At 55.4% G+C, this 60,948-nt stretch overlaps 5 protein-coding genes across 11 annotated transcripts; 3 read left to right on the top strand and 2 right to left on the bottom strand.

Annotated features, from left to right (window-relative positions):
• Window positions 1–559: 559 nt before the first annotated feature.
• Window positions 560–13,780, top strand: SLC12A9 (solute carrier family 12 member 9). Its single transcript, XM_075564937.1, has 15 exons — window positions 560–677; window positions 1,856–2,040; window positions 2,158–2,380; window positions 2,588–2,722; window positions 3,474–3,605; window positions 4,540–4,848; window positions 5,609–5,716; window positions 5,846–5,957; window positions 6,685–6,842; window positions 6,957–7,039; window positions 7,366–7,490; window positions 7,627–7,819; window positions 7,932–8,106; window positions 8,197–8,343; window positions 12,490–13,780. The coding sequence occupies exons 3-15, from the start codon at window positions 2,200–2,202 to the stop codon at window positions 13,380–13,382; spliced, it is 2,751 nt and encodes a 916-aa protein (XP_075421052.1). The 5' UTR covers window positions 560–677; window positions 1,856–2,040; window positions 2,158–2,199; the 3' UTR covers window positions 13,383–13,780.
• Window positions 13,781–13,914: 134 nt separating this feature from the next.
• Window positions 13,915–18,556, top strand: TRIP6 (thyroid hormone receptor interactor 6). Its single transcript, XM_075564938.1, has 9 exons — window positions 13,915–14,323; window positions 14,536–14,663; window positions 14,784–14,909; window positions 15,420–15,803; window positions 16,125–16,218; window positions 16,334–16,503; window positions 17,668–17,846; window positions 18,071–18,191; window positions 18,308–18,556. Exons 1-9 carry the CDS (start codon window positions 14,215–14,217, stop codon window positions 18,437–18,439), a joined length of 1,443 nt encoding a protein of 480 aa, XP_075421053.1. The 5' UTR covers window positions 13,915–14,214; the 3' UTR covers window positions 18,440–18,556.
• Window positions 18,557–19,568: 1,012 nt separating this feature from the next.
• On the top strand, window positions 19,569–34,975 carry SRRT (serrate, RNA effector molecule). Of its 6 annotated transcripts, none has more exons than XM_075564932.1 (20): window positions 19,569–19,740; window positions 20,047–20,186; window positions 26,839–26,967; window positions 27,165–27,311; window positions 27,582–27,770; window positions 29,491–29,660; window positions 29,760–29,944; window positions 30,152–30,250; window positions 30,333–30,450; window positions 30,674–30,828; window positions 31,211–31,272; window positions 31,387–31,465; window positions 31,683–31,871; window positions 32,956–33,129; window positions 33,224–33,377; window positions 33,578–33,771; window positions 34,008–34,164; window positions 34,310–34,435; window positions 34,573–34,699; window positions 34,796–34,975. In XM_075564932.1, exons 2-20 carry the CDS (start codon window positions 20,065–20,067, stop codon window positions 34,869–34,871), a joined length of 2,652 nt encoding a protein of 883 aa, XP_075421047.1. In that variant the 5' UTR covers window positions 19,569–19,740; window positions 20,047–20,064; the 3' UTR covers window positions 34,872–34,975. The 6 variants fall into 6 exon arrangements, with proteins under 6 accessions (XP_075421047.1, XP_075421045.1, XP_075421048.1 ...); XM_075564930.1 differs by having other exon boundaries at window positions 27,558–27,770; window positions 30,677–30,828; XM_075564933.1 differs by having other exon boundaries at window positions 27,558–27,770; window positions 34,346–34,435.
• On the bottom strand, window positions 33,960–35,735 carry UFSP1 (UFM1 specific peptidase 1). Its single transcript, XM_075564936.1, has one exon. The coding sequence runs from the start codon at window positions 35,596–35,598 to the stop codon at window positions 35,170–35,172; it is 429 nt and encodes a 142-aa protein (XP_075421051.1). The 5' UTR covers window positions 35,599–35,735; the 3' UTR covers window positions 33,960–35,169.
• Window positions 35,736–36,235: 500 nt separating this feature from the next.
• ACHE (acetylcholinesterase (Yt blood group)) lies at window positions 36,236–41,950 on the bottom strand. Of its 2 annotated transcripts, none has more exons than XM_075528527.1 (5): window positions 41,897–41,950; window positions 39,330–40,416; window positions 38,502–38,986; window positions 37,384–37,553; window positions 36,236–36,549 (listed from the first exon to the last, which is right to left on the bottom strand). In XM_075528527.1, the coding sequence occupies exons 2-5, from the start codon at window positions 40,392–40,394 to the stop codon at window positions 36,428–36,430; spliced, it is 1,842 nt and encodes a 613-aa protein (XP_075384642.1). In that variant the 5' UTR covers window positions 40,395–40,416; window positions 41,897–41,950; the 3' UTR covers window positions 36,236–36,427. The 2 variants fall into 2 exon arrangements, with proteins under 2 accessions (XP_075384642.1, XP_075384641.1); XM_075528526.1 differs by lacking the exon at window positions 41,897–41,950 and adding an exon at window positions 40,722–40,800.
• Between the last annotated feature and the right edge of the window lie 18,998 nt (window positions 41,951–60,948).

The following is a 60,948-nucleotide window of genomic DNA, read 5'->3' as shown; positions in this document are numbered from 1 at the left end:
CACAGTGAAGGAGACCGAGGGTGGCCGGCCTCTGCGGCTGCCACCCGACTGGCGGCCAATGGCTCCCTCCAATGGTGAATGCGAAGTGCGCAGCCGGCCGGCAGGTCCAGGCGCGGGGTCCCCGCGGGTGCTAGCGGTGTGGCCTGGGCGCAGCTGGCATTCCGGGCATTTGAGAACTTCTGCCCCCGTAAGTCGCCTCCAGAATCCTTGGACTCCTCGGGGTTCTCGGAGACACACCTGGGCCAGGTGCCGCGGCCACGCCCACCTCCCCTCCGGCCCGTCGTCTACCGGCGCCCCTTTCAGGCGGCGGCTCCTGCAAGCTCGGAGCTGCCTTGCCCCAGCCACCCAGGGTGCGGGGTGCGGGGTGCGGGCGGAGCGCAGACGGGACTGGGGTCCACGCCCGATGGCTCGAGCCCGGGCAGCTGCAAGATGCGCACGTGGAAGTGGGGGGCGTTTGCAGCGCGAGGCTGGAGGGGGCGGGGCCTCCCCGCGCGCGCCCACGGGGCGGGGCCGCGGCCGGTGGCCAATGGAGCGCCGAGTTGGGTGGGGTGGGCGGGCTCAGGGCCTGGCATCCCGGTAGCCGCCGCGATCTTTTCCGGCCCCTTCGCAGCTCCGCTGGTCGCGGACCCCCGGCTGCTTTCTGGGGTCTCCCTGGGGGGCTGCGTCTCCGAGGCTGGGTGAGTGGACACCCGAGCTGTGCGCGCCGGGCGCCTGTTCGGGGAGACGGCGCTCCGGGCACCCTCCGGGCCGCTCTGGGAGAAAGTGGGCAGGGAGGGGCGGTGGAGGGTTTGGGTGATGCCAGCCGGCCTGTGTTTTTGTTGTGGTCCTTGAGGGGTGTGTTTGGATTGGTAGGTGAGTTTTAGGGGCGCCTCGCGTGGATGGGAGGAATTTGGTGGGGCTGAGGAGGGGAATGCGACAGCTGGACAATGAGTAAGAGAATTGCTGCAGGTGAATTATGGTGCTGGCCCGAGAGGGTGGAATACCACAGACCGCTAGAAGAACAGATGAATCCGGCTTGGGAGAAAGATGCTCCTTAGAAGTGAAGGTGACAATTGAGGACATGTTGTCAACAGGAACCAGTCCCTGGAAAGGGACTTCATGCTTGGCGAAGTAGGGTAGACCCCAGGAGCTGGACTGACAGGGGGGACGGGGGGCTCCCACCTGGCGCTCAGCCATCGCCATTGTGAGGGTGGTGGGGGCCTGTGAGTGAGGAGGGAGTCGATGGCCCTGGTGACACAGTGGATTTCTCACTGGGATGCTAGCCACAAGGTTAGCAGAATTCGGAACCAGCAGCTGCTCCGTGGGAGATGAACAAGGCTTTCAGTACCTGTAAAGAGTGATAGCTCTGGAAACCCACAGGGGCAGTTCTACTCTGCCCTAACGGACTCACTGCGAGTTGGAACCAGCTCAGTGGCAGTGAGTTTTGTGTTTTATTTTCAGCCGGGGACCAGGGGCAGGTTGGGAGCCCTTGTGGCTTCGTGGTTATGCGTTGGGCTGCTAACTGCAAGGTCAGTAGCTCAAAACCACCAGCCGCTCCACTGGAGAAAAGTCAGGGCTTTCTACTCCTGTAGTAGTCTGGGACGCTCTCAGAGGCAGTTCCACCCTGAGCTGTGGGTCCCTATGAGTTGGCGGCATGAGAGGGGGAGGTTGAAGGCATGGGTTGAAGCAGGTTGGCATTTGGGGTGCTTTCGGTGCTTTTTATTGCCCATGGAGAGGTGTTTGACAGGTCGGGCAGGAGTAGGGTGTGTGTACAGGGTTGTGGGTGGACACCGGTGGCCCACGTTCCAGGAGAGGGGGCTGAGGAGTGTGCCTGCCCAGAACTCACTTCCTCTTTATGCGCTCTGCTTCCTCTCAGACTGCAGCTTCGGGACGGCAGACTGGAGACACCTTTTCTGCCAGAGGATCTTTGCCCTCCTCCCAGAGATACTGCTAACCCTCAGCCTGGGACACGGGGAGGGGCCTGGGAGCCACGTGCCCAGGGGCTCTGAGTCCACCCTGGGGAGGGCTGAGGCTGGGACCACTACCTCTCTGGGGTTGCTGGTAAGCGCCTGTGTGTGTGTGTGTGTGTGTGTGTTTGTGTGTCCCCCTGCAATCCTGTTCTCGGGGGAGGCTTCGAGGTGTCTCCAGCTGTTTGCGCCCACAGACTCTCTTTTGCAGGCTTTCTGACCCGTCCGTGGCTTCCTGGACCTGCTCCGAGCCATGGCCAGCGAGAATTCCCCTCTGCTAGCCTATCGGCTCCTGGGGGAGGAGGGGGTCGCCTTCCCTGCTAATGGGGCAGGGGGCCCTGGGGGGGCGTCCGCCCAGAAGCTCTCCACCTTCCTGGGTGTGGTGGTACCCACGGTTCTGTCCATGTTCAGTATCGTGGTCTTCATGAGGATCGGTGAGTGGATGGTGGGTGGGTGGGTGGGCTCGGGGTGCGATGGGAGGGGTGGTGGAACTGGGATGGGGTTGGGGAGGTGGGTAGATAGAGGGCTTGGGGCGGGGGAGCTTCCTGTGGCTTGGGGTTTAGCTTTGGAGCTTAGGCCTGCCAAAGTCGAGGGTGAGGTGTGGCTGTGGTGGGTGTGACGGTCTGTGCCTCTCCCTGCAGGGTTCGTGGTGGGCCATGCCGGGCTGCTGCAGGCCCTGGCCATGCTCCTGGTTGCCTACTTCATCCTGGCGCTCACTGTCCTCTCTGTTTGTGCCATCGCCACCAACGGAGCTGTGCGCGGGGGCGGAGCCTACTGTATCCTCCTGGCTGTGGGGGATTTCTCACTGGGCTGGGGTCTGGGTGCTTCCCGTCTTCCAGGCAGGGTGTGGGAAGGAGCAGAACCTCCTACGCGGAGGAGGACAGGCCAAGACAAGAGGAAGGCTGGTTCTAAGGGGGACACCTTCGTGCCACAACCCGGTCTACCAGCTGCGAATCTGATCCTCCTGGCCTTCGCGTGGGGGGTGGGGGGGAGGGAAGAGGCGGCTTTCTAAACCTTGAAAGAGTTAGTCTTGGGGACGCTCAGGGACAGTTCTACCCTGTCCCGTGGGGTCCTTGGGAGGCAGAGTGGACTCAATGTTTGTTTGAGCAATCTTGGCAAGGAACCCTGGTGGCACAGTGGGCTCCCCATTGGGTTGCTAACTACAAGTCAGCAGTTCAAAGCCACCAGCGCTGGAGAAAAAACAAAAGGAGGCACTCCACTCCTGTAAAAAGTTGTGGCCTCAGAAACCCACAGGGGCAGTTCTACCCTGTCCTGTAGGGTCACTGTGAGACTGAACTGGCTCGGCGGCAGTGGGTTTCGTTTGAGTTTGAGCCGTCTTGTCCTCCGGGTCTGTCGGATGGGGCCACACGGTGAGGAAGCATTGCTGCCCGGCAGCCTGAGGGGAGATGTCGGGCCTGTGCAGGGCCACCCACCGAGGTGGGGCTTTGTTGGGCGTGGGGGGGACCTTCCTCCTGCTCCACTTCAGTTTCTTTTCCCTTAACACTCACCCTCTGCTTCCACTTTTAGTCATGATCAGCCGGACGCTGGGGCCGGAGGTTGGGGGCAGCATTGGGCTCATGTTCTACCTGGCGAACGTCTGTGGCTGTGCCGTCTACATGCTGGGCCTGGTGGAGGCTGTGCTTGACGTCTTCGGGGCTGGTCTGTGTGCCCCCTGCCTCATCTGGGCAGTCCTGTGGCTTTGCAGGGCCCCCAGGGTTGCTGGGGCCATGGGGGGAGAAGCCATCTCTCTCCAGGAGAAGGGCAGAGTGGCCCATGGCTTGATGTTCTCAAGGTTCAGCTGGTGCCTGTCTCATGCATGAGATGCAGCTGTCTCAGCCACTGCCTTTGTCCTGGGAGCTGGGTGTCAGGTGCCACCGAGTTGGTTCCGATGTGTAGCGACCCTGCGTATAGCAGAAGGAAACACTGCCCGGTGCTGCCCTGTCCTCTCGTGGAGCCTGTGCCGGAGCTCACTGTGGCAGCCACTGTGTCGATCCCTCTCCTTGAAGGCTTCCCTCCCTTTCGCTGCCCCTCCATTTACCCAGCATGACGTCCTTCTCCAGGGTTTGCTGCCTCCTGACCACATGCCCAAAGCTTGTCAGCCGCAGTCTCGCCATCCTTGCCGCTAAGTGGCACTCTGGCTGCACATTTTCCAAGACAGAGCTCTTTGCCGTTTGTCCTTTTTGCGAGCCGCGGTACTTTCAGTAGTCTTTGCCGGGGTCACAATTCAGACGCATCGATCGATCGATTCGGCTTTAGTCGTCCTTATTCCGCGTCCAACTGGCACCTGCCTATGAGGCGATTGAGAATGCCGTGGCGTGGGTCAGCCCCACCTTAGTCCCCCAAGTAGCATCCTTGTTTTTAGGCCTCTAGTCTCCCAGACGAGGCAGATCCTTCTAGAATTGACACAGCAAGATTGATGGTCCCCTGTGGGAGGGCAGGGTGGCGGGGCTGAGACCTAGCGAGGGAAGTGGGAGTGCTGGCCCTGTCTAAGGGCAGGTGGGGCCACGAAGGGCCTGTTTCTGCTTTGGGACATGGTTGGGGTGGGCATTTCTTCGGCGCCTGGTCTTCTGACGCTGTCCCTTCCTCTTTGCAGATGCTACCGGACCCAGTGGGTTTCGAGTCCTACCCCAGGGCTACGGCTGGAGCGTGCTCTATGGCTCTCTGCTGCTGGGCCTGGTGGGCGGGGTCTGCACGTTGGGAGCCGGGCTCTACGCCAGGGCCTCCTTCCTGACCTTTCTGCTGGTCTCTGGCTCGCTGGCCTCGGTGCTGATCAGCTTTGTGGCTGTGGGGCCGAGGGACATCATCCTGACTCCCCGGCCGGGCCCCAACGGCTCCTCCCTGCCCCCCCAGGTTGGCCACTACACCGGCTTCAATAGCAGCACCCTGAAGGCCAACTTGGCTGGTGAGCTGGGCACTGGGCCTCGGGGAGGGCAGGTGTACAGGCTGGACCCTACACCACCTACCCCACCCAATGGTGGAGGGAACCAGGCGTCAAATGGAAGTAGGGGGTGAGGTGCCCAGGCCTCAGAGGAAAAAAAAGACCCCAAAAACTAAATTCGCTGACATCATGTCAGTGCTGACTCATAGTGACCCCCTGTGGGTTTCCCAGTCTGTCACTGTTGATGGGAGTAGAAAGCCCAGTCTTTCTCCCTCGGAGCTACTGGTGGTTTTGAACTGCCAACCATTCAGATCACTGCCCAACATGTAACCAGGACACCACCAGGGCTCCTGGGCTGAGCAGGGCCAGTGAAGTCCAGTCTGTGTGGCACAGTGGTTTGTGCTCAGCCAGGAACATGCCCTTGCCTGATGACAGAAACTTGTACCTGAGTTGGAGAGATAAGATGCACATTCCAGAAGCAATTCAATTGCAAACCAAGGGCAAGCGAAGTTGAAGTGGACAGGAATCCCTGCAGGAGGTCGGGGCAGGGAGCCCTGGGCTGGGGTTTGAGAAGAGTTAGGGGATTCAGATAGGAGCCCCGAGGGACAGAAAAAGAGGCATTAGTGTCAGGGAAGCAATTGTCCAGCCAAATCAGGGCCAGCGACGGGGGATCCGGTAGGCGGCCTTGGTGAGGGTGGTGGGAGAAGCAGGGGTGGCCTGGCCAAGGTGCCTGTACCCCAGCAAGCGTGCTGACCACCCCTTCCTGGGAACCACTGTTGCCCAGCTGGCTACTCGCAGGACTACACCACGGGGGCAATGATGACCTTTGCCAGCGTCTTTGCCGTCCTCTTCAATGGCTGCACGGGCATCATGGCAGGGGCCAATATGTCAGGTGAGAGACTGACCCCTGCCCACTGCCTCCCGCAGGGGGCGTGTGGCCCGGCCCCTGTGCTGAGCCTCCGGTTCGAGGGGCGAGAGGGTGGTATGGAGAGCTGATCTGTCCCCATCCCCGTCCCCGCAGGGGAGCTGAAGGACCCCAGCCGGGCGATCCCCCTGGGCACCATCATCGCGGTCGCCTATACCTTCCTCCTCTATGCTCTCCTCTTCTTCTTCTCCAGCTTCACCTGTGACAGGTGCTTGGCGAGGGGGCGGGCCAGACTCTTGGGGGCTGCAGCGGGGGGAGCCGGGATCAAGAGTGAAGGTTGGAGGGTAATGTCGGCGTCGTGGTTACCTGTTGGGCTGCTCACCGCAAGGTCGGCAGTTTGAAACCACCAGCCGCTCCCTGGGAAAAACAGGGGCCCTGTGCTCTCATGAAGAGTAAAGGTCAGGTCGGCACACCCGGGCCACCAAGGGAGGCACAGGCTAGGGGGCAGAGACCCAGGTTTGGGGGAAGAGGGAGAATGGGGACAGTTTCTGCCTTCGGGTGAGAGCTGGAGCTGCTGCTGTAACTGGTGAGAGCCAGCGTGTACCGTGCACATGCCACGTAAGCATGTGTTCATGCGTACATGCATGTGTGCATTCATGTATGTTTGCATACTTGTATGTGCGCATGTATGAATGTGTGCATGCGTGCACATGTGTGTGTGTGCATATACTTCTTTCTAGTCACTTCCATACGTTTTCCCGAGCATTCGGGTCTGTGCACATCCTGTGCACGCCCCACCCCCACCAGCCCCGGAGCTAACCCAAGGCAGCCAGTTGCTGACCACTGGCCACCAGGCAGTCCTCCGGGGCCACGGGACCCACTGCCGTAATCCTTGAGGTGGGGGCCTGCTCACCACTCCCCACGTTGAGCTGAGAGCGTGCCTCTCCCTGAACCCTGCCCCATTTGCACAACGGTGGCCCGTGGCCGCCCTCTAGGACCCTGCTACAGGAGGACTATGGGTTCTTCCGTGCCATCAGCCTGTGGCCCCCACTGGTGCTGGTCGGCGTCTACGCCACGTCGCTCTCCGCGTCCATGAGCTCCCTCATCGGTGCCTCGCGCATCCTGCATGCCCTGGCCCAGGATGACCTCTTCGGTGAGTTCTCTCCTACCTCCCGCTGGGCTCTGGGCGCACCTGCCCATCCAGGGAATTCCTGCACCTGCCGCACCCCCCTGCCCCCGATGTGGCTGTCACATACTGTGTTCACAGGGGTGGTCCTGGCACCGGCCAAGGTGGTGTCTCGAGGAGGGAATCCCTGGGGGGCCGTGCTCTATTCCTGGGGCCTAGTGCAGGTGAGTGGTGCTGCTCCCCACCTCTAGCCTGAACACCTGCTTTCTGGGTGGGGAGGGACTTGGTGCTAGGACATGGCGAGGCCTGGGTAGTGCACGTGCTAACCCCAAGGTGGGAGCCTGTTCAGAGGCCCTTGGAAGAAAGGCCTGGTGATCTGGTCCTTCGGGATCACAGCCTCCAAAGCCTCCGTGGTCACTGTGAGTCAGCATGGACTCCGCTCGATGCTCCCAGCTTCCCAGGGCCGGGGGGGAGGGTGGGGGACAGGCAAGTCCACCTTGGCATTTTGTGTCCTTGGCCATCCATGCCCATCCTCTTGGCCCTTGCCCAGCTGGTGCTCCTGGCTGGGAAGCTGAACACGCTGGCCGCCGTGGTCACTGTCTTCTACTTGGTGGCCTACGCTGCTGTGGACCTGTCCTGCCTGAGCCTGGAGTGGGCCTCCGCCCCTAACTTCCGGTCAGAGAATAAGATGCCCTTGTGCCCAGAGGGAGGAATGGGAGATGGCCCCAAGGGTGCTTGGGCGAGAGGTAGTGGGGCTGCCTGTGGGGGGGGGGGCAGGCCCTGAGTTCCCTTCTTCCTCTCACTCCCTCAGCCCTACCTTCAACCTGTTCTCCTGGCATACCTGTCTGCTGGGCGTGGCCTCCTGTCTGCTCATGATGTTTCTCATTAGCCCCGGTGCGGCCGGAGGCTCCCTGCTCCTCATGGGCCTGCTCTCGGCCCTGCTCACGGCTCGTGGAGGCCCCAGCAGCTGGGGCTATGTTAGCCAGGCCCTGCTTTTCCACCAGGTATGGCGTACTTAGAGAAGGGGGTGGGGGTGAGCAGGGTGGCACCTCGCCATGCTCCCCGGGCTGGCATTGATGTTCCATGTCCCACCTTGCCCCTCGCTCACATCCCCAGGTGCGGAAGTACCTGCTGCGGCTGGACGTCCGGAAGGAACATGTCAAGTTCTGGCGGCCCCAGCTGCTGCTCCTGGTGGGGAACCCCCGGGGTGCCCTGCCTCTGCTGCGGTTGACTAACCAGCTCAAGAAGGGGGGCCTGTATGTGCTGGGCCACGTCACCCTGGGTGACCTGGGTGAGTTAGTTGTCATGCCTGCAGCCTGCTCTGGCTCTTTGCCCTCAATCCCGTCTGGGCTCCTCAGGCCACATGGTCCCTTCTCTACAGACTTCCTGCCCTCGGACCCTGTGCAGCCTCAGTACGGGGCGTGGCTGAGCCTGGTGGACCGGGCCCAAGTGAAGGCTTTTGTGGACCTTACCCTGTCCCCGTCCGTGCGCCAGGGCGCCCAGCAGCTGCTGCGCATCTCGGGCCTGGGTGAGCCACCTCCTTCTTCCCCCATCCCCCAGTCCCCCTAAATCTCTGCACCCTCTGCCCAGTGATCACACCACAAATCACATGCCGCAGAGGTGGCTAGTGCAGATAAGGCTCCTCGTTCAAAGATGACCAGCTGCACAGATGGTCCTGCGTGATAGGGGCTGGTCGGAAGCGCTGGGGTTGAGAGATGGGGTGACACGTTCCTCTTTCTCTCCCTTCCTGAGCCAGAAACGGGGCCTAGGAGCTAACAAGGCTGTTGGTGCCTCTGGTGAACCACAGAGGAGGGATCATTTGCTTCTGGAGCTGCCCCATCAGATCGAGGGCAGGCGGGTTTCTAAGCACTGAGTTCAGAGAAAGGAAGGGTGTATGGGGGTGCCCTGGGGTAGCCCCAGGAAAGGGTTTGTGAAGAGAGACTCTCTCAGGCAAGCCGGGAGTGGCATTGGGACATGGGAGCATTGCCTTGTGGAACAGAGAATACAGGGCACAAAGAGGGCTTGCCCACCCCCACCCCAGCTCCCTGCGCCCCCAAGAAGGTTCCCAGTTTCCTAAATGTCTCAGTGCTGGGGCTTCAGGCCTGTGGCTGCCCATTCCATCACATTCCTGCAGAGGGAGTGGTGGTGGTCTCTGCTCTTTAGCATTTAGGATTGGACCGATGTTCCTGTGTGTGTGTACGTGTGTGTACGTGTGTGCTTGCACCTGCACCTCATTATCGAGCATCATCAGGCCACCCCAGGGACGTAGGAGAGCCCGGCCTTCCCCCTGCCTCCACCCTTCATGGAAACCTCTGCAGAGGCTCAGCCTTGGGTCAAGGGAAAGGGGAAGGGGTTCCTTCTTCACGGAGCATTCGCTATACCGATGGGTTTTTGTGGCCCGAGCAGTCTGAGACGCCGTCCCAGTCTTCCTGTGAAAGCTGCCCTGGGAAAGGGAGGGCCTGTCTCATTCCATGCTGCCTGTGCAAGGCCAGGCAGTCCCTGCCCCTCCCGTACCCCCCCAGTTAGGATCCAACTTACCCCTGAAAAACCTATAGTATTAGAAAGCCCAGCTATATACCATGATTCGTAATAGCAGATAGGCGCTACTTTGGGATGTGCATCAAAAAAATTACCATGATCTTCGTAGGAGCCGGTTGGTGTCGAGGGTGACAGGTTGGGTTGCCAACTGAGGAGTTGGTAGTTCAAAGCCATTAGCCGCTCTAAGGGAAGAAAGAGGAGGCTTTCCACACCCTCACAGAGTGACAGTCTTGGAAGCCCACAGGGGCACTTCTACCCTGCCCTGTAGGGTGGCCGTGAGTCTGAGTTGACTCCATGGTAGCAGTGAGGTGTTTTTGTTTTGAATCGTCTGAGTGTAGATGTCTTCGTGGATCTGGAAGTATTTCTTTAGTGCGTTTATGCATCGAAAGGTACGTTGTCCACTAAGATAGACATTCACTCGTGCATAATTATCGTGAGTTACATTCAAATTCGAGGTAGACTCCGTGCGGAAGTCTTTCATCATCAGAGGGGCGCCTGTATAACCATCCGGGAGCTGTGGGCCGGCACTTGAGACAGGCGTTTGCACACACCCTGGCTCTGTGTTCCCGTGGTGCCCACTCACTCACAAAGCCAGACACACGGCAGTCGAGGCAATTCTGACTCATAGTCACCCTGCAGGGCAGGCTGGAACTTCCCCCGGTAGGCCTCTGAGATGCTTACTCTTTTTATTTTTAGCCATTTTATTGGGAGCTCTTACAGAGATTGTAACAGTCCACAATTCAACTAGATTAAGCATAATTGTACAATTGCTACCACCATCCACTTTCACACATTTTCTTTCTTCTTGAACTCCTTGATATCAGCTCCACTTTATCCCCTCCCACCCCCACCCTGCCCCCTAGGAATCCTTACTGCTATATTACATAGTATTATTATATACATTTTTGCCAGATCTTACATGATACAATGTATCTGTTCACCCGCAAGTCTATCATTCGTGCCCCTTAGTGGGTTATACAGTCATCATTGCTATCAGCCCCTCCCCCCTTCCCGTACTCCCCTGGAATTGTTACTCCCTTTACTGTTTCCAAAGGATTATCTATCTTGTTCAAGATGGTAACTCTTTTTTTTTCAATTACATAAGCAAATTAATTTTAACTTTAAACGTGGGCAGGTTCTACATTAAACAAACAGATGTTTCAGGTCTCGCCCTTTGCATGGCTGGCAATGGCACTACCTGCTTTTTTTTTTTAATCATTTTATTAGGGGCTCATACAACTCTTATCACACTCCATACATACATCAATTGTTCAAAGTACATTTGTACATTCGTTGCCCTCATCATTCTCAAAACATTTGCTCTCCACTTAAGCCCTTGGCATCAGGTCCTCATTTTTTCCCCTCCCTTCCTGTTCCCTCCTCCCCCGTGAACCTTTGATAATTTACAAATTATGATTTTGTCATATCTTACACTGTCCGATGTCTCCCTTCACCCACTCCTCTGCTGTCCATCCCCCAGGGAGGGAGGTCACATGTAGATCCTTGTAATCGGTTCCCCCCTTCCAACTCCCCTCCCTCTACCCTCCCAATGTTGCCACTCCCACTACTGGTCCTGAAGGGATCATCCGCACTGTACTCCCTGTGTTTCCAGCTCCCTTCTGTACCAGTGTACATCCTCTGGTCTAGCCAGATTTGTAAGGTAGAATTGAGATCATGATAGTGGCAGGGAGGAAGCATTTAGGAACTAGAGGAAAGTTATGTTTCATCATTGCTACATCACACCCTGACTGGCTCGTCTCCTCCCTGAGACCGTTCTGTAAGGGATGTCCAGTGGCCTACAAATGGGCTTTGAGTCTCCACTCCGCACTCGACCCCTCATTCACAATGATATGATTTTTTGTTCCGATGATGTCTGACACCTGATCCCTTCGATACCTCGTGACTGCACAGGCTGGTGTGCTTCTTCCATGTGGGCTTTGTTGCTTCTGAGCTAGACAGCCGCTTGTTTACCTTCAAACCTTTAAGACCCCAGATGCTCTATCTTTTGACAGCCGGGCACCATCAGCTTCCTTCGCCACATTTGCTTATTCACCCACTTTGTCTTCCGGGACCTGTGTCGGGAAGGCGAGCATCATGGAATGCCAATTTAATAGAACAAAGTGGTCTTGCATTGAGGGAGTACTTGAGTGGAGGCCCAATGTCCATCTGCTACCTTAATACTAAACCTAGACATATATGCACATAGATCTATTTCCAAGATGGTAACTCTTGATGGAAGTAGAGAGCCTCCTCTTTCTCCCGAGGCGTAGCTGATGGCTTTGTTCTGCTCATCTTCCCGTTAGCAGCCCAACGCATACCCACTGTGCCACCAGGGTTCCTCTAGTCCCTCCTAGCAGGGAGATTTGGAGTGAGTTGCTTCCTTGCTCAGGTTCCGTATTTGTGAAAATGGAGGCCAGTAGCACGTGAGTTCAAGGTTGAAAGGAGCTAAAAGGCAGCTTGCTTTCCAGAGAAAGAACAGGCCCCTGAGAAATGACTTCAGCGCTGCTGCTTGGGCTCCAGGCTGAGGGTTTGCAGGAGCTGGATCAGGCTGCCACGCCCCGCCTCTCTCAGGTCATGGCATATCAGGGCCCGGACTCTCTCCCTGGGGCCAGCTCGAGCCCCCCTGAGCTTGGCAAAGGAGGGTGTCACTGTCCCATCGGGAAAAAGGCTGGGCTGACCGCCTTGGGACTCTGGTGGGAGACCTGGTGGCTTTCTGGTCACGCTTTGGCCGTGACCCACCAGGTCCAATACCACCAGGAAGGCGGGGCTTTCTATTTCTGTAAGGAGTTAGCCTCTCCAGAACTCCAGGGCAATGCCGCCCGTCTTACAGGGCCACTGGGGGTCGGCATCTATGTAGTGGCAATGAGTCTGTTGTTGGTTTTTTTCCGAGGGAAAGGTCATTATTCAATAGTAATTAATGGGCAAGGTAGCCAGAGCAAAGCACTTGTGAAAGTGTTTATGCAAATATACATACCATTGTTGTCCCCCAGCCCCCCACCCTACTGCACATGTCATGACTGAGGCTGACCCCTGTTGTCAGGTGGGTCTGGGTGGGCAAGCAGGGGCAGGGCCGAAGCTACCCAGTGAGTCTGACTTTTCCGCCCTTTCTTCCTGCCTCCCCCATCTCTGCCCTCAGGCGGCATGAAGCCCAACACTTTGGTCCTGGGCTTCTATGACGACACGCACCCCGAAGACCACTTCTTGACAGACCCGGCTTTCTCCGAAGAACCTGCTGATGGCCTGAGGGAGGGGGCCCCCCCAGCCCTGAGCACCTTGTTCCCCCCACCCCGGGCTCCCGGGAGCCCCCGGGCTCTCAGCCCCCAGGACTATGTGGCCATGGTGGCGGACGCTCTCAAGATGAACAAGAACGTGGTTCTTGCCAGGGCCTGCGGGGCGCTGCCCCCTGAGCGGCTCGGCCGAGGCTCCGGGGGCACCTCCCAGCCACACCATGTGGATGTGTGGCCCCTCAACCTCCTGCGGCCGAGGGGTGGGCCCGGCTATGTGGATGTGTGCGGCCTCTTCCTGCTGCAGATGGCAACCATCTTGGGCATGGTGCCCGCATGGCACAGCGCTCGGCTCCGGATCTTCCTGTGCTTGGGGCCCCAGGAAGCCCCCGGAGCTGCCGAGGGGCGCCTCCGGGCCTTGCTGAGCCAACTGAGGATCCGGGCTGAGGTGCAGGAGGTGGTGTGGGGTGAGGGGGCTGGCACCAGAGAGCAGGAGGAGGAGGAAGAGGGGGACTTTGGAAATGGTGGGCAGGGAGAAGCTGAGGCTGAGGCCCTGGCCTGCAGTGCCAACACCCTGGTCCGGGCCCAGCAGGGGAGAGGCAGAGTAGGGGGTCCCGGGGGGCCAGAAGCAGGGGATGGGGAGGAGGGACCACCCACTGCCCTGACCTTCCTGTACCTGCCGCGGCCACCAGCGGATTCTGCTCGCTACACCCGCTACCTGGCCCTGCTGGAGATCTTGAGCCGTGACCTGGGCCCTACACTGCTCATCCATGGGGTCACCCCTGTCACTTGCACTGATCTCTGATGCCTGAAGCAGCCTCCTGCCTTGGGGGACCGGTCAAGAGGATGACCCAGGCTCCCCCCACCCCTCTTGATTGGTGGATATGGAAGACCCAAGCTCCTGGGCCTGGAGCCTAGTGGAGAGAGGAAGAAGTGAGGGGTCCTGGGCCCCTGCGTGCTTGGGCGTGCCTCCCCGTCCATTGTGAGTGGGACTCGGTCCATTGTGAGTGGGGGCAGGAGCAGTCAGCAGCCCCCTCCCACTTCACTGGTGCCTTGATGGGAGGGGCTGGCCCTCATCCTGTGACTCGGCTACCTCAGGCTCCCGGGCACTGCTGACGGGCTCACTGACCCGTGAGTTTGTGATGCGCTTGTTCTGTTTATTTTTCTAACTCTGCTGACTGGGAATAAAAGACCAAAACACTACAGGCTGGCTGAGCTCTGCCTGGTGGGGGACAGGTGAGAGGAAGGAGGGGTGCCAGGGGCCCAGGTACCCATGGGGCTGGAGGCGGGCCTAGAGCTGTCCCGGGCAAGACTTGGAAGACCACAGAGCCAGCGCCCCGAAGGGTGAGGGGCAGAGGGTGGCAGGGGAGAGCTAGAGGCAGCCAGCTCAGGCTCCAGGCCCGTTCCCGCCCCACAGGAGGGGCCGACTGGGAGGGACGGTGGTTTAGGGCCTAGGGGCCACGTGACCCTTTCCCAGGAATGCAGTGACATCATCGGGGGCGTGGCCGTCCCCAAAATTGGGAAGGAAAGGAGGAAAGGAAAAAAAAAGCAAGAAAAAGTTTCTTTCCTGGAGTTGTAAAGGAAGAGGGACTCATACTCAGAGATCCCGGGTTCTGAGGGGCCCCCTGCTCCAGGCCATGTCTGGGCCCACCTGGCGCCCTCTGAAGCAGCCGGAGCCCTCCAGAGCCCCTCAGGGGAGAGCATTCCCCCGAGGGCCCCCAGGGCCGCCATCAGCCCACGGAGCAGGTAAGGCAGCCCTGGGCCCTGTGCTTAGGGAGCGGGGAGGCCTGGCTGCCCTGAAATCACCTCTCTTCACTCTTCCCGCCTCCCCAAGCTGGCTGGGGCCCTCCCCATGCCCATCCTCTGACTGGGGCAGCAGGAGGGAAGGGGAGGGACCCTCTTGGGACCCCTCCTGTTCTTGCCTATCCCCACTTTTGGTCTCTCTCCCCCCACCCCAGCACTCCAGCCCCACCCCAGAGTCAATTTTTGCCCCCTCCCATCTGAGCAGTGTCACCAGGCTGTGGCGGGACCCGAGGATCGGGGGCCAGCCTGGGGGGGGTCCCATGGTGTGCCCCAGCGCCTGCAGGTGAGAGAGAGCTGGCACGGTGGGGGGGTGGGGGCCGCCAGAGCCAAATCTTGAGTGGGATGCATGGTGAGGGAGGAGATGGTGTTCACTGCAGCCACCCTATTCCTGCTCCGTCTCCAGGGGGTTCCCCCAGACAGAGGGGGCTCGTGCCCACGAAGTCTGGATGCTGAGATTGACTCGCTGACCAGCATGCTGGCTGAGTTGGATGGGGGTCGTGGTCACGGGCCTAGGCGACCTGACAGACAGGTGACACCTCCTCTTCCTTCCCCACTTTCCCCTGCACTCCATGGTCCCCCTTACTCTTAGGTGCTATGTGAATGATGGGGTGGGGTTGGATTGCTGGGGTGAGGGAAGACAGCAAAAGTGGGCATGCTGGAGAAGTGAAGGGTGCCTCCCTTCCCCTCCTGGGGTCAGAGGTTACAGGCTGCTTGGGGGAGGGAGCAAGAGCAGAGGGAAGCAGTGAGCACAGGGGTGGGGGTGGGGAGTGGACGACCACCCCACACCGGAAGCAGGGGGGCTGCCTTACCTGCTCCTTAGGGGACCCTGGAAGCCCTGGAGGACCTAGGGGGAATATTCTCCCCTGGCATTCTGGAAGCCCCTTGCCGCCCTTCAGGGGACTGTGGCCAGTGGGTATGGGGGGAAAGTCCCTGGCCATGAAGGGAAAGGAGCCCCACCACCATCCCCCTGTGTGACAGATGTCAGCACGGAGAACCTGCTCCAGGCTGGCTTACTCCTTGTGGTCTGTTTCTCCCCCAGGCGTATGAGCCCCTGTCGCCCCCAGCTTACCCCACGGGCTCCCTGAAGTCGAATGGTGGAACTGTACCATCCCTGCAGCTCTCAGCCTCCCCCTATGGGGGTCCCACCCCAGCCTCCTACACTACTGCCAGCACCCCTGCTGGCCCCGCTTTCCCCGTGCAAGTGAAGATGGCACAGCCAGTGCGCGGTTGTGGCCCGCCCAGGCGGGGGGCCTCGCAGGCTTCTAGGCCCCTCCTGGGCCCCCAATTCCCTCTCCCAGGCCGAGGTGAAGTGTGGGGGGCTGGCTACAGGAGCCCCCGGGAGGCAGGCCCTGGGGGAAAAGAGGAAGCCGCTGGGATCCCTGGCCTGGCAGGAGGAGCAAGAGGCGGCAGGTATGGGCCCCAGGTAAGTCTGCAGCCCTGGTGTTCAGTGGGGCTGGGGCTGGGGCTCAAAGACAGCTGGGTATGAGTTGGGTGGGGCATAGCCTGGTTTGGGAGCAAAGTCTCAGGTCTGAGCTGTCAGTGCTGTGGCTTCCCAGGGGGCATGGCAGAGGCCAGGAGATGGCAAAGGGAAGGAAAGGGGCCGGAGAGTCACTCTGGATTCTGGAGCCCAGGCCTTCGGTCTCCCGGGGTGGAGATGCTCTTTGGTGGGCTTCCCCGGGTAACACGCCTGTCACGGTCTTTGGAGACTTTCTCAGTGCCAAAGTCTGCCTGCGCCTAATTACAGATCCCCCTGAGCCAGCCTCCGGAGGAAGAGCTTGAGAGGCTGACCAAGAAGTTGGTGCACGACATGAACCACCCACCCAGCGGGGATTACTTTGGTGAGCTGCCTCTCTGGGGGGGGGGTCCGGGTGAGGGCCAGGAGGGGCAGAGGAGCCTTGGGGCCCTGGCTGTTGCTGGGTGGGTACAGATTGGACTTATCCCCACTGTCCCTAGGCCGGTGCGGGGGCTGTGGAGAGGACGTGGTTGGGGATGGGGCCGGCGTGGTGGCCTTGGACAGAGTCTTCCATGTCAGCTGCTTTGTCTGCTCCACTTGCCGGGCCCAGCTGCGGGGCCAGCATTTCTACGCTGTGGAGAGGCGGGCTTACTGCGAGAGCTGCTATGTGGTGAGCCGATGGGGCTGGGGTCCATGACAGTGGGAGTAGGGACTTCCATCCAAGGTGGGGCTGGGTGGAGTTGAGGGCCCCAGAAGAGGAACAGGATTCAAAGCTGGGGTGTGGGGGCAAGGGTTTTTTAGAAATTGCAAGGGGAGAACCAGTGTGTTAGTCCGGGTAGACTAGAGAAACAAATTCATAGAAACTCGTATGTGCATAAGAGAGCATTTTATATAAAGCAGGCTCCTCAAACTATGGCCTGTGGGCCACATGCTGCCCGCCGAGGACATTTATCCATTTTCTTAAAACTATAGTCTGGCCTTCCAAAGGGTCAGAGGGACAGTGAACTGGCCCCCTGTTTAAAAAGTTTGAGGACCCCTGATATAAAGGGTAATTATACACTAAAATGGCATCACAACCCAGTCTAGTCCAAGCCCATAAGTCCAATATTAGCCCACATGTCCAATACTGATCTATAAAGTCCTCTTCAAACTCAAGAAACACATGCAATGAAGCCAAATGCAGGATGATCACAGGCCAGTGGATAGGTCTTTGGAGGCAGTGGCGGTGTAAGCATCTCAGCGTTGGCAGGGGTCTCCGCATGGCTTCTCCAGCTAATGGCACTAGCGTAGTTCCATGTGTCTTGCAGTAGTGTCTTCCAGGGAGTGAGGAGAGAGAGAGAGAGAGAGAGAGAGAGAGAGAGAGAGAGAGAGAGAGAGAGAGAGAGAGACACTCTCCTGCCTCCAAGGAAGAAATCCAGGAATTCCCAGAATTGTCAGAAGTCCATGCCCACACAGACGCCTCATTGGCTATGATCTGATTGACAGACTAGACTCTACCCCTTAACCCTTAATCCTCTCAAGTCCCAAATTGACACCAGATGATGTAACTACCACAAGGGTATCACCAGACATGTGAGGCCTTGAGAGTTAAGGGATTGACTTAGCCTTCCTTCCCACATTGGGCCATGAGGCAGACATCACCTTCTTCTGGGGAGACTGCTTTTCAGAGAGGTCCAGTGACTTGTTCTTCGAGCTGTCATGCCGGGACTTGAACTCAGATCTTCTTGGACCTACCTCTGCCCACATCTCACACAGGGGGCTAATCCAATTAGGTGGGTAGGCTTGGCAGGACGCCCCCAAGGGCTAGCCACGCTCTCGCTCTCTTTCCCAACAGGCCACCCTGGAGAAGTGTTCCACATGCTCCCAGCCCATCCTGGACCGGATCCTGCGAGCGATGGGGAAGGCATACCACCCCGGCTGTTTCACCTGTGTGGTGTGCCGCCGCGGCCTTGACGGCATTCCCTTCACGGTGGACGCCACCAGCCAGATCCACTGCATCGAGGACTTCCACAGGTCGGCGCCCGGCTCTGCTGCACACCCACTCTCAGCTGCTCACTCCCCTTGTTCCCAAGTCCGGCCCCACCTCCTCCTTTCCGATTCACTTTTCCCCCCTAGTACCTAAGACCATAGACCTCTGGCCTCTCCCGTGTCCTCCTGCAGCCTACCCTCTCTGTGCTCCAGCATTAGTCCCCACCTACCCCGTCCCTGATTGCCACATGGGGTCCCTTCCACTGCAGGAAGTTCGCTCCGCGGTGCTCCGTGTGTGGCAGGGCCATCATGCCTGAGCCAGGTCAAGAGGAGACCGTGCGCATTGTTGCCCTGGATCGAAGTTTTCACATTGGCTGTTACAAGTGTGAGGTCAGGAGGGCCTGGGCAAGAGGAAGGGGCCAGGGGGCTGCTGGGCTCTGGGTATGGCAGCGCCCGAGGGAGAAGGGACTCCAGGGGTTAAGAACAGAGGCTTCTCTCCCCAACAGGAGTGTGGCCTGCTGCTCTCCTCCGAGGGTGAGTGTCAAGGCTGCTACCCGCTGGATGGGCACATCTTATGCAAGTCCTGCAGTGCCTGGCGCATCCAGGAACTGTCGGCCACCGTCACCACCGACTGCTGAGGCTCTCCCACACCCTCTGCTCGCATGGACCACCCTCCCCATGACTGCCTTGTCATCGACTTTGTCTCCCCTTCCTCTGATTGTGAAATAATAATACTCCTCCCCACCAGTGGACAAGACTTTCAAGTTTATTGCCTGCGTCCGGGTCTCATACAAGCCTGTCTCACACCTCCTGGCTACACATTCTCCTGTGGGGATGCTGGAGCAGGTTCCCAGACCGCGTGGTTCCCAAATGGCAGATCCAAGAATCGAAATGAGGGCTACCCCTGGTCCAGTTTTCCCCCTTTTTAGCCAGCACCTGTTTTTAATGTAAAGAGAAGCCTCTTGTTGGGGCTGGGTTCTGTCATTTAACCTGGGGGCGATTAAGACGGGGCCTTTCTGATCAAACCCCAAACCCTGTAGGCCATCGGAGCTGCCCCCTTAGGTTTCTGAGACTTGAAATCTTGAAGGGAAACAACCTGGTCAGTCTCCTTCAGAGTAACTAGTGTGTTTGAACCGCTGACCTGGCGTTCAGTTCAGTGTATAACCCGCTGGGCCACCACCGTTCTCAGTATACAGCCCTGCGCGCAGCGCACTTGGTTCAGGATGAGGCCAAGATTTGACAGTTTTGCACAAAGTCGGAGCGCTTTTGGTGGAAAAACAGAAGCGGTGGGGTTTGCTGGCAACACAGACCGACTGCCCAAGCCACTAAAGACGGGTTCTCCGGTGGGCGGGCGAGATGGGGGGAGACTTTAAAATGGTTGCTCTCTCCCTACCCCCTAACGCCAGTACGCCCTAATCCCACGCCCTTGGCCTGCCCAAGTGGCGGAACCGCGCAGTGGGGGTCAGAGGGAAGGCCGAAGAATAAGGCCGGTGGAGAGGCGCAGGTTGGACGCCACGCGGAAGTTCGCGCCTTCCCGCCCCACGGGCGCGCCCGCCCTCCCGAGGGCATGATTGGCTCAGCCCGGCTCCGGTAGTCTCGTTTTGCAGTTCTCGCGCCTAGATCCCGCGAGACCTCCAGGCCCCGCCTTTCCCCACCCCGCTTGCCCCGCCCCTACGGCTGTAGTTCCAGCTTGGCGCCGGAGCAGCGTTCGGCGAGAGACGCGACCAGTGACGTCAGCGCGGCGCGAGCTGCGCGCGCCGACGGTTCGCGCTCCCGCGTCCCATTTCCTCCCTGGACCTCGAGTCCCCTCCCAGAAAGCCCGGCGTCTCCCTCTCACCCGGCCCTTGTCCTCGTCGCGCGCCAGAGCCCAGGCGCAGGCCCGAGGCCCCCGGAGCAGCAGGCCGCGCGAGCGCGAGGCCAACGGCCACAGCGCGCCCAGGTGGGGGAGGGGCGCGGCCGGCCAGCCGGGGCCCCCGGGCCCGGGACCCGCCGGCAACCGTTGGAGGCCGCTGTCGGTCGGGGTCGCTAGGGGTGGAGCCGGGAGACCCCCGGGGACGAGTGGAGGTTGAGCCATCCATCCCATCCGTTCGCCGGAGGAGAGGGATTCTAGGATGGCGGGAGCAACGGAAGGCAGGCCTGGAGGGAGGGAGGCGGGCGTGCTGCTGCGGAGCGGGGGGACGATCCTTTCTTCTTGTTGCTGCCCATCAACATCATGACACCCCCGCCCTCCTGCCGTGGACCCCAGGCCCGCTCACGTCGCGCTATGGGTGACAGCGATGACGAGTATGACCGCAGACGTAGGGACAAGTTCAGGCGGGAGCGCAGCGACTACGACCGTTCTCGGGAAAGAGATGAAAGGCGTCGAGGGGACGATTGGAATGACCGGTGAGGCCCGCCCGCCGTCGTGACCCCCGCCCCTCCCCCCAGCCCCTCTTTCGGCTCTTAAGCCCGTCTCATTGCTTCCCCTGTAATTGTAACAGAGCGGACCTTCGGGCATTGCTGATGCTGGGCTATCTTGGTGTACCCAAATGTGCAAAAATAATATTTCGTCTGTTTGCTTCTTCTCGACTTTGGAAGGACGATAAATGCAAAGTAATTTAGTTTTAGCGCTCCCATAGTATTGTCCGCTTAGTTCTGACTTGCTCTCAAAAGTACTTTCTCTTGTGTACAATTAGTAATTTTGTACTATGAGAACTGATTTTTAATTTTTTTTTACTCTACTAGGATGCCGTCAAAAAGTGAGTGGGGAAAATATAGGTTATCTTTTAATCCCGTTTTCCCAGTGACTTTGTGAAAGGCCCTTGTTCTTCAACGCTTGCTTTTTGAACTGTCCGGAAGCTCAAAGGACTAAATCTAAGTGTCTTAAGCATTAAACAAGTAATGTTTAAATACACACTTATTATTGTTTGTAAGTTGTACCTTGGGAAAGTTGACTCAAAAGCAGTCATATTACAGAATTAACTTCACTGGGAAGGTAGTCAGACCGGTTAGCTCTCTGACTGGATCTGATAAAATTTCTTATGGTTGGGCCTAAATTTTCAAAAAGAGTTCGTTGGGCAAGGCTGCCTGAGTTAGTTGAGGTTTGAATCGCTATTGATGAGCTTGCCAGGTGTCTTTTTGAGTTGTTTCTAAAGCGTTTCTTTTGCATTTCTGATGCTGGCTTCAGATCAATCAAGGCATGAGGAAATACGAAAGGGTTTGTCGGTTTTTATTGAGGGGTCTTCTGTGAGTGAGTTGGAGACAGGTTGTTATAAAGAGTTGGATGACTCAGTGTAACAGCATTTTGGAAAAAAGTTTAGTAAGCCGTTTATTTGTTGAGACCCCCCCCCCCCTCTGTGGCCACCAAGGTTTTTTTTGGGGGGGGCATTTTTAAAGACTGTTGCAAGGCAGCCAAAGGTGTCCCGCAGACAGACTCACGATGTGGTCTGTGGTAGTGGTCCTTCAGGGGTACTCTGAGTGGCCTGGGGATTATGCTGCTAATGAGCCACGCTAGAAGAACTGGGGTCCCCCAGTTGGGGGGGGGAGTAGGTTGGCCTGTCTGGGAGAGCGCCAGGAAGTGGGAGGAGTGGGGAGTCCCCGAACACAGATGGCGTGAACATCTTGAAATTGCGGGGGTAAGCTGTGTGCAGCAAGCAGGATCAAGTCTGGGTTCATTTTCAGGCATTTACAGCGTGTGGTCGGTGGGTCCACAGGTCCTCTCTGGAGGTCCCTGAGGCTAAAAGTTTGACTAGTAATAGTGCTTTCATTTTATTGACAAAAGGAGCCTTAGTGCTAAGAGCTGACTGCTAACAGCAGGTCCCTTGGAGTGGGCTTTGTTGACATCTGCTGGCACTGTAGCAAACATTAAGTTAACATTGAATGCTTCACTGCCACACCTCACAGTTGCACTTAAGAATGCCCTTGGTGAAACCGTAAAAATTACTAATTTTATTAACTACAACTTGAGCACGTGTTTTTAAGGTGGTATTTAAAAAAAAAAAAAGGTGGTATTTTTATAGTGTTGAGTGAAGTGTCAAGATTCATTCAAAGAGCAAGCGAGAACAATGGATTTTAATGTAAAATTAAACTCTGCCGTGGATTCTAGTCCAATTTAGAGCGACTGTATAGAACCGGGTAGAACTGTCTCTGGGCTTCTGATGCTATCAATTTTTATGGGAGTAGAAAGCCTTTCTTCCTGGTGGTTTCAAACTGCTGGCCTTGCAGTTAGCAGCCCAGTGTGTAACCGTTACACCACAGGGCTCCTTGTGGCTTTTAATGTGGAAGCTACAGTGCAGTCACCTGTAAACCTTGCTTGAGGAAGGATTGGAGAAGATGGTTGTTTGGAAAAGCTGTCAGAGTTGGTCCTTTTCAGCGGGAGACTGCTTGCCTGCATATATTTTTACCAGAACAATGTGGAGGAACCGGCTTGGCCTTAGAAGCATGTACCAGAACCCAGTATCTTCCGTAAACTGGACCTTAAAAAAAGATTTGCGAAATGTAGGGCAGTGCCATTTATCTTATTAAAGTATCCTGGGAAGTGCAGGCTTCCCCCGCACTCTGAAAGCAGAGTGCTCCATGAGCCGAAATGGCGTAAAGCAAAGACAGACTTCACATGGGAAACTACTCAGCAAATCCCCTACCACACATGTGTCCTAGGAGCACAGTGGTCCAGGCTCAGCCAACCAGATCACAGCAAGGAGCCCGACAGGCAGGTAAAGCGGGAGAGAGGTCAAGTAGGAACGATGGGCATAAAGTCTGGGTCCTGGCGAGGGGGCCAGCAAAGCCCTGCTGTGCCTGTGAAGGTGCTGGCTGCCACGCTAATAGCCTGCCCCAAACACTGGCCGCTAGGTCTGCTTTTTGTGAAGGCAGACCCTGTGTGGTTCCCTTTGGTTAGTGAAACACCTGCTAATAAGTCATTTATATGTAATTTAACACTAAATAGATACTTTGCTCTATTTCAGACTATGAGTAAGGTTATAGCCCCCAGACCCTTTGACATTCCCAGTTGTTGTTTTTAAAAATCATTTTATTGGGGGCTCTTACAGCTCTTATAACATTTCATATATCAGTTGTATCAAGCATATTTGTACATATGCTATCATTTTCTGAACATGTACTTTCTATTTGGGTCCTTGATATGAGCTTCCCCCCCCCCCCCACACACACACTCCTTCCCATCCTTGTGAACCCTTGATAAATTAGTGTTGTCTCCCTTCAGCCTTGTTTCTTTTGTTCATTCCCGGGGTGGGGTGGGGGTGGGGGGTTATGCGTTCATCATTTCGATTGGTGACATCCCCAGTTTTGAAGGGTTTGTAGAGTTCCTAAGACAAAAAAATTTGAAAATGTCTGGGTTTGAGGTGAGCCTGGAGTTAGGACTAAGGAGAAGACTTTGAACAGAGAACAGCATCACTTACTTGCTTAAATTTAAGCAAAAGTAAGGTGTGGCGAGATGAGCGTTTCCCAAATAAAATAGATGGGAGAGGGGCCAAGGCCATGGAAACAAACCATTAGTGCAGTTCTGGAAGACACCTGTGGGGTCCAGCCCACACCTGGATGAGGCTTAAGGGATGTCTGTGTATTTGAAGGGAAGACATGAAAAGGCAGATAAAAGTTTTGGGGTATGCACTTCTTCCATGCCATCAGGGACCTGGTCCACATGGGAGAGAGAGAATATATTCTTACACCAACTTATGTAGTCATGGGGCATTCAAATCCAACTACATGTGAAGTGGGCAGTACCTTAATCCTAGAGGCCCCCAAATTCATTGGAGGAGTAACCTAACACCTGGGGTGGGGGGAGGAGGGAGTTACTGCCCTGAGCAGGGATAGGTAGCAATCAGCCACATGCTTGTAAGAGATGTCATTAAGGGCGAACTATAATGGAAGGATATTGTGGGGATAATTTTTAATTATGAGAATGTGACTGGGACTCTACTCACAAACGTGAAGGCCTCCCACCACCCATAACCCTGGCCTCCCAGTCTTGTTAGTTGTGAGAATAAAGACTTTGTCTGCTGGGAGGGTGGGGGAAAAATAGCTGATACCAAGGGCTCAAGTAGAAAGAAAATGTTTTGAAAATGATGGCAACACATGTACAAATGTGCTTGATAAAACTGATGTATGGATTGTTATAAGAGCTGTAAGAGCCCCTAATAGAATTTATTTATAGTAAGAAAATATTTTGTCTCCATACATTCTCTTCCAGTTCCCACACACTCTTAGAGCATGGACCAGATAAGAGTGTGTGGAGATGGAGAAGGTGTGGACAGCTTTGGTAGGCCTTAAGGCAGAGGATTAACAAACAGTAACACATGTGCTGGGATCCCAGCTGACACTTAACCAGGTAGAGATGGTGCTGTGTTGGTGGGACACACTGTGGGAAGCCAGGTTCCAGTCTGGCAAACTGAGCTTGAGTTGTCAGTGTATTCTAGCTGCTGTCGGTCACAGGGACTCCAAGGGTTCGCGGGGTTGTCATCTGTGTGGATGGAGGCAGTTACCAAGTCTTTCTCCCGTGGAGCTCATGGGTGGCCTTCACACCGCCAGCCTTTTGGTTAGAAGCTGAACGCTTAGCTGTTGCACCACCAGCGCTGCCCAGCAGTCCCGTTGGAAGTCCCCGATGGGCGTGGCTGGAATTTGTGAGCAGTGACTGAAGTGATGGACGTTGACAGGAGTGTTTCATTTTATAGTGTTGCTTTATCACTTGAGACATTTTACCTGTGCCACTAAGCTCCAGAAGTGACCCAGATTCCTGCGGGGCAGGCCTCAGGCTCCGCACAAAGCCAGACTCCAAGGTTTTCATCCTTTCTGACACCAGCTCTCCCTGCTTCTGGGCTTGATGCTGCAAGTACCACACAATCCTCACAGACCTGTGGGAGGGAACATAAGGAGCTCTGGGGGCTGGTGGGTGGGTACACAATGGGCTGTGATCTGTGAGGCTGGCATTTCAAATCCACCAGCAGCTCCTGTAAACAGTCACGGAAACCCACAGGGAGCAGTTCCACCCTGTCTTATAGGGGCCTCTCTGAGTTGGCAGGAACTGGATGGAGGTGACTTTTGAGAGCTAACAGTTATGTTTTGAAATTAAGAACATTGTGGAAGTGACAGAACCAGCATGGGTCTGGATCAGGCTCCAGAGACCCCAGGCCAAGTTTAGAAGGCTCCCACAGGTGGGGGCACATCCCTCTTGCCCTTGTGTGGGGCAGCTCCCTCAGGTCTAACAGTCAGGTCCCTCTTGGCCTTGCAGCCTCCCTGCAGTAGGCCTTTTTGCTATGAACTGGCCTGGCCATGAACCTAGCGTAGCAGCTGCTTTCCTATCAGCTTTGGGCCATCACTGTCCACTCTGCCACTGGGCCCCTCACCATCTTCAGGGTGGCAGCCCTGACCCAGGGGACAGCTCTTGTAAGTGTTCCTCACTCTTGCTGTTTCTTTCCTCTGGGGTGGCTGCTGATATGAACCGCCTCTTGTTAACTTCAAGTTGGATCCTCCTACTAGGCCCACCATCTGACCAATCCCAAGTCTCTGCCTTAGGTGGACTGTCAAGCACCATTTTCTGAAACTAACTGCAGGAACAGAAAGCCCAGTCTTCCTCTCTCAGAGAGGTTCCTGGTTTTGAACTGCTTACCTGGTGAATCACAGCCCGATTCGTAAGCACCTTTTCTTGGAATGGCAAATGTTTCTTATAGCAGAGTTTGTGGTCAGACAAAAAGTAGCAAGTCATGGTCTTAGACATCTTACCCAAGAAATGCAAATCGGTCCTGGAAACAGCCTGGGGAAAAGCATTCAGTCCACCCTCAGGGATAGAAAGCCACCTGGAGGCCCTTCACTGAGTTGTGTCTCCGAAGACACAACAGAGGCACAGATCACTGCTTAGGCAGGTGGCCCCGACTCATCGTGCCTCAGCATTTCCAACACACGTGGCACATCCTTGTTTTTTTTAACAGTTGTATTGGCATGTCATCCACAGATTATATAATTCAACAGTTTAATCTTATCGACGAGTTGTGTAATCATCACTACAACATTTAGAACATTTTCATCCTTATACTTGTTCATGTAATTTAAAAAAATTGTGCCCAAAATATATACACACATTCTTAATTTCTACATGTATAATTCAGTGCCATTGATTATGCTTTTTGTGTTGTACAATCATATTGATATACTTTTTCAAATTATTCCACCACCATTAATGTAAACGCACCGTCCCTTAAGCAAAACCTTTTCCTCTACCCATGGTTGACCATTGGTCATGTTTTTGGGGGGTGGGTGGGGGTGGGTGTGGTCAAAGTAGTTTTCTTATGATGTTCACATACCATATACTCCACAGTTAAATCGCTTTTAAAAAGAGTCACATAAAGTGTGTGTGTGTGTATGTATATACCTCCACCATCTGTTCTAGCGCCCTCTGCCCCTGTCGCATTGTTTGCTCCCCATCCCTTGTCCCCAGTAAACCATTGCATCAGTTATTGTCTCCATGTATCCACTCCTGTGCTTCGTAAACTGGGAACCCTAACGAAACAAAATGAAGCAGAAAATAAAGAGTAGGAATGAAGAGACCACCAGCAATATTGGAAAAGCACCTGAGTAGAAATGTCTCTTGTGAAGCAAGTGAGAAGTAGTTGAGCCGAGAGCAAATTCAGGTTGGGTCAAGAGGGAGGTCAACTGACCAAGTATCATGTTATACCATGGTTTGATCACCATAATCCGAGTTTATAGTGTCTGATAGTGCCAGAGGCTTAGTCTGACTAGATATTCTGCAGCATGTGCAAAATCCTTTTTGTGCCCCCACTGTCGCCATCTTTATGGGACCAGGAAGCCTCTTCTGCCGAGGGGCTGGTGGGATGGAATCGCTGGCCTTTCTGTGCGGCTGTGAGCCTGTTCCCCAGGGCTATGTAGAGCTTGTGCGAGAGTTGTTTCTTCAGCTGGTTCCCAAGGACCAGGTCCACAGGCCACAGCCAGGAACCCATGTCTCACATCTTGGCGGTTCAGACAGGAAAAGCCTGTCCAGGAGGTCCAGTGTTGGGCTACCCAGCAGTCCTTTTGTTTTGTTTATGTCCAGGGAGTGGGACCGGGGCCGCGAACGCCGTAGTCGGGGAGAATACCGGGACTATGACAGGAATCGGCGAGAACGCTTCTCCCCTCCCCGCCGGGAGCTCAGCCCCCCCCAGAAACGCATGCGGAGAGACTGGTGAGTGGCTGGGGCCTCTGGCTCCTCTCTTCCCCTCACTTTCCGTGGAAGTCTGTCAGAGCTCATGTTCCTTTAGTCCTTTTTAACCCTTGGGTGAGGGTTCCCGTCCCTAGACACCACCCGCCCTCTCCCCTCCTGTGTTCTGGAGGGGTGCTTGCCTTCTCTTTGTGACTTTTGTGTCCCCTCCTCGCCCTCAGGGATGAGCACAGTTCAGACCCATACCACAGTGGCTATGAGATGCCCTATGCTGGGGGGGGTGGGGGCCCAACTTACGGCCCCCCTCAACCCTGGGGCCACCCAGACGTCCACATCATGCAGCATCATGTACTGCCTATCCAGGCCAGGTAAAGACCCGACGTTCTGGGGGAAGGGGGTTGGTAGGCTGGGGCGGAGTGTGGGGACCATCTGGGATTCTCTGAAGCGGAGACTGGTGCCAGGAAGTGGGTCGGGCCTTCAGAGGGGTGCCTGTAAGTTTGGGGGGCTGGGGTGGTCGCAGGTGATGCCTGGGCTGGTGTCCATGGTGGGCCAAGGAAGAGGGCCGCTGGCTACCTCGGCCCCCTATCCCCCTACCCTCTTCCCCCACAACCAAGACCTCCTGACCGGGCCCCCCCCAGGCTGGGCAGCATTGCAGAGATCGACTTGGGAGTGCCGCCACCAGTCATGAAGACTTTCAAGGAGTTCCTCCTGTCGCTGGACGACTCCGTGGACGAGACGGAGGCGGTGAAGCGCTACAATGACTACAAGCTGGACTTCCGGAGGCAGCAGATGCAAGATTTCTTTTTGGCTCACAAAGATGAGGAGTGGTGAGTGCCCGCCCTCAGCTGTCCCCTTTGCCCTGGCACGTTTCTTCTGGCCCAGCCAGTGGACCATGAGGCCCTGTCCTGTTTCCTTCCCATTTTTCCCAGTCCAGAACTTCCTGGGGGTGGGGGATGGGAAGTATAACAGCCTTGGCTGGTGGGGTCTCCTCAGTTCAATGACCGCCATGGTCCCCCACCCCGTCTCCCTTCCCTGCTGTCCCTAGTGAGTGGGACACCTCCAGGCAGCGGGCTGGAGACACTTGGCCCCCTGGGGCAGCAGGCAGACTGGTTCCCACTTGCTGGCTCTGGGCCATTGCCATTCCTGATCGCTGGCAACCCTCCGTGGCTGTGGCATCCTCCCCCAAGCAACAAGCGAATCCAGACCAGGAAATCCAAGATCTCAGGGTCATTTTCCCGAAAGAGAACGTTAATTATTATTTTTTTCCTTTTGTGGATGTTTTAATTTTAATCAACCATCTTTTCCCCCTTCCTGCTCCTCCTCATCCTCTTTCTGCTCCTCTTCCTTGAAAAGAGCCAGAACTGGGGACTACACCAGCTCATCGACGGAGCTCGGAGCAAACCCACCTCCACCCCCACCATACCCAGCCCATACATGAGCCCCCCCGGGCTGAGCCGCGCTGCCCCGGCCAGGCAGACAGGCAGGGCACCGCTGTGCACAATGCAGTGGTCTAGCTGAATGTGATTGCTTAGGCAGCTAGTCAGTTAGGGCCCCCACCGCGAAGTCCCGCGGGGGCGGGGCACCGGGGCCGGGAAGCCCCAGCCAGGAGCCAGCCGGCATGGGCCCTGGGCGCGGCTAGTTAAGTCTTGAGCTCTGTTTGACCAAGCAGCCAAGGTAAAGATCCTGGAGGTGATGCCTGCGGCTTCTCCCTTCCTCTCTCTGCTGACCATGTGGCACTGTGCTCTCCCTCTCCGTCCTCGTCTGTGTCTCCCCATTCATTCTTCCTCGGTCTGTACCCCCTGCGCCCTCACGCTGGCCTTCTCTGTGTTGCCATTTCTGTCTCGGCTTCAGTTTCTCCCTTTGTTTTCAATTTCGGGGAATTTCTCACCCTCTCCCCTTTCCCTCCTAGTCTCCCTCCCATTCCTCTCTCCTTTCTTCTCCCTCACCTTTCCTAAATGTCCCCTTTGTGCTGCTCCCCTCTCTGCTCTCTCCCCGTGGGCAGTACCCGAGGTCGTGAGGGCACTGCGGTTTCCCTTTGCTCTGTCCCTGTCCCTCCACCATCTTGCTGGTCTTTCCAAGGGGCGGGGGAGAAAGAGCTCCTTTTTCTGCCCTGTGCACTTCCAGTGCCCCTGTGTCTGCCCCCTACGGGTGGAGGGATTTGGTGGGAGCAGGTCTCTTAAGGACTGGAGGTTGGGGATGGCCTGGTGCTTCCTTAGCCACCCACTCTAGTATTCTGGGAAAGTCCACCTGTTGTTAAAGCTCTCTTTCCATCTGCTTGTCCAGTCCTGGCCTTGCCCGCAGTCCTGTCTTCCCAAATCCAGAGCTCTTAATTTCTGCTTCTCCCCTAGATCTTCTCAGAGCACCCCCTCTGGTTCCCTGTGGGATTGACTGGGTGGTTCTGTGTACTTCTCTCCTCCGCTTTCCTGATGATCTTCTGTGGGTGTGAGAGGCTGGGGACTCTGCCCTGACTTTGCTGGGCCCCTCCTCACATCCTTGCCCTGGCTCCTCCATGACTGTTTTTGCCTCCCCCTACCCCATCCTTCCCAGGTTTCGGTCAAAGTACCACCCAGATGAGGTCGGGAAGCGTCGGCAGGAGGCCCGGGGGGGCCTGCAAAACCGACTGCGGGTTTTCCTTTCTCTCATGGAGAGTGGCTGGTTTGATAATCTTCTCCTGGACATAGAGAAAGCGGATGCCATTGTGAAGATGCTGGATGCAGGTGTGGAGATTCAGGGGGTGGGTTGGCAAGAGGATGGGGGTTGTTGGATGAGCAGATTCTTGTTGGGGACAACCAGCAGACTGACACCCTTTGTTGCAGCTGTGATTAAAATGGAAGGAGGCACAGAGAATGATCTGCGTATCCTGGAGCAGGAGGAGGAAGAGGAACAGGCCGGGAAGCCTGGGGACCCCGCCAAGAAAGAGGAGGGCCGGGCTGGGCCAGGGCTGGCGGATGGCGAGCGCAAGGCCAATGACAAGGATGACAAGAAAGAAGACGGCAAACAGGTCTGAGTGGCGGGCCATAGCGGGGTAGATGTTAGGGGGTGGGAGGGTGTCTCCCAAGGGGCTGGTGGGAGGGTGCTCAATGGGGTGGAGGCTTGGGGTGGCGTGGGTGTTGATAGAGAGGAGCCTCTGGCTGAGCTGTGACGAGGAGGTGCCACTGCTTGAGAGGGTGGGAGCCTTGACATGCGCAGTGCTTGTCTTTTCCTGCAGGCTGAGAACGACAGCCCTAATGACGAGAAAACGAAGCAGTCGGAGGGCGACGGGGACAAGGACGAGAAGAAAGAAGACTCTGAGAAAGATGGCAAAAAGGCAGGGCAGCTCCTCCATGGGGTGGGGATGTTGGGCAGGGCCCTGGGTGCTGACTCCTCCCCTCCTGCGGTGGCCCCCACAGAGCAGCAAGAAGCGGAACCGGAAGCACAGTGGTGCTGACAGCTTTGATGAGGGCAGCGTGTCGGAGTCTGAGTCGGAGTCCGAGGGTGGTCAGGCTGAGGAGGAGAAGGAGGAGGCTGGTAGGTTGCCTTGTCTGCTGTGTCTCTTCCAGTTGAATAGGGCGGTGGGGTGTGGAGATGGGTAGGAGGGGACCTGTGAGAGACTAGTGGAGTCTATGGGGGTAGAGGAGGTGCTGGCTTGAGGAGGCTTCTGTTTCTTCCCCTCCAACTCCAACAGAACTTGACCAGCACCCCTAACTGTACCCTCTTCCCCCGCCCCCCGCTCGCCTGCCCACCTGCCTAGAAGCTCTCAAGGAGAAGGAGAAGCCCAAGGAAGAAGAGCGGGAGAAGCCCAAGGAGGCCCCGGGGCTGGAATGTAAGCCCCGGCCCTTGCACAAGACCTGCTCCCTCTTCATGCGCAACATCGCTCCCAACATCTCCCGGGCTGAGATCATATCTGTGAGTCGGGGAGGTGGCACTGGGACAGGGGTGACACCCAGGCCACATTCCTTGGGGAGTAGGAAGGCACAAGGCACTGCACCTTTGTGGAAACATGGCATTGAAGGAAAACGGAGTTTTCCCCTTCGACTTCTGGAGGCCCTTATATCTGTAGTTAGGTGGTCTCTTCCTTCCTGGGGAGCTTGACCCTTCGGGGGCCAACCCCGATGATGGCCTTGGCTTGCAGGTGCTGGCCTTAGTAAGCCCTTTACTGGTTTTCCCCTTGCCTGCGGAGGGCCACAGCTCAAGGCTGCAGCACCCCTGGAGCTGTAAGAACGGGGCAGTGGTGGGAGAAGGGCATCCTCATGTCGTTGCTCACTGCCACTGTTTCCTCTCCCTCCAGCTTTGTAAGCGGTACCCAGGCTTCATGCGGGTGGCACTTTCAGAGCCCCAGCCGGAGAGGAGGTGAGGACTTGGATCCCAAAGAAAGAAGTGGGAGCTACACGCTGGCCCTCCCCACCCCTACCCCTGCCTCTTTCCTGGCCTGTGGGAATGTTTTTGTTCCTCTCTCTCCATTAGGTTTTTCCGACGTGGCTGGGTGACCTTTGACCGCAGTGTGAATATCAAGGAGATCTGCTGGAACCTGCAGAATATCCGAGTGAGTTTTGAGTAGCGGGGCTGGCTCTCTGGGCTCCACATGGATTCATTCATTCTGCACCTTGCTTCCCTTCATTCACTCTGCTCCCGTGAGCTGTGGACCGAGGGTCCCCGTCAGTCCCAGGAAGCTCATGGGGATGCTCGAAGGGCAGTGGTGGTGGGGGCTTTGTCTTGGGGAAGTGGTACTGTGATGATGATGGGTGACCTGCTTCCTGTAGCTCCGGGAGTGCGAGCTGAGTCCTGGTGTCAACCGAGATCTGACCCGGCGGGTCCGCAACATCAATGGCATCACTCAGCACAAGCAGATCGTGCGCAACGACATAAAACTGGCAGCCAAGCTGATCCACACACTGGATGACAGGACCCAGCTCTGGGCCTCGGAGCCAGGGACGCCGCCTCTGTTGGCGGTCAGTGTCTGCACCTGCGTGTTCCCTTGAAGCGCCTCTAACGCTCTGGCACTGGGCATTGCTTAGCTGTCGCAGGGGTTATCCACTTTGGGCTCGCCCTTCCCAACGGAACAGACTTGCACTGGGAATTCTCGTGGGGTACTGAACAGAAGGGGGCTGTGTGCACTGTCGAGTCGGCTTTGACTCTGCTGCGAGGTAGGATGGGAGCCCTGGTACTGTAGTGATGATGCATTGGGCTGGGATCGGCAGTTTGAAACCACCCGCAGCAGTTGCCTGGGAGAAAGACCGGGCTTTTGTAAACTGCTACAGTCTCAGAAGCCCACAGGAGGTTGCTATGAGTCTGCAGGGACTCTGTGGCAGTGAGTTTGGAGTTGGATAAGGTAGATCTGCCCCACGGGTCTCTTGCAGGGAAACCAGTGGGTCCAAAGTGGGACATTTCAGTTAGCAAGCTACGTCAGTCTGGGTTGCCTAGAGAAACAAATTCGTAGACACTCATGTAATAAGAAAGAGCGTTACATACAAGAGCAATTGAATATTGAAAAGCATCCCAGCCCAGATCAAGTGCATTAGTCCAATATGAGCCCATATGTCCAATACCGGTCCATAAATTACTCTTTAGACTCACAGCACGTGCAATGACACCAAGTACAGGAAGATAGCAGGCCAGTGGGTGGAAAGTCTTGTGCATCCATTGACAGTGGAAGCATCTCAGTGCTGGCAGAGGGTCTCCATGTGGCTCTTTCGGCTCCCAGGGCCCTGGCTGCATCAGTGTAGCTCCATCAGGCTCTTTGTCAGTATTGTCTTACAGGGAGTTGAGAGTATGCCCCGCCTCCAACAAGCTATTTATCTCCATCATGCCTCCAAATGAGGTCATCAGGCTGCAACACCTGATTGACAGGCTAAACTCTACCTCTTCACTCTTAAGTCTCAAATTGACAACAGATTATGTAACAACCACACTAGCCCAGCTCCTTATTTGTGTTAGGGTAGGAGGGATCAAGAAGGAGATTCAAGGCAAAGAGGGAGGGTCCTGGGCTCCCCACCTTGCCTGGCCTCTCATCTCTCCACCCCTTCTCCCTCCCAGAACCTGCCCTCTCAGAACCCAATCTTGAAGAATATCACTGACTACCTGATTGAGGAAGTGAGTGCTGAGGAGGAGGAGCTGCTAGGGAGCAGTGGGGGAGCACCCCCGGAAGAGCCTCCGAAGGAAGGGAATCCGGCGGAGATCAACGTGGAGCGGGATGAGAAGCTGATCAAGGTGTGGTCTCTGTCACTTGGGCTCGGAATGGGGAGCATCGCTGGGGAGGAGCCAGATGAACTGACCAAGGGCTGGACCTGGTCTCCTTGTTCAGGTTCTGGACAAACTTCTCCTCTATTTGCGCATTGTACATTCTCTGGATTATTATAACACGTGCGAGTACCCCAATGAGGATGAAATGCCCAACCGCTGTGGCATCATCCATGTCCGGGGCCCCATGCCACCCAATCGCATCAGTCATGGTGAAGGTGAGCTAGGCCCCTCCTTGCTCCTCCCAAGCCCCAAGAGCTTTCCCTTTCTGCCCAGCGGTCCTTTTAGCCCTGCTCTGTCCACAAAGCTTGGCCACTGTCGTCTCTATTCTGCTTCCTTGGGGGGGGGGAAAGGCAAGTCCCAGTTCTGTTTCCCTCGGTGTTAGTGTCCCACACTTCCCGCGCCCCCCAAACCACAGTGCTCGAGTGGCAGAAGACGTTCGAGGAGAAGCTGACACCACTGCTGAGTGTGCGAGAGTCACTTTCGGAGGAAGAAGCCCAGAAGATGGGTCGCAAAGACCCTGAGCAGGAAGTGGAAAAATTTGTCACCTCGAACACCCAGGAACTGGGCAAGGAGAAGTGGCTCTGCCCCCTGAGTGGCAAGAAATTCAAGGTCTGTGACAGTTGATTTGTTAGCACTGTGGGGGCGGAGAAGGGAAGCCACCTGGGAGGGAACTGGGCGCTAGCTGGACCCTGACAGCAGGGGGTGGGGGGGTGGGGAGTAGATTCTTGAAGAGATTTCAGGCCCATTGCAAGTCAAGTGCTTACCCACTGCCACAGGGCTCCTTGTGCAGACGATTTAGGGGACCCCAACTCTTTCCTTTGTCCTGACCGCTTCTCTTCACCTAGGGCCCCGAGTTTGTGCGCAAGCATATCTTTAACAAACACGCAGAGAAAATCGAAGAAGTGAAGAAGGAGGTGGCCTTTTTTAACAATTTCCTCACTGATGCCAAGCGTCCGGCTCTGCCTGAGATTAAGCCAGCTCAGCCACCAGGCCCTGCCCAGAGTAAGATACGATCCACGAGGGTCCACTGTGTTTCCCTGTGTGCCTCCACCTGTCTGGGGACTCCCTTTAACCCGAATTCTCCCACTTTCTATCCCACCATGCAGCCATATTCTTAGAACTGTTTTCTCTCCTCCCCTCTCCCCAGTAATTCATGTTCCTGTCCGTGTTGTACTCCCCCCAGGCCTGACTCCGGGACTCCCCTACCCACACCAGACGCCCCAAGGCTTGATGCCCTATGGTCAGCCTCGGCCCCCCATCCTAGGCTATGGAGGTAAGCATCGGAGGGAAGAGGGTAGGGCAGGTTTGGTTGCAGGTCGCGGGGGGGGCAACTGGGGTGGGGGTGGGGGCAGAGAGAACTGAGGTAGGACATACCGAGGGTCATTTCTCAGGTGTTGGTTCTTTTCATAGCTGGTGCTGTCCGCCCTGCAGTCCCCACAGGAGGACCTCCTTACCCCCATGTCCCATATGGTGCTGGCCGAGGGAACTATGATGCCTTTCGAGGCCAAGGGGGTTACCCTGGGAAACCCCGCAACAGGTGAGAATGAGCTGTGGAGTGTGAGCTTTCGGTTGCCCTCTTCTAATGCCCTGAGCGAGCGTTGGGTCTCATCCCGTTTTCCCTCTCATCTCCTAGGATGGTTCGTGGAGACCCAAGGGCCATTGTGGAGTACCGGGACTTAGATGCCCCAGACGATGTGGATTTCTTCTGAGCCATCCATGTGTGTCTCTGTTCCCTTGTGACTGCCCTGTCCATACAGCTGAGTTTTTTGTACGTCCAGCCCTCCTGCCAATAAAAGTTCCTCTCCTCCTTGAAGCCTGTGTATGGATTTTGTTCCAGCCTCCAGCCCTCCCACAGATTGGCTGGGACCACTGTTAGCCAGGACAGGCCATTTTATTGGTGTCAAATGCCCAGGCTCTGCTGGGGCAGTACTGCCATGGGACTTGACATCAAGTAACCAACTGCCAATAGAAAGGTGGCCAGGGGTCTCGGTTTTGAGTCTTCCTCAGTCAGTCCCACAGCGATGGCTGTTTTTCAGAGTGAGGGCTGGTCAAGCATAGGTTATAGAAGGAGTTTGAGTCGAAGGCAGTGGTCACCTTTTGCCAGCTCACCCACCCAGCAGCCTGGAGCTCCCCAGCGTTTGCAGGAGCTCCCCAGCAGTGAGGGTCCAGGACAAGGACGTAGGCTTCCTTGTCTGGCTCCAGGCAGACTCCCAGCAGGGCCTTGGCTCGGGCATCAGCATCCCCTCCCACCATTATAGGCCCCCCACCCTCAGAAAAGTGGGAATAAAGCCTTTCCAGTTCCCCCTGAAGGCCTGTGCCCCGGGGCACATGGCACAGGCGCCCCGTGGGCCCGCCGAAATGGGCCAGGCAAAGGCTGGCCTCAAAACAGCCAATCCAGCTCTGGGATCCCAGGAATCCGGGGGGCTTGTCGCCCATGTCCTCCAGGGCTGCTTGCACTGCTGCCAACCCCGGTACACCCTCGGAGCGGCCCTCAGGCCAGGAGCATAAGGTCTGCAGAGTGCGGTAGCCACAGCCCCAGCCTCGATCGTCCAGGCCATCGCAGCCGTAGTGGTAGTAGAGGTAGTGGCCTGAGAGGAGGGCCAGGCGAGCGGAACCAGCATATGGCAGGGCCAGGCCTAGATGGACGTCTCGAAGCGGCTCCAGGGCGGCTGGCTGCAGCGGCGGGCGCCGGGACAGAACAAACACGTACTCCTGGGGGCGAGGAGGGAGTTCCGGGGAGGACTAGAGGCCCCAACGCTTCCTCTGGGCTCCAAGTCTTGCGCTAGCTCGGGCGGGCGCGGTACCGGGCTCTGGGGATGCTCGCGCGGCACTCGACAACGAGGAGCTCCCACAATGCATCGCGGCGCCCGACCCTCCGCCTCGCCGATTTGCGGCGCAGGCGCAGCCCGGGTACGGGGCGGGAATCAGCTCGGGCGCAGCCGTAGTGCGCAGGCGCCCAGCTCCGGATACGAACGTGCCCTAGCCTCTGGCGCTCTCGGCTGCAGTTACTGGAACCCAGGAACCCTGCCCCCTCCCCGGCTCCCCAGTAGCGCACACTCCTGTGGCTGTAATAGTTTATTGGCAGCCCAGAGAGGCAAAGGCACCGCAGGGGAGGGAGCTCGGCCCGAGACATGCAGAGGACAGGGTGCCCCGGGGGGAAAGTTGTGGAGGGAAGGGTCTGGGGCTCATCCGTGTTGTATCCCAGCCCTTAAATAAATAGTATGTACAACTAGAGGGCGGGACGGGGGGCTGGGGTCCGCCTGAGTCACAGGTCTGAGCAGCGACCCTGCTTGCTGTACTGGTCGAACTGGTTCTTCCAGTGCACCATGTAGGAGCTCCAGCGGTGGAACTCGGCTTTCCACTGGCGCTCCGCCTCGTCCAGGGTGTCTGCGGGCAGGGCGCCGACACGGGTGGGAGAAGGAAGGTCGGGGAATGGACGTGGGAGGGGTGGGGCGTGGACTCAAGGAAGGGCACAGGGTCACGTGGGACCATGGCAAGAGGTTCAGGAGAACAGAAAAGACAGGATAGGAGGGCGGGTGAGGGTAGAGGCAGGGCCAGAGGATGGCCGGAAGAAGAGGGAGGAGAAAGCGACCGGAAGACAGGACAGAGAGGGCGGATCAGTGGGTTGGTGAGGGGAAAAAGAGACAGAAATGATTGACCGTTATAGCCCCTCTGGGATGCTATCGAGCCCCAGCTCCTCCTTCTGCCCACAATTGGCTCAGACTGCAAAGGTTCATTTTCTGTATAAAGATGTTTGGCTTTTCCATTTAAGCAACAAAAGGTGTGTGGGTGGATCCCTGAGACGGTCCTGGGTCACTTTTCTCCCCGCCCCCTCTCCCCTTGTCCAGTTTGATTCTCTTGGTTTGATAAGGAAGGGGGCTCTGGATTGGAGGCCCCTGAGTGCTGCCGGCTGAGGCAGAGGGGTCCCTGAGGAGAGGCCGGCTGAGGCAGAGGGCAAGAGGCCAAGGTCACCACCGCAGGAGCTGGGAGAGGAGGAGGAGGAGGAGGAGGGGTGGGGGGAGGCCGGGCCTGGGCATCGGGGCGGCCTCCCCGTGGGCGGGGCCTGAGCAGGTGCTGGGAGCCTCCGTGGCTGGGGGGCGGGAGGGGAAGGGAGAAGAGAGGGGTTACACCAGGCCGGGCTCCCACTCCGCTTATTCTCCGCGGCCCCGTTTCGGTACCCCCACCCCACCCCAGCCCCGGCTCAGGCTGGCCCCAGCGTACCGGTGGCGCTGAGCAATTTGGGCACGAAGCGATTCCAGAAGGCGCAGGCCTGGGCGCGCAGCCCGTGCCGTACTTCCAGCGGCCGTGGGTTCAGGCTCACGTACTGCTGTGCGCCCGCCGTGTATGGTGGCCACTGCGGGGCTTTGGGGTCCCGGGGTTCATTGGGGTCCCTGCGGGAGGAAAGGGGAGGTTCGGCCTCTTGCAAGCCTGCCTGGGATGGAGGGATGGGGAGTGGAGATGGAGCAGGGCTTCCTTCCTTCCCCAGGTGTCTTTAGCTCCAGGGAAGAGCCCCGTTTTCCTCAACCCTCCGCTGCCCCCCACACCCCCCTGAATCTCCACCTGCCCCTCTTCTGTCTCTCCCTTTCCCTCTGTTTTCCCTCTCCACCTGTTTCTCCCTTTAAAACGATTGGTGCTCTTTATTAATCCCGTGGTTAGTCTTGGAAACTCACAAGGGCAGTTCTACCCTGTCTGGTAGGGTCACTATGAGTCTGCCTGGACTCAGTGGCAGTGGGTTTTGGCTTAATCAGTTACCAGGCCGGCCGGTCTTATCTCAGCCAACAACACGGTTTACTTCTGACAACATCCATGGGATGCTGGGATTATGGTTCTCTGCAGTGGGCCTGGTCACATCACCGATCTACCAACCACTGGGCCAATTTAAGGAGCCCTGGTGGTGCAGTGGGTGGTGCCGCAGGGCTGCACCGGGAAAGGTGGGGAGTTGGATGTCACCAGCCCCTTGCTGGGGAAAGATGAGACTGATTGCTTCCAGGAAGATGTCCGGCCTCGGAAACCCGATGGGGCAGTCTGACTGTTCTCAGGTGTCGCTCTCGAGTCGGTATGGATGCCACGGCAGTGGGTGGATTCTGATAGTATGACCTTTGGCTTCCTCTCTCCCTCTGTCCCTCTCTCTTTAGGGGTTGGCCAGCTCACCTTTCCATCACTCTAGTCCTCTCTCCCTGGACTCTTCTCTTTGCCCTTTTCCTCTGTGAACCTCCCCTCTATTGCTCCTCTTCTGTCTCTGCTCCCCGAACCCTCACTAGGTCCACTGCTCCCCCCTCCCCCGGTAGCCTCCCTAGCCCCCAAAGCCCTTCCTCCCCCTCCCCGTCAGCACTGCTGACCCTGTGCGAGCAAAGTTGGCCCAGTATCTCATCAGCCGCTGGGCAAAGATTCGCTCTTCCATGGTGTAGTTTAACGAGGGGTCCAGGGGGAGCCCAAAGATGAACTCGATCTCGTAGCCGTGGGGCACCCCCATCCAGAGGGGCCAGGCGAGCGTGGAGGCACGGTGGTCAAACATGTAGGCATAGACCCGGGCACCCTGGGTGGCCAGTCGCCCAGCCAGCTGGGCCACGGGGCACACCACGTTGTGGTCACCCACCACATCACTCATTGCCTCCCTGAGCCTCGCGGGGTCTTCAGGGTGAAGCCAGTCTGTGTAATGCAGGACCACAGCCTCGGCCACCAGGTCACTCACCTGGGGGACCCCGACCCGCACCCCAGCCAGGAACTGGGCCCGGCTGATAAGAGACTCGTTGTCCTTGCTGAAGCCTGGGGCCCCGTAAACCAGAAAATAGGAGCCCTCATCCTTCACCACACCCACCAGCACCTGGGGGGACAGGATGAAGGAGGGGGGGTAGGGGAGGGGTACAGACAGACAGGCAGACAGAAACAGACAAAAAGCCAGAGAGATGAACAGTTACAGACCCAGAACCAGGGAGCAAGAGAGCATGACACAGGGGAGGGGATGGAGAGAAAGAGACGCTATGCCCACATGGTCATTCCTCTGACCGCCCTGGATTGGGAGTGTGTGATCCCCCTGAGTCCCCAGGGAGGAGGAGTGGGAGGGGGAGCCTGGAAGCCTGGGCCTCTGGGAGTGGGTCTCTGGGGGAAGGGGCCAGGGCAGAAAGGGCCCAGGAGGACCAGCACCACCCTCTCCAGCCACCAGTCACCTGCAGACCCTGGAAGTCGCCAGCGCTGAGCAGGGCCTCAGGGGTGTCACTGAGGAAGTCCCTGTCTACCACAGGCACAAAGGAGAATCGGAAGACACTTTCTTGAGGCAGGACGTGCCACTCGTGGTCAACCAGGTCCTGGGCTGGCCGGGTCCGCAGGCAGGCCACCAGCTCCGTGTCGTTGCCCCCCGTGCCACCTGGAGGGCAGCCTACGAGGCGGGCCAGCAGTGTGGCTCTGCGGCGGGCCTCTCCCATGCCCACAGTGGCCCAGGGCCCATTGGGGGCCCCGCTCTGCAGCACAGCCCTGTGGAACAGGCCCCGGCTGGGAGGGGACAGCAGGTGCATGCCCACCGAGGCGGCACCTGCGCTCTCCCCAAACAGTGTCACGGACGTTGGGTCCCCCCCAAAGGCTGCCACATTGCCCTGTACCCACTGCAGGGCCAGCCTCTGATCCAGAAGACCCACATTGCCTGGAGCTTCCCGGCTCCCCGGCAGGGCCAGGAAGCCAAAGGCTCCCACCCGGTAGTTCATGGACACCAGCACCGTCCCCTCAGCCTGTGCCAGGAAGCGGCCATCATACACGTCCAGGGATGAAGCCCCACTGTAAAAGCCGCCCCCATAGATCCAGACAAGGACAGGGGTGGGGGACGTGGGCAGAGGGTATGGCGTCCACACGTTGAGGTAGAGGCAATCCTCGCTCAGCTCTCGGTTGGGGTTCCACATCTCGGAGCCCTCAAAGCCGGGGTACAGGGTGTCCACATACTGGTAGCAAACCCGCTGGAAGGCGGAGGCGTCCAGCACTCCTGACCAAGGCCGCTTGGGCTCTGGTGGCAGAAAGCGTCGGGGGCCCACAGGTGGCTCTGCGAAGGGGATGCCCAGGAAAGCAGAGACAGGGCCCCCAGGGGTCATCAGGCGGATGCCCCGCAGCCGGCCCCCCTGCACGGTCACCAGGAGATTTGGGTCCTGCCGGCCCTCAGCCCCTGCACCCCCTCCGAGGAGGAAGAGGAGGAGGAGGAGTGGGGGAGCCAGCGAGGGCGTCTGCAGGGGCCACCACGGAGGCCGCATGGCTGCCAGGCCAGTCGGGTGTCTGTTGGGAGAAAGAAAAAGCAGCGGGTTCAAGGCCCAAGGCAGCCCGCAGGGAGACTGGGTGGTACCCTGGCCCTGGGGTTATCACCGAGCAGCAGAGGAGGTGGGGCAGGTCCACAGCCAGGAGGAGAGAGATGGAGGGGGAAGGGAGGCAGGCAGAGCCAAGGATGCAGGCAGACAGAAAATGCCAGAGGGCAGAGACCAGGCAGACACCCACCCAGACAGCCCAACCCAGAACACAGAGCGAGACAGCTCTGGCAAGGACTCTCCCTCCCCCTGCCCCACAGGGGGGCCCTCTACCCTCACCTCCTTCCCCGCTGGGTGGACTGGGCCCGGCCTCTCCTGGGTTGTCTGGGGCCGGGACCCTGAAGGGCTCGGTAGGGTATTCAGGCTGTGGGAGTTGTAAGTCCTGGGACACCCCAAATGCTTCCTGCTGTACCCTCGGCCCCACCCCGCCCTGCCTCATCCACTGGCCCAGAGCACAGGGACCCGCCGGTTCCCGGCAGCTGGCTGCACGCCCCCCCCCGCCCTGCCGCGCGCGTCTGGCTCCAGCAAACAGGTTCGCCAGCCCTCCGGCCTCCAGGACTCCAATGCCCCGGGCGTCCCACGTTGGGTGCACGCGGTCGCCAGGAGGCAGTAGAGACCGAGAGAAGGGCATCGATCCCCGCCCCAGGCCGAGCGCCGGGTACTTGGGGCTGGGGTCTGGGTGCCCGCCGGCACGGCCAGGGGGCCTGCAGGGCGAGCTGGGACGCCTGCGCTCCCAGAGCTCCGGAGCTCCCCTGCTGCTGGGGCGGGGGCGCTATTTTGGGGGCAGCAGCTGCTGTGGTTCCGGCATCTCCGGCCAAAGGATCAACATTCCCCGGGTCAGAACTGCTCCCCTCTCCCGGGCGGTCACCCTCGCCCAGCCCCCACCTTCGTGCGCTGCGGGATGCTTGGTGCTGGAGATTAACTAGGAAACCCGAGGGAGGCTAATTATAACTCGGGGCTTCCGCTGAGCCTCCCCTTACCAAATATAAAAAAAAGATATGTATATAAATAAATGAATAAAGACGGAGTCCTCGCGGGAGGGGGCGCCTGGCCTCGGAGGGGGACCTTGTCCAGCGCTGCGCAGAGGAGCGCGAGCCCCGGCCCATGGGTGGTGGTGGGGGCCCAGCCAGAGCCAGGTGCCTGCGCAGCTCGGCTCCGCCTCAAGCCGGGAGCCCCCTCCAGGGGTTCCCAGACTTGGGAGCCAGCGGGGGGAAGGGAGGTTCGGGGATCCCCACCAAAATGCGCGAGGAGAGGTGGCGGCCAGCCCCCGCGGGGAGCCCGGTCCCCGGCAGGCGGCGTTGGTGAGTGTGCGGCGGCGAGGGAAGAGTTAAGGATGCGTGCGGGGCGGCTGGGGGCGTCCGGCCCGGGGGACTCGACCCCTCGCAGGGCGCACGGTCCCGGACGCGTGGTGGCCGCGGGTCGGAGGAGGGTCCTGGGCGAGGCCGGGGACTCACCTGCGGCGGCCGCGCCGGGAGCTGCAGGCGGCCGACGTTCCCCGGCGCAGGCTGAGCCGGCTTCTGACAGCCGCCGCCTCCGGCCCCCCGCACACACCCCTCCAGGCCGCGAGGCGCCCCCGCCCGCCCCCGCCCACTGTCTCCGCCCCCGCCTCTCCCGAGTCCCCGCCTGCCACCCCCACCCCGCGCCCCTCCCTCTGGGCAGCCGAGATCCCGAGGCCCTGACGGCTCGGGGACAGACGCCGACAGACGGACACTCAGTGACAGGCAAGGAGACCTGCAGCGCAGGGAGAGACCAGGACGATGGGCAGTGTATGCAACGACATACACAGACAGACAGATGCAGTGACCGACGGGCGGACGGACGCACTCCGCCGACGCCCTTGACATTCTTGGTGGAGGCTGGGGTGCCAGTGGGGGATACGTAGACGTCCCTGGACACCGTGCAGCCGAGGGGGGCTGGCGGGGGTACACCGGCGCGTGAAACTGTGCCCGAGCACCCTTAGGACTCGGGAACCACGGGTGGAGGGAAGGGGACGCGAGGGGCCCTTCTGGAGGGATGGGAGTAGAAATGGAAGACGACCCTCACCCCCGCCCCCCGACCCCCCATGCAGGAGAGACATCCCTCCCGTGGGGAGGAAGAGGTGACAAGGCGTGAGGCCGCATTCAACTGCCGCAGTGGAAACTTCTGGAACCCTCACGGGTGGGCTTGCGCTGGCGCCCTGTCTGGTGACCTCCGACTTCGTCACCAGAGTCCAGTCGGGACGTGACATCACCAGGTCTATTTCCCATTGGCCGCTGCGCGGGCAGGTGGGAGCGGCCTGGCCCTGGAGCCCCAGCCTGATCCGAGGGGGCCCAGGGCGCTCCCGACCCCCTCGCCCACCTTCGGGGGTGGTGGTGGTGGGGGTCATCTCAGCGGACTGTGTCTGGCCATGGCAGAGTCCGAGGGGAGGGTGGACTCGCTGCGGGGCCATGGGACCGCGCGCGTTGGCCGCGGCGAAGGGCTTGTCTCTGGGGGGCGGCCGGCTTGTTAGCCCGCGAACCGCTGCGTGGGAGCCGGGTCAGCGTCCGTGCGTGCGCGCGCGCGCCTGTGCGGGGTGCGGACGCGCACGCGCACGCTCTTTCCCCCTTGCGGCGCGCTCCGCAGCGCTGTGGACCCACGTTCACGGCGCCCAGGGCTCCGGGACTCCGGATCTGGTCGCGAAGGTCCGGGCTCTCCAAACCCGCTCCTGGACCCTGCAGTGGCGTCACCTGGCCGGAGGATTAGGGGGGATGGCACGGGGGGAGGGGCTAACACTTATATGACTGTAAGACGTTGGTGCCCAGTTTCAGCAGAAATGCATCCTAGAGCATCCCTGGTGGTGCAGAGGTTAAAGCGCTCGGCTGCTAACAGAAAGGTGGCAGCTTGAAACCCACCAGCCGCCGCCCCGTGGGAGAAACATTGCAGCAGGCTGTTTGTATAGGTTTCTTTACAGCCTTGGAAATCCTGTGGAACCGTTCTCTGTTACGCAGGGCCCCGAGTGGGGGAATTCCACTCCTTAGCAGTGCTTTTGGTTTGGGGTTTAGTTTGCTATAATAACACCCAGCTACGCAAACGAGGGGACTTCAAAAGCTTCGTGCAAAATTCCATGATCTTTAAAATTCATTTTTCCCCCATGAAATTTTGAAGTCCCTCATTATACATACAATCATTATACATACAAGGTCAAAAATGCAATGTTCATTTACTATTTGAACTTACTAATGCTGTCATTATAAGGACGTGTGGTTTTATCCGCAGGCACTACAAACATCCACAGTGGTTTGGGTTGTTGAAAATGTTAGATTTTCTGGTGTTTTAGCTACAGTATTGTGGGATTAGGACTTGAGAACTTTCTCTCTCTCTCTCTCTCTCTCTCTCTCTCTCTCTCTCTCTCTCTCTATGTATATATCTATATCTATATCTATCTATATATATATATAAATAGTAATTAAAGGGGGGATGTAAAAATAAAACCCTACCCCCCCTGTTATGGAGTCAATTCTGCCTCATGGTGATCCTTATATAGGGTTTCCAAGACTGTAGATCTCTATGGGAACAGATCACCACTCTTTCTCCCTTAATAGCGACTAGTAGGTTTGAACCGCCTACCTCACTCCACAGTGCCACCAAACCAAACAAAACAAAACTGAAACTCATTGCTATCGGGTTGATTTTGATGCATAGCCGTCCTATGGGGCAGAGCGCACCTGCCCCGGTGGGTTTCTGAGACTAAATCTTTACAGAAGGAGAGGTTAGTAGTTTGAAATCATCAGCTTCCCCTGAGAGAGAGGAGGCATTCTACTCTCTTAAGGATGTACTGTATATACTCGAGTAGAAGCCATCCCAAATATCAGCCAAGGTACCTAATTTTACCACAAAAATCACATTAAAAATGTACCGAAAGACTTGGCTTATACACGAGTATATATGGTACTCTCTTGGAAACCTCTTGGTTGCTATGAGTTGGAATCGACTAAATGGCTGTGGTTGGAGTTAAAAGGATTTTGTTCAATGACAAGAAGGGTGGGGTGTAGGAGGCCTGGTAGGGCTGGATCAAGGACAATTAATCGAGAGGAATTACTGAAACCCAAATGAAGGCTGAGCATGATAGTGGGACAAGAGGAAAGTAAAAGGAAATAGAGGAAAGAACTAGGAGGCAAAAGGCATTTATAGAGGTTTAAATGTAGGCATGTACCTATGTAAATATATTTATATATGATGATGGAGAAATAGATCTATGTGCATATATTTATAGGTTTAGCATTAAGGTAGCAGATGGACATTGGGCCTCCACTCAAGTACTCCCTCAATGCAAGAACACTTTGTTCTATTAAACTGGCATTCCATGATGCTCACTTTCCTGACATGATAGCTGAAGATAAATGGGTGCATAAGCAAATGTGGTAAAGAAAGTTGATGGTGCCTGGCTATCAAAAGAGATAGTATCTGGGGGTCTTAAAGGATTGAAGATAAACAAGCGGCCATCTTGCTGAGAAACAACAAAGCCCACATGGAAGAAGCACACCAGCCTGTGTGATCATGAGGTGTTGATAGGATTAGGTATCAGGCATCAAACAACAAACAATCCCATCATTGTGAACGAGGGCGAGTGCAGATTGGGGACCCAAAGTCCATCTGTAAGCAACTGGACATCCCTTTACAGAAGGGTTGTGAGGAGGAGATGAGCCAGTCAGGGCGCAGTATAGCACCGATGAAACATACTACTTTCCTCTAGTTCTTTAATGCTTCTTCCTCCCCACTATCATGATCCCAATTTTACCTTACAAATCTGGCTAGACCAGAGGATGTACACTGGTACAGATAGGAACTGGAAACACAGGGAATCCAGGACAGATGATCCCTCCAGGACCAGTGGTGAGAGTGACAATACCAGGAGGGAAGGGGAAGGTTGGGGTAGAAAGGGGGAACCGATGACAAGGATCTACATATAACCTCCTCCCTGGGGGATGAACAACAGAAAAGTGAGTGAATGGAGACATAGGACAGTGTAAGACATGAAAAAATAATAGTAATTTATAAATTATCAAGGGTTTGTGACGGAGGGAGGAGAGAAAACGAGGAGCTGATACCAAGGGCTCAAGTAGGAAGCAAATGTTTGGAGAATGCTGATGGCAACAAATGTATAAATGTGCTTGACACAATGGATGGATGGATTGTGATAAGAGTTGTATGAGCGCCCAATAAAATGATTAAAACAACAACAACAACAACAACAACAAAGGATTTTGTATGGCCGGATATGGGAAGATGACACTGTGAGTTACCGGACTGGATGGCATCAACCCTAGGGACACCACTGGTCCCCAGTCTGCCTTCCCTGTAGAGAGTGGCCCCTGCAGGCCCCCAAATGAGTGCCTGATCCTTTCTCTGTTCACCATGGTGCAGCAGAGGCAGCTGGAGGGGTAGGTGAACCCCCATTGCGATCTTATCCCACTCTCTCTGCGTCTCCATGCCCCACTCCTCAGCCACCCCAAGCCTCCTGCCTGGATACTGAGGCCCACTGCATCGCTCCTTCTGTATCCTAGCCCGAGCTGAGTGAGGACTCCCCAACTGGCCAGACCTCGGGTCAGCTCTTTCAGGTAGCAGACAGAAAGATGGACAGGCAATGTTGCTGCAAGAGAAAGGAATCTGAGGGCAGGTTTCCAAGTGTTGTAAATATTAATTATTAAGGCGATGAAAAAACTCATAAATGAGTGAACCTCTCCCAGTGTAAAGGTTGTAGAGCTGTTTGGACTGTGAGGGCATGATAGGAATGAGGGCTTGCCTTCCCATCAGTCTTCAAAACAGGGCTGTGCTCGGAAGCAGGGGCTCTTGAGCCTGTAGAGTGGAGATAGCGAGGGCAGGGACAGCTGCTCACCCAGCGGGATCAGCAACAGATCCAGCAGGAAGTTCTGAGGAAGTGAGAGGACAGGGCGCTTCCTAGGCGCTGACCTGGCAGTCTTCCTTGCTTAGGTCAGTGCTGACCGCAGGCTGAAGCTGCTGCTGGAGTCGGGGACCAGGTGCCCAGGGTGGGGCTGGAGCTCTGGGAGGCAGCCCCTAGTTTTAAGTGGGTGAGAGTACGTGGATTTGACCGAGGGGGAAGGTGATCAGGTGTGTCTGCAGGGGCTGTTGTCCAAGACAAGGAAAAGGGCAGTTCCTAGCTCCCTGGGGTGACCACAGTGGGTCAGTATCCGTGAGGTTTCTCAGGAAGAAGTGGCCAGGTTAGGCTATGGGGCATTCTGAGTCTCAGTAGGGGCTAAGGAGGCCAGTGAGGAGGAGAGGAGAGGAGACGTGGAGCTTTTGAAGGCAAGTGAGGTCATTGAGATGGGTACCCTTCTCTTCCTTCCCCAGGCCTGAGGAGGACAGGTCAGTGGCAGTGACCGGGTGCGAAGGGGAGTTGGGAGCAAGGATGGGGAGGCAGGCCCTCAGAGAGGGGAGGGCTTGGGATATGGAGAGGGTGTCCTGCCCCTGAAGCCAGGGGAGGGGTGAGCTGAAGATGATTCAGTCAGTTCAATTAGTAAGTCTTCATGGAGTCTGTTACTTGTTCAATAATGTGCACCCCCCAAAATGTGTCATTCCTCCTAACCTCTAGGTTTGTAGCTAAGTCATCCCGTGGAAGAATGGGTTCTGTCCAAAACCAAACACAATCAAGTCAAGTAACCCTACAGGACAAAGTAGAGGCCCTGTGAGTTTCTGACACTGTGACTGTTTATGGGAAAGAAAGCCTGGTGTTTTCTCCCAAGGGGCAGAGACTGGTTTTGAACTGCTGACCCTGTTGATTGCAGCCCAACATATAACCACCACGCCACTAGGGCTCCTGTTACGTTAACAAGACAGTATTCGTGTAAGGTGTACCTTGACTCGATCTCTTTTGAGATGTCAAGAGATCAAACAAGCAAACCAGAAGAAAGACGAGTGAAGAGAGATGGCAAGCCCCATGAAACTCTCTAAGAGACAAGGATCTTAGTCCAGAGCCAGCTGAGAGAGAAAGCGTTCTCTTTAAGAGCTGGTGCCCTGGATGAATTCTTCCACCCTGCTAAAGAGAAAATAAACCTTTGCTTGTTAAAGGAGTCCATTTGTTGTCTGTCCGTGACTGGAGCACTGGGTACTAAGTGGTCTACACACACGGCCCCGCTAATGGAGGGGTCGGCAGCTGGAAATAACCTTGGGAGAAAGATGGGGCTTTCTGCTCCTCTGAAGGTTTACAGCCTCAAAACCCACAGGGACAGTTCTGGTCTCCTCTGTAAGTACAACTGACCCGAGAGTAGCTAGTTTAGATTCCTAAAACAGCCCTATACCGTCCCGGCTTGGCTTCCAGCATCCCACCTGATAATGTTCCACCACCATTAATAAAGTTTTCAGCGGCTAATCCCAGAAGTGGCCAGCCTATTCCAGGGGTTCTCAACCTTCCTAATGCTGCCACCCTTTCATGCAGTTCCTCATGTCGTAGTGACCCCCCAACCATAACATTATTTTCATTGCTACTTCATAACTGTCATTTTGCTACTGTTGTGAATCATAATGTAAATATCTGATGGGCAGATGTATTGTCATTGTCACAAGTTGAACATCCTGAAAGCATCGTGACGAATCACAAAAACGATGTAATTCTATATTGTGAAATATTTCTTTCTAATGACAAATCAATGAAACTTTGTCTGGAAGCATGGTGTAGCATGGGGAACAGTCTTCACGCCGAGTACTCATAGGTGGGCGTATCTGCATGTGGGCGAGCCTGCCTGGAGACAGAGGAGTGGTGTCTCCGTTCCTAAAACTATTGGAAATATGTGTTTTCTGATGGTCTTAGGTGACCCCTGTGAAAGGTTTGTTCGACCCCCAAAGGAGTCGTGACCCACAGGTTGAGAACCGCTGGCCTATTCCTTCTTCATACTCTACTGAACCCTATTCACCATGAGTGGCCCTGCTGGCATTTGAAATACTGGTGCCACAGATTCAAGCATTGCAGCAACTTGTCAACTGACAGACAAGCAGTGGATGAAGGGTGGGGAAACCCAGACTGACAGGGAGAGAGCTAGAGAGTCATGCTCTGTATCTGGGTCTCAGTGTGACAGATTCAAGGGCCCACTCAGAGGGGCAGGTCTGTTTAGTCTTGTGTAGGATCCTTGAGCCATATTAAAAAAAATCATTTAACTGGGGGCTCGTACACCTCTCTTGTCATAATCCATCCATCCCGAAGAGCTGATGCCATGGGCTTAGGTGGAGAGCAAATGTTTTGAGAATGATGAGGGTAACGAATGTACAAATGTGCTTTATACAATTGATGTATGTATGGATTGTGATAGGAGTTGTATGAGCCCCCAATAAATTGATTTAAAAAAATCCATCCATCCATCCATTATTTCAAGCACATTTGTACATTTGTTGTCATCATCATTTTCAAAACATTTTCTTTCTTCTTGAGCCCTTGGTATCAGCTCGTTTTTCCTCCCTCCTTCCTGAACCCTTGATAATTTATAAATTATTATTATTTTTATATATCTTACACTGACAGATGTCTCCTTTCATCCACTTTTCTGTTATCTATCCCCCAGGGAGGGGGTTAAATGTAGATCATTGAGATTGGTTCCCCCTTTCTCCTCTCACCTTTCTCTTCCCCTCCTGGTATCATTACTCTACACTTGATCTTAGCCAAAAGGCCGAGAAGCGATCATTACTCTCATTATTGGTCCTGAGGGTTTATCTGTCCTGGACTCCCTGTGTTTCCAGCTCGTATCTGTACCCCTGTACATGCTCTGGTAAGGTAGAATTGAGGTCATGATAGTGGGGGCGGGGTGGGGAGGAAGCATTAAAGAACTAGAGGAAAGTTGTATGTTTCATCAGTGCTGCGCTGCACCCTGGCTGAGCCATCATTTTTGGAGAAGTGCTTCAAGGAGGCCCCATAAGAAAGGCCTGAGGGTTACATGAAGAGAAATGTTGGCCTAGGTACCCTTACCGCCAGGCTGATGTCTTCATTCGGAGGGGTCACAGGCTGTCCGGTAGAGGGCCCCCTTCTGACCAAGCAAGACAGTGACGTGGATTTGAGCCCCTCCTTCCCGCCTCTATTCCTCTTCTTTCCAACCTCCCACTTTCCCCGCTCCCATGAAATCTCCCTTTGTGTTTGTTCTCATGATAAAAGTAGTAACTAACGTGGGTCCCGTGCTGAAAGACACCTTGCTGCCAGCAGAGAAAGGACCTGGGTGAGGAACCCAGCCAAACCCGCAGCCATCAAGTTGATCTGACTCACAGGACCCTCGCTCAGGTTTCTGAGTCCGTAACGCTTTTGGGGAGCAGGCAGTCTTATCCTTCTTGCACCGAGTGGCTGATAGATTTGAACTTTCAGTCTCTGGAGGAGCAGCTCAGTGCTTATCCCATCGCACCACCGAAGGTGTCAGTCACACTTAAAGAGAGTGTTGGAGTGGAGACTAGCCGGCTCTTAGCGTTCATGGCTAAAAAAGAGGAAAACAAAGAAAAGTATAAGAATAAAGGAAAAATGAGAAACCACAAATCTAATCACTTAGGGATCATTGCCTAAAAATGTCACTGTTTTGTATTAAAAAGCAATCTTTCCCATTTAAAAATGGCAAACACGATGGAAACGATTAAGCAGAGGACATGAATGTTCCCTAGACATACATACCTCTTGTTAGCCCTGAGTAATCGCCAGGGTTGGTTTATGATTGTGGGGAGAGGTGAAATTACTTGGAATGGCTCTTTCAACCACGTCTTTCTAACTTCCACCAAATGAATGGGGCCAGGCAACTGACATTGAAATTGCTTCCCCCCCTTCTCATTCATCTATCTATCTTGAGCCGGGTTCCATGCCAGAATTTATCGATGCGATGCCTTCTGTTAAACAGCTGCCCACCAATCCCCTTCCCTATCGATGGGATGCTTGAAGTTACCTCCATTTTCTCGCCCTGACGTGGGGCTGCAGGGACCCCAAGGCTTGGCACACACGCGTGAGTGAACGGCCGGGTCTGCACCGCTGAGGGTAAGTGCCAGGTCATCTAGTTTATAAGGCCAGCGGAATCTTCGAGATATGGAGTCAATTACTGCCCCATGGCCAGCCTGTGAAGACAGCTGTCTATCCTCGCCCTATTATTCTTTTAACGCACACACCCCATTTTCATCTTCGGTTGTATAAATGAACCCCAGATATTGGATGTGTACCTACAAAGAGGAAACCCACCTAACAAGGCAGTCCTTGTCTCTGTAACTGATCATGTGGCTGGCCTGCCCTTTAAAAAATCATTTTACTGGGGGCTCATACAGCTCTTTATCACCATCCATCCATCCATCCATCCATCCATCCATCCATCCATCCATCCATCCATCCATCCATTGTGTCAAGCACATTTGTACATTTGTTGCCATCATGATTTTCAAAATATTTTCTTTCTACTTGAGCCCTTGGTATCAGCTCCTCATTTTTTCCTTCTCCCTTACGAACCCTTGATAATATTCTATCCATTCACCATGAATTTACATGCGCCAGCATCTTCTTTAGCTTAAAGTAACATAAACTGATTACTTCCCAGTTCCTTAGGTCAGAGTCTAGCCTTGGCTTAGCCGGGTTCTCCCGTAACTGAATCAAGGGATCGGGAGGGCTACCATCCCCTCTTAAACTTAGACTCCGCTTTCTAGCTCACTCAGACTATTGGATATGCGCTATTTTTAAGGCGATAAGAATCACTTTGTCCTCCTTGGGGGTATTTCCTTCCATTGTCTTCTCTGCTGGCTTCTATATTTAGCACACTTGAGATTGAATTCCCTCAGCTGGCTGTCTGCTCCGGGTGGGAATTTTCCACGGGGAAAGGCCCATCCTGGGCCTGGTTTCCATCTTTCTTTGGTATTGCATGAGGGAGCTGGGCTGGTGTGGTGTACCAAGCCTCCCTCTGGCTTTGGAATTCTCAGATGCTTCCTTCTTTGCTCTCCACCTCCCTTCCTTCATCTCCCATCATTCAGACCTACCTCCGTTTCTTCCAGGAGAAATGCAGGCACCCGGGAGCCCAGCATCTGGCCCTGGTGGGAGATGGAGCCTGAGAACATGACTTGGGTGCTGGGGACAGAAGCCAGGACCCTGGGGACTTGTGGGTCAGCCGCTGCTTCAACCTCGGCAGAGGTGAGAGCCTTTTCTGCCCTCCACCCGCCTCCCCAGCCCACTCCTATTGCCTGACTCTACTCTCCAGGCCCCTCGGTTATCCCCTGTCCTGGACTCTGTTCTCTGGTCTGTGCTGGGTGGAGCCCAGGGGAGTGTGTTTCATTCAGTCTTTGCAGGAGCAGAGGATGAACTGGGTTTGAAAGGAAGGTGGTAGCCAGAGAAAGGAAGACAGAAACTAAAGGGTAAGGACAGGAAAGGTCCAGAGTGTGGCTGTCTCCTAGACAGGGAGGCTTCCCAGGGCCGAGAGAGACAAGTCAGGCTGGCCAGGCTCAGAGTGGTCCACAGACAGGGCAACATTTCCTCTGGTTCCAGTGCCTCTGCGGGTCTCTCAGCCCCGCCATGGGTGGCCTGTTCCTAACACCCACTGTGGGATCTCTTGTGTCCCTGTGGCAATTAGATATCTCCTGTCAACTTGTGAAGGGGTGGAGTCTAGCCTGTTAATCAGGTCGCAGCTTGATGATCTCATTTGGAGGTGCGATGGAGATATATAGCAGACTGGAGGCCAGATAAAAGACTGCTTGACATTCCTGTTGACAAGCCACACAGAGCCATGCTGATGACAGCCAGAATCCTGGAGCTGGAGGAGCCACATGGAGACCCGCACCAGGCCTGAGAGGCTTCTACTACCACTGGATCCACAAGGCTTTCTACCCACTGTGCTTTTACTGAATTTGATGCCACTGCATGGCTGTGTGAGTCTAAAGAGGACTTTATGGGCTAGTCTCAACATATGGAGTAATATTGGATGTATGGACTTGATCTGGATTGGGCTGGGATGTTTTCTTAATGTACAATTGCCATTTGACGTAAAGTTCCCTCTTACGCACATATGAATATCTATGAATTTGTTTCTTTAGTCAACCCGGACGAACACAGTCCCCCAGTCAGGGGAAGCTCCCTCTTCCCTCTTTGCCAGCTCCCCTCTCCCCCGCACTCCTACCAACCAGAGGTCTCTCCATCCTCAGGGATCTCCCTCCTCCCCAGTTCTTACCTTTACCAGTGTACATGCCAGTGTTTAGCCAGATTTGTAAGGTAGAATTGAGATCATGATAGTGGTAGGGGTGGGGGGAGGCATTAAAGAACTAGAGGAAAGTTGAATGTTTCATTGGTGCTACACCGCACCCTGGCTGGCTTATTGTAGACATGCTTGCTAAGGATCTTACATGGGGAGATGATCCCAGGTCAGGGGTCAGCAACTGTGGCTGCCGAGTCATAAGTGGCTCCTTCGGAACGACCATGTAGCTTTGAAGTAAAATTTTAAAAATATTAAAGACCCTTATTCAGATAATGGGGAGGAATTTCATGCATTTATCAAAATATACTTATGACTCTCGAGCCATTTTAAAATTGTTGCAAGGGATAGGATTGGCTCTTCTGTCTCAGAAGAGCCCACCCCGGGCCTAGATCTTCTGGGTGAGCTCAGTGTTGTTATGAACACCTGATAAGAGGAAAGCACGGGATGTGTGACTTCAGAAGAAGAGGCAATGGTGTGATACTGGAAGCTGAGACTGGAGTGATGCGACCAGGAGCCAAGGGATCCTGGTGGCCTCTAGAAGTGCGAAGAGGCAAAGAAATCGATTTTCCCCTGGAGCCTCTAGGAAGAACCGATGCAGTCTCTCAAGAACCTCAAGAGGATACATTTGTGTTTCTTTTAATTCAAGAATTAGTTTACTTTTTAACAACTTCACGGACATCCAGCTCACCCATGCTATATTCCCATTGTCTGTTCACATTCATGGAGTTGTACTACCCATCATCCCGATCAAGTGCAGGCGTTTCTCTTTCCTTGGGCCCACTGCTGTCAGCTCCCCATTTCCCGCCAGCCTCCCTGTCCTGTCCCTTTGAATCTATGAGGTACAGTTGTTAACATTTGGGTTTTACGTCATTGCTGTTATTTTTAGATGCCGTTCCGACTCACAGAGAGCCTACGGGAAACAGCAGAGCGCACGTGGAAACCCGTTCCGGACAATCATCTTTGCAGTCAACTGCTTAAATAACGTGCCAGATGTATCAAGCCTCCCAACAGCCTGTCCTGTCCACTCCGCCCCCTTCCCCCACTTTGGTCTCTCCTTCTTGTCGGACATTATCCTCCTCCTCATCCAAGTTCACCGCGTTGAGACGGCTCCTCCCGTCCCTCTCACCTCTCACAGTCTGTTTCTTTCGACAGGAACACTTGAACTTGACTTCCCCTTTTATAACTCCGGTCTCATACAGTATTTGCCCTTTTGCGATCCACTTATTTCACTCAGGGTCATGTCCTCCAAACCCATCCTGGCCACGAGGTGCTTCGCCGTCTCCTCGCTGTCCTTTCACGAGGCGTGGCGGTCCATTAGGAGCCCTGCTAGCATAGTGGTTACACGTGAGTCAGCAGTTTGAAACCAGCAGCCAGCTCTGAGGGAGAAAGAGGAGGCTCTCGACTCCCGTAAAGAGTGACAGCCTCGGAAACCCACAGGGGCAGTTCCACCCTGTCCTGGAGTGTCGCTGTGAGTTGGCATCCACTCGATGGGCAGCGAGTTTGGGAGTCTTGAGTCTCTCGTGGTGTGTGTGCACCCACGTTTCTACATCCATTCCTCCGCTGATGGCCCATCTCCTTGCTCTTGTAAGCAGTGCTGCAGTGGACCTGGGTGCACATGGGAACACCATGGGCACACAGACCACAGTGTACAATGCCATTGACAACAGCCGCCCAAGTCAGTCTCCACCTTTGCCAACATGGAATACACTCTGACCCCCGGAACCGAAACGAGTTCTTTCTAGAAACCCCCTCCCCCCGCCGCCCCCGAGAAGGGAAGGGGGGCTTCTCCAGCATGACGCTGCGGCTGCCTTCGCCAGTGCAATGCATGGACGCGCTTTCTTTTTACGATACCCTTTCTCACCTTGGGCAAATAGGAGCCACCCACATTTCCCCTTTATCTGTTCCTTTCTGTTAGTGCACCAGTCCCTGATCTATCTTCCACTCCACCCTTTACCCACGTAGGACCAGAGCGGGGACGCCTAGTTCTAAAACCAACACCACTCCAAACTTCAAGAAACACCGACAACCAAACAAGCGCCACATCTGCCCCCCTGACAACCCCTCCACATCTGCCAGGAGGAGGACCACTCCGTTCTTCCATCACCGATGCCCCCTTTTGTTCCAACCTGGTTGGGAACTCGGGAAAGAAACCTTTTGGACCCTACTTCTGCCTAATTAGAGGGGCCCTGGCGGTGGGTTGGGTACGCGTGGCTGTGATCCGCATGGTCGGCAGTTCGAAACCACCAGCAGCTCCTCTGGAGAAAGACTGGGCTTTCTACTCCCCTGAACAGTGACAGTCTCAGAAACCCACAGGGGGTCGCTATGAGTCACCGTGGACTCGGGGCAGTGGCTCTGCCTAAGCAGAAGCTTTGGAGCATTTCCCCATCATGGAAACTGGGAGCTGAGACTTTCTCTTGCTCCATTTTTTCCCCCCTGTCTCCTCAGGGAGCCCTCCTCCCTGGTGTCAGCACACAATGGTTTGCTCTGTTCTGCTCATGTGTGGGCAGTTTTAGGGCACTTGGCCAAGCCCATTTCTCCATCGGTTCCAGGTGGAGAGCAAAGGCATCCTGCTTCACCTGCACCATGAGGGGTGGGGGTGGGGGAGTGGCATGCTGGCCTTGTGCTGTCTGCAGAAAGTGACTTGCTGGAAATGGGGACAGTGCTGGCAGACACCCAGGCTGGCCTGTCCCCTTCTTCTCTGTGTGTGTCCCTGTGGTCTTGCGGATGACCTTGGAAAGTTACTCAACTCACCGCCATGGAGTCTACGCTGATGCACAGAGACCCTGCAGGGCAGGACAGAACTGCCCCCGTGGGCTTCTGAGACCGTCGCTCTTGATGGACGTCGAAAGCCTCCTCTTTCCCCCCCAGAGCTGCTGGTGGTTTTGCACTGCCCACCTTGAGATTGGCTGCCCAGGGTGTCCCCACTACACCTCTGGGCCTCTTGGCTCGACAGCTAGGCACTATGAATTTGCAAAGCGGGCAGGGTGGACACGCGCTCCCATTTTCCAAAATACTTGATGCCACCGATGTCCATATAAGACCATTTGAGAGTCTTCCTCCCACTGGTGCATACTCAGAAACACTTTACTTTCTTCCAAAACTTTTTCCGTCAACAATGCCAACCAAGAAACCACAATTATTTCCACAGTGACCCCTTCTTCAACTTTCCCAAAATGGGAAAGATGCTTTCTCCTGCAGCCACTTTGCTCTTCCCTTCTGCTAATTCCTACTTCTTCCCCTACCTGGGGGGGGGGGGGTAAGGAGGGTGGGGAAAGGTACCATCCTCACTCCTACCACCCTGTACTCTCTCCCAGTATTGGGCCCAGCCCCGTTGGCTCCAGACATCAGTCTCTGTCTTTGCCAACCGTGCAAATTACTCTCGCTTCCTCTTGGGTATTTCCCCCTCCTTCTTCCAATATTTTCTAGGATCCTTTCCAGAGACGACATTGACCAAATGACATTCAATCCATCCCCAGCCCTTTTCTGACTTCTCCTGCCTTGTCCAGAGTGCACAAGATCCCTGCAATCAGAACTGCCCGCACTTCTGCCCAAAGAGGATCCCATCCAAGCTGTATAATCCCCCGCTTCCAGTGACTGTGCCGATTCCGAGCGGCATCCTAAGGTCACCAGGACCAGTTTCTCTTTTCACCTTGGGCCTCTCCCTCAGCCTTCGCCACCCCTCCCTGCTTCACAATGGCGCCCGCTCCTGCGCATTCCAGCAGAGCCACCACCCCAATGTCTCGAGTGACAGCGTGCTCCACAGCTGTCAACACAGCGATGACCTTGACTCTTCCAGTTCTTCTCCTGCCACATCTGTTTACAGTGGCAACAAGCTTGCTTCTGCCATCCACTCTGTCAATTCGGGAACCACCCTGCCTGAGTCTACTTGGGTTGCTCTCACCCAAATACCCAAACCAGACAAACTCCCAGGAACACAGTCACGGCCATGGAGTTGATGCTGGCTCACAGTGACCCATCTACAGGACAGGGTAGAACTGCCCCTGTGGGTTTCTGAGACTGTGACTCTTTATGGGAGTAGAAAGCCCGTCTTTCTCCCAAGGAGCTCCTGGTGGTTTTGAACCACAGACCTTGTAGTTAGCAGCCCAACATGTAACCAACCACTACACGATCAGGGCTCCTTATCACAGATGAACAAACTCAGTGCTATCGAGTCAACACTGACTCATGGCAATCCATAGGGCAGGGCAGAATTGTGTCTGGGTTTCTGAGGCTCTAGTTCAGGGGTTCTCAACCTTCCTAAAGCTGCCTCCCTTTAATACAATGACCCCCAACCATAAAATTATTTTTGTTGCTACTTCATCACTGTAATTTTGCTACTGTTATGAATTGTCATGTAACTATCTGATAGGATGTATTTTCACTGTTACAAATCGAACATAATTACATATAATTAAAGATAGTGATTAATCGCAAAACAATATGTAATTATAGATTGTGAAATATTTATGTGTTTTCCGATGGTCTTTGGTGACCCCTGTGAAAGGGGTCATGACCCACAGGTTGAGAACCGCTGTCTGTAGCTCTTTTTTATTAAAAGATCATTTGATTCGGGGCTCTTACAGTTCTTATAACAATATGTACATCAATCGTATCAAGCACATTTGTACAGACGTGGCCACCATCGTTTTCTAAACGATTGAACCCTTGGTGGGACTGGAACTTTTTTTGTAGTTAGTTCAAGGATCGTTTGTTGGCATTTAGGAGTGTTTTCCAGTCCAGTCTTTTGGGGCACCACGCCCTGGCCCCAAAGTCCACTTTCGGCATTCCCTGGGGACATTGCCACTCCATTCCCTTGCTGTTCCGCTGCACTCTCCCAGTGCTTTGCCTCGGTGTGGTGGAATCAGGTCAGGTGCAATTCCCACACTGTGTCTCCGGTGCTGTCCCTTGTATCGCCCTTGGTCACTGAGGGGCATCATGTCTCGTAATGGGGCCAGCCATGTTGTTCTCTCTGTGGACTGGCTGCTCTACTCAGGAACATCATCCTCACAGCCTGGTGGGCCAGGCTGTGCTCCACTGTCTCCTCCTCCCCCTTCATCTACTCCCGTGTGCTCTGATCAGATATGTCCATTGTCTCCTCCTCCCCCTTCATCTACTCCCGTGTGCTCTGATCAGATATGTCTCCCAGAGCTGCAGAATCAATGTCGTCCTTTGAAACAAATTCTTCTCGGGGGAGGCGCAGGAATCCACTTAATTTTTGGTGCTGGGGCCAGCCTCCCAGAGTCCCACCTTTCTCCCAAGGAGCCCTGGGGGTTTCACACCGCTGACCTTGTAGTTAGTAGCCTGGGGTAGCTAGTTGATTGTGTCAACCTGGTGGGGTTAAATGAAGGGCAGAGAGATAAATGGCTTGATGAGCCTCACCTTTCTAGTTCTCCGGTCTCTTGCTTTGTGATGGTTGGACCAGGGTGCAGCTGCCTTAGCCAGTTCCCTGCTTCAGCTGGCAAGGCTCACTTTCTGCAAGACATCCCTGAGGAGAAGCCACATGGACCTACCCCAATGCAGCCCTGGGTGCTGGAGCAGCCTTGTGGAGACCCCTGCCAGCACTGAGATGCTTGCATGTTCACAGATTCAGCTTTCCTCCTGCAGTCGGCATCATAGTGTGCGCTTTGTGAGATGGAGGATTTTGTGCATTGGTGTTGGACATATGGGTTAATGTTGGACTTGTGAACTTGGGCAGCACTGGGTTGGGATGTTTTCTTGATGTTCACTTAACCTTTATAAAAAACCCTCTCTTCTACATGAGTTTCTGTGGATTTGTTTCTCTAACGTACCCAGACTAACACACAGCCCAACACAGTAACCACTGTGTCACCGGGGTCTTGGCCATCCGAACTCCTTCCTTGTTGGTAGCCTCCAGTGTCCTCGGGTCCATGCCATTTCCAGTAGATGCTGCTCACATGGAGCCTCCTCTCTCATGCTGTGTTCATGCACAATGGAGCCTGTGAATGCACTCTTGCGTCCAATGCGCTCTTGTTATAACTTAGAAGTGGAAACGTTTAAAAAACACAATGATCGACACCACAGACAAACGCTAACTTCCAAAGAGGTTTACACCCCTAGGCATAGGGGATACAATTCAGTTCCTAAGAACTCCTGCAGCCCTCCTGCCTCTGTTTCCCACCACTGCCATCAGAGGGGACACCTGACTTGTGTCAGGGTGCTTGTCCCAGCTCCGACACCACAAACGCGTCTCGTCCCCTCTGTTTGTTAGTAAGGATTCGGTGCCGCTGTGTGAGACAGACCACTAGACAATAAGAGCTTCAGGGGGAAGAGACGTGGAGCTCTGTTAGAGGCAAGAGATCCAGCAGGAGACGAGGTAGGCTTGCCCTGGTGCCCTGCGTATCAAGGACCAGACTTCTTACACAGTGTGCGGCGTTCCCATCTTCTGCATTTGGTTTCGATCACATGGTCTAAGGTCGCTGCCGGAGCATCAGCTACCAGCTCTGTGCCATCCGCAGGGAGAAGGAAGGACTGAAGAAGGGTCTTCCCCTCCTTCTTAAGGACATTCCTCAGAAGTCCAGCACACAGCACTTGCGCTTACATCTCACTGGCCAGAACGTCACCTTAAAATGGTAAGTGGCCGTGAAGGAGGCTCAGAGAGGCAGGACTGGTTCTGGGTGACTGTGTGAACCGTTGGTGGCGTTGTAGTTACGGATTGGGCTGCTAACTGGAAGGTCAGCAGCTTGAAACCAGCAGCCGCTCCTCAGGGGACAGATGAGGCTGTCTTCTCTCTCAAGAGCTACCATCTCAGACACCCACAGGGGCAGTTCTGTACTGCCCTATTGGGTTGCCCTGGGCTGGAATCGACTTGACGGCAGTGAATTAGTGGGAATACTAAGAAGGTGGACTATTGAGGTGGTGGAATTCACCTCTTCTTTGTGGTAGATCTGGGTTCCGCACCTGTCCGACACACAGCATGGGCAACCCGTCTGTCTGTCTAAAACCAAACCTAACTTTCTGTCCTCGAGTCCATTCTGACACCCCATGACCCCTCAGCACAGAGAAGAACAGCCCCTGTAGGTTTCTGAGACTGTAATTCTTTATGGGAATAGAAATCATGTTCAAAAATCATTTTATTGGGAGCTCTTAAACAGATATCATAACAGTCCATAATTCAATTAGATGAAACATAACTGTACAATTGATACCACCATCACTTTCAAAACATTTTCTTTTTTCTTGAACTCTCTGATATCAGCTCCCCTTTATCCCCTCCCTTCCACACCCTGCCCCCCAGGAACCCTTATTATTACATTATGTATTATTATTATATATATTTGACGTATCTTACACCATCCAATGTATCTATTCACCTGCAATTCTGTTATTTGTTCCCCTTGAGTGGGGTTATACAGTCATCATTGTGATCAGCTCCACCTTCCACCCCTCCCCCTCCCTCTTTCCTCAGGGGACCATTGCTCCTGTTACCATTTCTGAAGGCTTTCATGCATCGAGTGATATGAATTATACAAATGAACATATACAGGCCTGACCAGATTAATGAGGTAAAACAAAACCATAACAGTAAGAGGAGGCACTATTCCAGAACAAGAGGATAGTTATGTTTCATCAGTGCTACATACCGCACCCTGGGTTTATCATCCCTTCCTTGTGGCCCTTCTGAGAGAAATGCCCAATTATCTTACAGGTGGGTTTGGGTGGCCATTTTGTCTACGCCCCTGCATGTCAACTCGATTGCTTGTTTTTGAACGTCTGATACCTATTCCTGCCGACACCTCATGATCACACAGGCTGGTGTGCTTCTCCCATGTGGGCTTTGTTGCTTCCCTGCTAGATGGCTGCTTGTTTAACTTCAAGCCTCTAAGACCCCAGATCAGTGCTTCTCAACCTTCCTAATGCCGTGACCCTTTCATACAGTTCCTTATGTTGTGGTGACCCCCCAACCATAAAATTGTTTTCATTGCTACTTCGTCACTGCCATTTTGCTACTGCTATGAATCGTCATGTCAATATCTGATAGGCAGGATGTATTTTCATTGCTACAAATTGAACATAACTAAAGCCTAGTGATTCATCACAAAAATATGATTCTATATTGTGAAATATTTATTTCTAATGAGAAATCAATGAAATTTTGTGGTGAAGCCTGGTGTCGCATGGGTAACAGTCTTCAGTGGGGTACTCCTATGTGGGCGGAACCGCCTGGAGAGAGAGGAGCTGTATCTGGGTTCCTAAGACCATCAGAAAGATGTGTTTTCTGAGGGTCTTAGGCGACCCCTGTGAAAGGGTTGTTGGACCCCCCAGGTTGAGAATCGCTGCCCCAGACGCTTCTCCCACCTGTCTGTGGGTCGAGGTTTCTGCTTTGCTACAATGCG

The sequence above is a fragment of the Tenrec ecaudatus genome, chromosome 12 (assembly GCF_050624435.1).
Source record: "Tenrec ecaudatus isolate mTenEca1 chromosome 12, mTenEca1.hap1, whole genome shotgun sequence".
Lineage (NCBI taxonomy): Eukaryota > Metazoa > Chordata > Mammalia > Afrosoricida > Tenrecidae > Tenrec > Tenrec ecaudatus.
This window is presented reverse-complemented; position numbering and strand designations above follow the sequence as displayed.

What these genes read in the sequence shown, in the direction of transcription:
- SRRT (XM_075564929.1), top strand. Translation starts at nt 20,065, where the DNA reads ATGGGTGACAGCGATGACGAGTATGACCGCAGACGTAGGGACAAGTTC. An exon ending in AGAAAGAAGACGGCAAACAG is followed by an intron (nt 29,945 to 30,151) that starts GTCTGAGTGGCG and finishes CTTTTCCTGCAG; the next exon opens with GCTGAGAACGACAGCCCTAA. An exon ending in CCTGGGAAACCCCGCAACAG is followed by an intron (nt 34,700 to 34,795) that starts GTGAGAATGAGC and finishes CTCATCTCCTAG; the next exon opens with GATGGTTCGTGGAGACCCAA.
- SLC12A9 (XM_075564937.1), top strand. Translation starts at nt 2,200, where the DNA reads ATGGCCAGCGAGAATTCCCCTCTGCTAGCCTATCGGCTCCTGGGGGAG. An exon ending in GCTTGACGTCTTCGGGGCTG is followed by an intron (nt 3,606 to 4,539) that starts GTCTGTGTGCCC and finishes TCCTCTTTGCAG; the next exon opens with ATGCTACCGGACCCAGTGGG. An exon ending in GCTGCGCATCTCGGGCCTGG is followed by an intron (nt 8,344 to 12,489) that starts GTGAGCCACCTC and finishes CTCTGCCCTCAG; the next exon opens with GCGGCATGAAGCCCAACACT.
- ACHE (XM_075528527.1), bottom strand. Translation starts at nt 40,394, where the DNA reads ATGCGGCCTCCGTGGTGGCCCCTGCAGACGCCCTCGCTGGCTCCCCCA. An exon ending in GCCAACTTTGCTCGCACAGG is followed by an intron (nt 37,554 to 38,501) that starts GTCAGCAGTGCT and finishes TTCCTCCCGCAG; the next exon opens with GGACCCCAATGAACCCCGGG. An exon ending in CAAATTGCTCAGCGCCACCG is followed by an intron (nt 36,550 to 37,383) that starts GTACGCTGGGGC and finishes CCCTGCCCGCAG; the next exon opens with ACACCCTGGACGAGGCGGAG.
- TRIP6 (XM_075564938.1), top strand. Translation starts at nt 14,215, where the DNA reads ATGTCTGGGCCCACCTGGCGCCCTCTGAAGCAGCCGGAGCCCTCCAGA. An exon ending in GCGGCAGGTATGGGCCCCAG is followed by an intron (nt 15,804 to 16,124) that starts GTAAGTCTGCAG and finishes GCCTAATTACAG; the next exon opens with ATCCCCCTGAGCCAGCCTCC. An exon ending in TTGGCTGTTACAAGTGTGAG is followed by an intron (nt 18,192 to 18,307) that starts GTCAGGAGGGCC and finishes TCTCCCCAACAG; the next exon opens with GAGTGTGGCCTGCTGCTCTC.
- UFSP1 (XM_075564936.1), bottom strand. Translation starts at nt 35,598, where the DNA reads ATGGGCGACAAGCCCCCCGGATTCCTGGGATCCCAGAGCTGGATTGGC.